At 44.8% G+C, this 72,089-nt stretch overlaps 1 protein-coding gene across 1 annotated transcript; it reads right to left on the minus strand.

The window, feature by feature from the left end:
- Positions 1–10,209: 10,209 nt before the first annotated feature.
- On the minus strand, positions 10,210–52,077 carry LOC147718267 (indolethylamine N-methyltransferase-like). The gene is made up of 3 exons (XM_086966670.1): positions 51,911–52,077; positions 41,412–41,619; positions 10,210–10,840 (listed from the first exon to the last, which is right to left on the minus strand). The coding sequence occupies exons 1-3, from the start codon at positions 52,044–52,046 to the stop codon at positions 10,405–10,407; spliced, it is 780 nt and encodes a 259-aa protein (XP_086822796.1). The 5' UTR covers positions 52,047–52,077; the 3' UTR covers positions 10,210–10,404.
- Positions 52,078–72,089: the final 20,012 nt, after the last annotated feature.

The raw sequence follows: 72,089 nt of genomic DNA on the forward strand, positions 1-72,089 counted from the left end.
ACCAAAGTTTATTGGCTGCAACCAGGAACAGAGATCTACGAAGCACACACGGGTGGTTCGTCAGAGACTGCACAATTTCGGTAAGCGGAGCATGGTCTTTTATGCCAAAAATCAAGCCTCAGGCAGCATTTCAAATTTACATTCCGTGCATACAAACTGACCAATGACAATGTAACATTTCAAAAGTAGCATATGACGACGATCCCAGACAATCCTACTTTCCGTTGTCCAGCCCACCAGAAATGACCACGCACGTTCCCAAGTTTCCTGTTCGATCAGGCCGGACAAACCCATCATAAAGCCTACAACCCAAATCAATGATTATGTTGTAAAGGAAAGGCAGAAACAGATTGGAAAGGAGATAGAAAGGTGGGAGCAGTGTACCATAAACTCGGGCACGTCCTGCTCTTTGATCTTTATCAGACCAGCTGCTGAACAAGGAACTGGCTCGGCGAGGTCAGCCTCGGGCAAGGAGTCAGTTCGGCCAGGTCACCCAGAAGTCAGCTAAGGCGTACGTGTCTCAAGGACTCGTTCGGCCACAGTCATCGGGCCTATGTTAGGGCAACCACACAAAATGGCTGCCATATACAAAATGGAACCCGGAGGTTCAAACTAAATCCTCGAATAGAGAGTGTTCTCCTATATCGATTCATACGAAAACACTCAGACACGCTACACTCGCCATTTGCGGTCTGCTGACACCAAAATCGTCCATTTCCGACAATCTTTAGTGAACGGGTTCGGAACCATCAAACCTGGTTCGCGAACCACGGAACCACACCACTCCAACAATGGCAAGATACCTCCTTCAGTGTTCAGACCTCCTAGCCAACCCCTGGAGTGTGGCTACCTCAAGGCTATGTACCCCTGAGGAAACCAGTGTGGCAACTGGTTTCCCCTTTGTGCTCCACATAGCAGCTTGCGTGCCAAACAGTAGGGTAGCCCTCCTCTCTAGTGTGACACATATACCCTGATAAGTCATCTTCTCCTTTGAAGACTGCTTTTTGGTGCTAACACCCAAGTGGATTCCTGAAGGAGGGAGGTAACACATCTTCTGGACCACAATCCCTCATTGGTCTCCTTCCTGAGAGTTGGTGGCACATCTCTGCAGGAATGCAGATAGATGTCTTGTGGAAAAGGTTCCATGAGTGCTTGAAAAGTCATAGGAGTTTTAAATGCAACCATGTGGCAGTTTCTGTAAAAGTGTGCACAGCAACAAATGACATTCATTTGACTTGAGAATCAAGTTGAGCTTAATGTAATGATTTGTTGTATACCTTGAAGTACCCACTTTGGTCACATTGTTAAGGAGTTAGCACAGCTGAGAGGTCGCGGTACCACAGTAAAAAAGGTGATTTCACATGTTTCCTTTTAGCACATGTAAAATACATGTTGCGCCCGTTTCAGATAATGCCCCCTGCATTAGTACTTACACAGATGTAAGTATACACAACGAAGTAGTGGATATGCCATTGCTTACTGTGGCAAAGTCAGGTTAGCATTGGAAGACTGCCCCGCCAGTCTTCAGGGATTGACTGCGAGACTCATTTTACATGGAGGCCCAACCAGTTCTGAAAGCCCTGTTTTACCACTCTAAATGTCATGCCTTAGATACCAGTGAACCATCCTGGGGATACAAAGCCTAATTAGCCATTTGCAAGTGGGTGTAGCCAATTCGACATAAACTTCAGTTTCAGGGCACTGGCCTTGAGCTCTGGTTAGTAGGCTTCGGTGCACTCTCAAAGTAAAAAAAAACAGCAACATCAGTCGAAAAACCTCGGTGTGACCATACACAAAGATGCATTTCTTTACACTTACAAACAGATGATATGATCTAATAAGTGAGAAATGTGAGGGTGGATTTGACACCAATAGCTCTTATTGTTCAAGGGTTTAGGGAGGTGGCGAGACTGGCGATCAGTTTTGAACAAGTTACGTGTGTTTCTCTAAAGGCAATAATAGTTCTGGTGCTCACACGAAAAAGTGCAAGTGCACGAAGTGAAAAGTGCTCGGTGACATTAAAAGCTTTATATCGCATTGACAACAACCTTCAGAACTCCAATTTATTTAATTACAATGGAGGAGTTCTGGTTGTGAAGTCGACGGAGTTTCGATCTTGTTAAATAAAGATCATCATCAGAACTGTAGTGTGAGCAATAGAATCTATACAAGGAGAAAAATTAAAGTAACCATGTGTCCAGAATTAAAAGAAAAATAGTTACAGCATTCATTGATGAACAATATATGCAGTGAAGTTGCATATGGCTTAATCAAGGTGATAGAAGAGAGTGAACATTTAAGAAACGCAGAATGCTGACACAATTAGTCAAGAGTAAGGACTTATATTACTAGTCAAGAAACCAGGGAAACATCAGTTCACAGGCGTAGATGACAGAGTAAGGCAGGTAGGTAGGTAGGTAAAGAATATCACTCAGAGACATCGTATTAGCTCAGACGTAACAATATAAAGAGGCACGGGATAAGGCCTGCGCGTTGAACGGCAAGTGGGAACAGGGTGAAGGCGGGTTGACTACGTGCTAGTTGCAAGACGGTGCAAGCGCTACCATGATTAGATGTATGCAGGGAAACTGTGTACAACCCTACTTTGGGCGTCTCAAGGGTGGTAAATGGCGTAGGGCCGAGCCAGTAAAGAAGAGCGACGCAGGAATTTTACCAATGGTGAGTAGCAGAAGGGAATAAAATGGTGATATTATTGACAGCAGGTCTTGCAGACAACGCATGCATGCAAATGCTCGTCCTAAAACACATTGCCATTTACAATGCCAATAGTTCCAACTCCAACAAATACGAGACCTACCACATTTCCAATACTTATTCTTGGCCTGTGATTGACAGATCAGTGCCAAACCTTCCATGTAGGAGTCATGTGCATAAAGTTATTTTTGCATAGTTTTGTGAACAGCACCAATGGGCAGATGTATGACCATGTTTTCAGTTGCAAACAAGAATTCTGCCTGTTTGGGACAGCAAAATTGGTCTGCCCCATGCACAAACCATATTTTGCGAGTCGGAACGTATTACTGAATCATAAAATATGGTTTGGGTCTCGCTATTAGGAAGCAGCGTGCCAATGGCGTCTCTTCCTAATAGCAAGTCTAACAGCAATATATGATCGTTTTGCAACCTGCAGTTGTGGCTGCAAAACACTTGCAGTTGACCACCTACTTTAAGCAGGTGGTAAACCACTCACAAATAGAAAGGAGTATTGAGTGGACCCCTTCCCATTTGTGAGCATTTGTGAAAATATTTTTCAAGAGGTCCCAGGAACCACTGCCTGCCCTTAAAAAATAAAACTGAAAAGTTTGATTTTTCTCTGTTAAATGCATCCTGTTTTCCTTTAAGGAAAACGGCCTGCATTTAAAAAAAAACAGCTTTATTTAAAAAGCAGTCACAGACATGGTAGTTTGCTGACCCCAGCAGGCCACCATCCCTGGGAGTGCTAGCCATTCCCAATGGGGTTGCAAATTGCGCTTGAATATTGATGAGGCATGCAATTTGGGACACTGTTGGGAATTCTAAACAGTATCTGAAACACTGTTGAACATTTACTTTTACGCGTTGCAAATTGCGAGTTGCAATTCGACACAATATGCAATTTGCTAAAGTGTATGGACGTACTTCTGGCCCCTAATGCATTAATACAAACAGAAAAATACCTTTTGAAGGGATCCAGTTCCTTAAGTTTATAATTAAAAGAAATTGTCCAGTGGTCTGCCTGAGAACTGTGCGGAGGCTCCTACCTCCTGTTGCTGTCTGCCGTCGTTGGATCCTCTGGGACCGAGTGACTTCACAACGCCTTGCCGGACCCGCTGCGCGGGTCCCGCTGCGTCTTCAGACTCTGTGGGGCTTTGGGAAAGGGAGCCGAACATTCCTGTCTCTCTTCGCACCGGCAGGGCTGTGAGCAGCCTAGCAGGGACTCAATTGCCCAGGAGTCCCTGCGTGTCACACCTGCGGCCGCTCTCCCTGCCGGTCACGCCCCCGACTAGGATAAAGCTGCTTAGCTTCTAACAGGCAGCGGGAAACCTTGTCAAGTGGTCTGCCTGAGAACTGTGCGGAGGCTCCTACCTCCTGTTGCCGTCTGCCGTCGTTGGATCCTCTGGGACCGAGTGACTTCACAACGCCTTGCCGGACCCGCTGCGCGGGTCCCGCTGCGTCTTCAGACTCTGTGGGGCTTTGGGAAAGGGAGCCGAACATTCCTGTCTCTCTTCGCACCGGCAGGGCTGCGAGCAGCCTAGCAGGGACTCAATTGCCCAGGAGTCCCTGCGTGTCACACCTGCGGCCGCTCTCCCTGCCGGTCACGCCCCCTGCCCTGCCCTAGTCCTATTTCACAGTTCAGAGTCACCGCTGCGCGGTAGCGCGCGGGGGCACCCGGGGCGAAGACTGGGCAAAGAGCGGGCCGTTTGAGGCCGTTCGAGGTCTGAAGAGTCTGGGCTGGGCCCCACCCCTTTCGCCCTCCCTTGGGCCTCTGGTACCATTTATCTGCTGTTTTTATAATGCTGCAACTGTTTTGTTTAGCCTTGTAGGAGATGTGCACACGGGCAAGCCGCAGCAAGGCTGCTAAGGGGAGCTTGAAGCAAAATGGGACCCTTGACGATTTTATCACGAGGACAAACATTGCTATAGACAAGGAAATTACTAAAATACAAAAACGTGTTTCCCTAGATCTAGAGGCTGCTAGATGATTGTCCCAGGACATTGCTAAGTCCAAAAAATCATCTCTGGGCCACATAGCGTCCGCTATAACCTCGGAGCGATTGGCTAATCCGCGGTGCATTATAACGCATGTTGACGTGCCATCACACTTTAGCTACGTCCCCTGTGTTAATACCAACCTCGTGTTCCCCTCACCAGCTCGCCAGTCAGATCCCACCCGTGGTTATTTCTGAACCAGACCACGGTCAATTGAATGTCAATACACCGCAGATCACGGAGATACATGATATTTCCCCATGCATTAACACCAAGGGCACAACACATAAAAGAAAACGCACCACAAGGTCTGCCTACTCACGCAAGAAGGCTAAAGTTGCTAGGGCCCACCAACTTAATGTTAGCAATCTCCCTGTGATTAGTGCTGAAGGTGGGACTGCTTCTCTTGTACAGATGCCTCCAAGGAAAACGCAACAGTAGAGGACATTGGGACACAATTAGATGAGCAGGAAGGAAAGGACGTGGACTTTATAAAAATAGTCTGGGAAACCCTAAAAAAGCTGCTATCTCCCCTCGACCTGAGACTTTCTCGTATTGAGAACCATCTCTTAGAGGTGGAAAAGAGTATTCTAGCCCTAGCAACTCTTAGTTTGCGAGGTCAGGAAAACAATGGTACTCTAGATGGCAACCCAGCTCCACGAATATCCAACACTACCCCTCCAGTACCACCCTTAATAAGGCCAGTACCCAAACCACGCACAAAGGGCTACGATCACACAGCCCCCAATTCCCCACCTAAGTTATCGAAGCTCCCTATTCCACAACCTACTATACACTACAAAGCAGGAACTGCCCTAAGGCCGAATGCCAATAAGGCTGATTGCCCAACCCCCCAGGGCCCACAAAATAGAACTAATTTTCGTGGGGGTTACATAGATCTCCCCCCAGATGCAAAGCCATATGTGGTGGTATTGACAGGTGTACCGGAAATTGAGAATGACCATCAAGAAAATCACTGGTCCCTGAAGAATAAGGTTATCCACTGGCTGAATGTAAATAGACCGATCCCAAACGGAACGAGAAGTAGAATCCTAATGGTGCGTAGAGTTCCCTGGGTAGGTCCTTCTCGGAAATTCAGTCCAGGTGACTGTATAGTTGTGACCTTTGAGGACCCACATACGGCTCACCACATATGTTCGTGGACTACCTATGGGGAAGACTCAGCCATTGTAGCCAGGCCTTTAACATTCTTTTACCCCCCACGTCCTAACCAAAACTATGGGGGGGAATGGTCATCCGTACGCCACCAGGCCCGTGGAGGGGCAAGAGACAAATGGGAAGTCCCACACAGAATGTGGCTCGGGGCACCAACATCCAATAGGTTTGGTTGTCTGGAAGAGGTAGATTGACTTCCCATGCCTGCTGGTTCTTCACCTCTTGCCAAGGTCTTTGGTCTTTTTGTCTCCTGTGGTTCCTGACCTTTTACCTTTGGCGATTAAACCTGTTGGAAATAGTTCTTATCTTTCTGGCCAACCATCTGTGTATGCTTCGAAAGGAAGGGGGGTGATGGAAAATCTCAACTCCAAAACAGCTCATGATACAGCGCATGATACAGCTACTCTCCCGCTGATCCCCTTAACACCGCACCTATTGGCCCCGCTTATAAGTAAAAGGATCAATGTTGTTAGTACCCATGACACCTGGGTATCCGACCCCACTAAGGAGGAGGTCACCCTAACTTCTTTTGGGGCTGCTGCTGAGGCTATAGTGTTGCTACATGGGCCAAGAAGGTCTAGCTCTGTTCCTGCCCCCCCCTGCATTTGCCCACACACTGGGGCTGAGTGTTGCAGGAAATCCACAGATGAGGCTCCTCAGTTGGAATGTAGCAGGACTTGCACGTAACATCGACCGTCCCGATTGGAATTCCCTTGCGAATCCTTTGGGATTTGTCTATTGCAAGAAACCTGGTCCCTGGAAACTCGACACAGGGTAGGTTATACAACCTATTTTGTGCCTGCATCCCAAGCATCTGGCAGCAAAGGTCGCCCTTTGGGCGGCCTTTTGATCTGGGTTAGTATTGCTCTGGGGCTAACCACAAGGCATATACCCACAAAATCACCCGATCTGCAGAGACTATCAATCCAATGCCAAGGGGGGAAAAAGCTAGAAGTGTTTAACCTCTTCTTAAGGGGGGCAAGGGGTGGCGTCTCTATGTTATCTTCAACAGGAATTGAGGAGGAGCTTGGATCCTGTAATACAGACTCCCTCGTTATACTGGCGGGAGACTTTAATTGTTGTTTCGAACCACTAGCCAGTGAGGACATATTAGATATCTGGGAGGATGATGTCAGGAGAGGGATCCCCTTGCTCTCTCTAAACCCGATTAAAAAATGGACACAGAGTGCTATAGACATTAATGCCCTCTATATGGAATATGACCTTAGAGCAACTAATGGTAGATCCAAGTCTGATACCAGGGGAGCACACACTTTCCATAAGGTGGGGCACACTTCACGAATCGATTATATATTGTTGAACCATAAGCTCTGGGTATATCTTCAAGATATGGAGGTTCTATCGACTTCTGACAGTGACCACAACCCACTAGCCCTGATTCTCACTCCCCCATGGCAAGGCATGATCCCAACTCCGTCACCACATATATGGAAATCGTCCCACGAACTAGTCCCTTCGAACTGTGGTAGGCGGTTAAAATGGAATAAAGTTGCCGCGGATGAGGGAAGGATGGCCCAAGCAAAGTCCATAATGTCTACTGTGGAGATGAGGCTAGATTCATTGGAATTTAGTAATTCTGATGTCTCCAATGTCTTTATAGAAACAACCTTAGCACTAAGTAAGCTGTTTGTTGTCCCGCAGGGAAGAGTAAGGGCCACGAATAGAGTCACGTCTAAGAGTAGAGCTAAATGGTATATTTTCCTACCTGTTGCGCTGCTAAACGTGAATTGATACTAGCAGTGAAATCCAAGGTTCCTGGTCATATTAGCCACGCTAGGAAAAACTATAAAAAAGTCTTAGCTACGGCTAGGGTTGCCTACGAAACCAAATTATGGGACGACTTAATGATGGCTAGTTCAAAGAAAGACTTGAAGGCCTTTTGGGAACTGTTGAGAGCCAGGGATAAACCCGCTGACTCCCTACTGACATGTAACATCACAGGGGAGGCGTGGTTTGCCCATTTTTCCAAGCTTTACTCCCTTCCTGTGGGTTCTTTAGATGCCACGATGGATCTGTTACACCGAGTGCCTGTTGATTATCTAAATGAGGACCACCTTTTTGTCGCCAAGGAAGTTGAAGGGGCAATTAAGTGCCTGGTTGCCAATAAGGCTGCAGGACCTGATGGCATCCCAGGTGACTTAATACGGGCCAACCCGGAGGTGTGGAGCAAACCTATTGCCCTACTTCTGAATGCGGCTCTGATGGGTGGATGTCTGCCTGACTCCTGGAGGGGCGCGGAGGTCGTCCCGATCTTTAAAAAAGGATGCCGGGACGACCCCGCTAACTACCGCCCAATTAGTTTGCTAGATTCCACCCAGAAGATAGCTGGAAAGGTAGTCTTAGGCAGGATCCTACAGTGAGCTGAAGAAAACCAAGTACTGTCATACTTCCAGGCTGGTTTTAGATCCAGAACGGGGACCATCGAACAGACATTCCGCTTATTAATGTTATACTGGAAAGTGGTCGTATTGGGCAAGGGCAGTCTGTACCCCGCATTCATAGTCTTACGATCTGCCTTTGACCTGGTCCCACGTGCCCAGTTGTGGAGTGTCTTGGAGGGTTTGGGTATCCCCTCTTACCTACTTAGCATGCTCATCAAGTTTCACGAGAGTAACTTTGCGCAGATCAGGTGGGGAGATCAGGGCCAAAAAACACCATGTATCCCTGTAGATAGGGGTGTCCGCCAGGGTTGTGTGCTAGCCCCCACTCTGTTTTCACTATATGTTAATGGAGTGGTGGAGCACCTGCTTAAACATCCAGCAGACGCACTTTCGTTGGCTGGCAGAAAAATCCCTACCCTCCTATTTGCAGACGACACCCTCCTGATATCAAAAACTCCAACAGGCCTCCAATCCTTACTCTCTAGTTTTAAGAAATTCTGTGATTCTAGGGGTCTTGCTATTAATGTAGGTAAAACTAAATTCCTGGTCTTAAACCCCCCAAGAAAAAACTGTCATTCCACCCACCTTGGACTCAGTCCCACTCGAAAGGGTAAAAGAGTTCGATTATTTAGGTATCCGCCTCTGTGACTCCATGAACTGGAAGGCCCACAACCAAAAGATCTTTCCGACCCACAAGAGGGTAACAGGGGCCTTGCTGAAGGAACAACGTGCCTCGTCCCTCAAACCAATTGGTGCTGTACTAGACATCTACAGGGCAAGGGTGGTGAGCGCAGCTCTGTATGGGTCTGAATTGTGGGGTGTGCAGAAAGTTGACTTCCTGAGGCACCTAGAAAATAAATTCCACAAAGACCTCATGAGGCTACCACATAGTTCCCCCTCCCTTCCACTCTTATTATATGCGGGCACATGCCCAATAAGTGAGCAGGCGAGGCTTTGTCCCCTTCTCTTGTGGGCATGAATATGGAGGGTACCAGAACTGTCCAGCTATGCTGAAGGCCTAAGGGAACTCCTTTTAACACCTGGCTGGCACAAGGTCCGTTGGCTTAAAGAAGTTAAGCGGCTTCTTTATGACCTGGGCCTTAAAGACGCCCGGGCCAATAGAACTGCCCCCCCCCAAACAGACACTAAAGAAGCTATATTGGTCTTGGGTGGTAAATTGGAGAAACAGTAATTCTAAATTATGTAGATCTACCATAGAATTTCTGATGGTCAATGAGCTCCCCTCTAGAGAACCATACTTAGATATGATCCATAAATCATGAGACACAGCATTATATTTCAAATTTAGGGTCGGTTTATTGCCACCAGGGCAGCTAACAGCAAGCTGGAAACCACTGTTGCAAACTACACCATATTGCCCTTTTTGTGACAATAGGCATGAGTCAGTTGCCCACCTAATGTTTGAGTGCCCAGCCTATACAGCCCCGCGCCGCATGTGGCTGAAACCTCTATGCAGGAATCTTGGCACTAGATCTCACCTGGAGGCCTTACGCATTTTAAGATCTGATGCCCGTCCTTTGTTTGCCTGTTGTTTGGCAAAATTCTTGGGTTGGGCTTGGCGGATCAGATCCGCCAGGCAACTGAGTCTCCCTTAAAATGAATTGTATTGGCACTATTGTTATCCTTATGCTGTTAGCAAATTCTTTTTGCAAATGAGTTTCCCTTAAACCACATTGTGTTTGTCTTATTGTCAATTTATTTGTATTTTAGGAATGGTCAATTTGAATATTTTTAACTGAGGAACAAAATGCTAAAATGTATTGTATTTCTAATATATTTTCTGTATTGTAATGCTTTTATGATATGACTAATATATCGAAATAAAGCTACTACTACTACAACAATTAAAAGAAAAACAGATGGATTCAGGAGTTCTCAACAAGAAATTCATGTCCAGGAGGAAAGATGACATCATTGTTTATTAACAGGATTAATGTATTACTGCTCAATAACAGTTTTACTCACATCATTTAAGAATAATTTTTAAAAAAGTAATAAAGACATCATGGAAAAAATGAAAAATGAATTTGATGCTCACAAGCCTATTTTTCTATCAGTGTTCCTCATAGCAATTTCCTATACATCTATAGGAGGTTTACATGTCTCTATCTTTGCGAGCTTTTAAAAATGCAAGGTATTTAAAATCTGTTTTATCATACAAACATTCTGCTCTCCGAGGATAAATGTGCACTTCCTCAATGACATAACCAGCCCCCTTCAGCGCATCCTTCAGAAAACCCTCATCCATGCAGAAAAGAGGAAACTTGAAGTCGCCGACCATGTAAAATGTTACTTCAAGGGTGACAGTCATTATTAGAAGTCCCCCGGTCTTCAACAGTGTGGAGACATTTTTCAGAGCTTCGCAGAAGGACTTTTTGTTTGTGACATAGTGCTCCAAACAGTGTGCCAAGAGCAAACAGTCAGCCTGTGGATGGATGATGGGAGACAGCGGGTTACTGCACATGACATCATATTTGAGAACTCTTTGGACTTTTCCTTTTAACTTATTTTGCTTCGCAATCCATGGTTCTCTGAAAGCAAAAAGGTAAAATTTGATTAACATGCTTAATCGACTGACATGTTTTTAAAATATGCATAGACATGTCTTAACGGCTGTTGTGTAATAATTTAAAAAAATGTTTTCTGCCTCCATGACCAGTGCTTTACACTTTGTACCACTTTCTGATCAATCTGCAATCTATCACTGGTTTCCTATGAAACATGCTGGTGTCAGTATTGCTTTATTGAATTAGTTCTTTGCTTGACATGTAACTACTCATCCGTCTATCTACTTTTTCACTCATTCATCCATCTATCCACTGTTTCACTCATCCATCCATCTATCCTTTTACGCATCCATCCTTTCATACATCTACTCTTTCACTCCATTTACTCATCCAGCCTTTCACTTTATCCATTCATCTGTCTATCAGTCATCTACCCATCTACCCATCATCCACTCATCACCCATCCATCTATCTACCATCCATCCATCATCCATCTATCCATCCATCTATCCATCCTTCCATCCATCCTTTCTCTCATTCTCCATCCATCCACATGTCCACTCATCAATCTATCCATTCACACTTTCACACATCCATCCATCAACCCTTCCTCACCTTCACTCATATAATATTTATTTCTTATTATATTTTATTTATTTTATGTTATTTATAGAGCGCAACACTCATCCCAAGGGATATCAAGGTGCTGATACCAAATTTACTGATAGTTCTGCAGAACTGACGCTAGAGTGTTGATGCTTAGGGTTTAGAGAATAGGTGTGTTTTTAATTTTTTTCGGAACTGGAGATAGTTAGAGGTATGTTTTAAGTCTTGAGGAAGCTCATTCCTCCTCTTGGCTGCTTTGTAAGAGAATGAACGACCTCCTGTCCTTACTCTATTGATGTGTCTTGTTCTGGTGAGGGATGATTGGAGCGATCGCAAGTTCCTCGTGGGAACATACAATTCGATCTACTCCTGGAGTTTTCTAGGGCCTGTTTTGTGGAGAGCTTTGTGAGTATGGCTGAGCAGTTTGAATACTGCTCTTTGGCGCATCGGCAGCCAATGCAATTTCTTCAAACAGGTTGAAGCAGAGTCAAACTTTCCCTTATTACAGACAAGTTTTGCTGCTGCATTCTGCAGCACTTGTAAACGTGTGAATAGATGCTCATTCATGCCTACAAATAAGGTGTTACCATAGTCCATCAGACTGACCAGCAAGGCTTGTGTTACCGAGCGTCTGCAGTCCAGTGGTGTCCATGGAAACAGTCTGGCAAGGAGTTTCAGGATAACAAAACCTTTGCCAAAGAGGGATCGCACATGTTCCTTCATGGTCAAAGCGTTATCCATGATGATGCCCAGGTTTTTTGTGTGTTGTTTTGGAATGGGGGCATTGCCTGAAGTGGGAGGCCAACAAGTGGCGTCCCACATTCGTTTGGCACCGCCAAACAGTAAGATTTCGGATTTGCCAGCGATCAGCTTCAAGCAATGTGTGTGCATCCACTGGGCCATTTCAGAAAGACAGTAATGCAGTTTTGATTTAGTAATATCTGGTTTTTCATCCAGGGCTACCATCAGTTGCGCGTCATCCGCATAGGAGCCAATGCCAATGCCAATGCCCCACTTCCTACTAATTTTAGCTAATGATGAAATATAGACATTGAATAGGGTGGGACTTAATGAGGCTCCCTGTGGGACACCGCAACTGATGGGACTGGGTTTGGAATTAAATTGGCCGATATGCACTGCTTGTGTGTTGTTACTCAGAAATGAATGTAACCAGCTTAAGGCAGTAGAGTGAATTCCTTTTTCGTAGAGGATATTCAACAGGATATTGTGGGAGACCGTGTCAAACGCTGCCGACAGGTCCAACAGTATCAGAGCAACTGCCCCTCCGTGGTCAGTGCACGATCTGATACTGTCTGACACTGCCAGCAGGGTTGCCTCAGTGTTGTTAGCTCTGAATCCTGCCTGGGAAGGATCGAGAAGATGATTTGTTTCTTAAGACCTTACAAAGGTAGGGCAGCTGAGAAATGGGGCGGTAAATTTTAGGGTTAAGGACATCCGTCCCTGCTTTTTTTAAAAGGGGGATTACTGAGAAGTGTTTTCATAAATCCGGGAAGATGGCAGTACTTAGGGATTTGTTAAAAAGCTTGGTGATCAGTTGGCAGAGCGTGGAGGCAATCTGTGAGAAAATGAAGTGGGGACAAGGGTCCGATGGGGATTCTGATTTTACTGTACTCATAGCTTTCAGAACCTCATCGGCTGTGAGGGGCTTAAAGCTGCACAGGGTTGATGTGGCTTCCGAGTAGGGAGTTGACAAGACTGTGTTTATTGCGTTGGTTTTGCTATGGGAGCTCTGGGGACTGAAAGTGGTGTAGATCTTTCTTATTTTTTCAGTAAAGAAAACACAAATTCTTTCACAGGCCTCTACCGAGGGGGTTAGATTTTGAGTCTTACTGGACGGATTATTGAGTTCCTTAACAATTCTAAAAAGTTCTTTGGCTGAGTTGCAGCTCTTATTGGTGCGCTGGGAATAGTAGGTTTTTTTTGTAGTCTTTATGGTGTCAAGTCAAGTCAAGTCATAACACTTATATAGCGCACTACATACCCAGAGGGTTTCAAGGCGCTTAGGAAGGGGAGGTGGATTATTTGTCAAATATCCACGTTTTAAGCTGCTTTCTGAACGCTAGGTGATTCTGGGTGAGGCGAAGGTAAGCGGGGAGTGAGTTCCATGTTTTGGCAGCCAGGTATGAGAAGGATCTGCCTCCCATGGTGGTCTTGTTGATGCGAGGTACAGTGGCGAAGGCTTGGCTGGAAGAGCGCAGTTGGCGGGAGGGGGTGTAGAAGGACAGTCGAAAGTTGAGGCAATCTGGTCCGATGTTGTAGAGTGATTTGTGTGCGTGGGTAAGCAGTCGGAAAGTAATCCTCTTATTGACGGGTAGCCAGTGGAGGTCTTTAAGGTGACCAGAGATGTGTTCGTTGCGTGGGATGTCTAATATGAGCCTGGCTGAGGCGTTTTGGATTCGTTGTAGTTTCTTCTGGAGTTTAGCGGTGGTACCTGCGTAGAGGGTGTTTCCGTAGTCCAGTCGGCTCGTGACTAGAGCGTGGGTGACTGTTTTCCTTGTTTCGGAGGGGATCCAGCGAAATGTTTTTCTGAGCATGCGAAGAATGTTAAAGCAGGAAGAGGATACGGCGCTGACTTGTCTGTTCATTGAGAGTGAAGAATCCAGGATGACGCCAAGGTTCCGTGCGTGGTCTGTCGGGATGGGTGCATTTCCGAGGGCTTCCGGCCACCAGGAGTCGTCCCATGCAGAGGGGGATTTACCTAAGATGAGGACTTCTGTTTTGTCTGAGTTCAGTTTCAGACGGCTTTGTTTCATCCATTCGGCGACTTCTTTCATTCCTTTGTGTAGGTTAGTTTTGGCGGTGCTGGGGTCCTTGGTGAGAGATAGGATCAGTTGAGTGTCATCCGCGTAAGAGATGATGTTGAGGTTGTGTTGGCGGGCGATGGCCGCGAGGGGGCTCATGTATACGTTGAAGAGGGTGGGACTGAGTGAGGATCCTTGTGGTACGCCGCAGATGATTTCAGAGGCCTCGGACTTGAATGGTGGGAGGCGGACTCTCTGGGTTCTTCCGGTGAGGAACGAGGTGATCCATTCCAGTGCCTTTCCTTGGATTCCGATGTTTCTGAGGCATTGTAAAAGGGTGCTGTGGCAGACTGTGTCGAAGGCTGCAGAGAGGTCGAGGAGGATGAGGGCGACTGTGTCTCCATTGTCCAGTAGAGTTCGAATGTCGTCTGTTGCTGCGATGAGGGCGGTCTCAGTGCTGTGTTTGGCTCGGAAGCCAGATTGTGAGGGGTCGAGTGATTTGTTGGCTTCGAGGAAGGCGGAGAGCTGGTTGTTGACAGCTTTCTCGATGACTTTGGCCGGGAATGGAAGAAGTGAGATGGGGCGGTAGTTTTTGAGTTCGGTGGGGTCTGCTGTTGGTTTTTTCAGAAGGGCGGTGAGTTCAGCGTGTTTCCAGTCTTCTGGGAAGGTAGCGGAGTTGAAGGAGCAGTTGATGACGTCTCGGAGGTGCGGAGCTATGACGGAGTCTGCTTTGTTGAAGATGTGGTGGGGGCATGGGTCTGTGGGGGATCCAGAGTGGATGGAATTCATCAGGCGGATGGTGTCCTCAGTGGAGATTGGGTTACAGGCGTTAAGGGTGTTAACGGGGGGAGGATGGTCAGCTGATGGTAGGGTGGGTTGCCTTCCGGGTTGGTTGTCAAAGCTGTTGTGGATGTCAGCAATCTTGTTGTGGAAAAAAGAGGCTAGGGAATCGCAGAGGGTTTGAGAGGGGGTGATGTCGTTGGAGTTGGCCGAGGGGTTGGAAAATTCCTTGACGATGTTGAAAAGTTCCTTGCTGTTGTGGGCGTTGTTGTCAAGTCGATCTTTGAATGCTGTTTTCTTGGCTTTTCGGATCAGTTGGTGGTGAGTACGGATGGCGCTTTTGAAGGCGTCCTTGTTGCTGGTGGATGGGTCTTTTTTCCAGGCCTTTTCAAGGGAGCGGCACAGTTTCTTGGATTTCTTGAGGTCGTCGTTGAACCATGAGGCCTTCTTGAAGCCAAGTTTGTGTTGACGTTTTTTCAGTGGTGCTAAGGTGTCGGCGGTGTTGGATAACCAAACGGTGAGGTTGGAGGCGGCTTCGTTGGCGTTAGAAGAGAGGGCTGGGGAGGATTGAAGGAGTGATGTGGAGATCTGCTCTGTGGTGATTTTTTCCAGTTTCTTTGCAGAGTTGGTTGGGGGTGGTTGATGGGTTTCGGCTTGTTGTAGATGAAGTGAACGCAGCTGTGGTCAGTCCAGAGGAGATCCGTAGTGTGGCTGAAGGAGACATGGTTGCTGGAGGTGAAGATGGGGTCGAGAGTGTGACCTGCGATGTGGGTGGGGGAAGTGACCAGTTGTTTAAGTCCGAGGTTGGCGAGGTTGTCCAAGAAGGTGGCGGTGTTGCGGTCGTTGATCTTTTCAAGGTGGAAGTTGAGGTCTCCCAGAAGGATGTAGTCTTTGGAGGGGAGCGCGTGTGGAGTGATGAAGTCCGTGATGTCTTCACTGAATTTTGCGCGTGGTCCAGGTGGTCTGTAGAGGAGGGTGCCTCTGAGTGTGGTCTTGGGGTCGATGTGGATCTGGAAGTGAAGGTGTTCGGAGTTGGCGAGGTTGGCATCAGAGCTGGTTGAGATGCGGATTGTTTTCTTATGGACGATAGCGATTCCACCTCCTGTATGGACGGTGCGGTCCTTGCGTGTGATCTTATAGTCATCAGGGATAGCGATGGCGATGTCAGGGGCGGAGGAAGCGTTCATCCATGTTTCCGTTAGGAAGGCGACGTCAGGAGAGATGGTGTCAAGTAGGTTCCAAAGGTCAATGGCGTGCCTGTGGACCGAGCGGGTGTTGAGAAGGATGCATTCTAGGTGGTTGGGGTCGGGAATCTGTGGTGTGGTCGTAGCGGAGATGTTGTCGGTGCCGCTAAATTTGCAGGAGAAGCAGGAGAACGGTCCATGGGTGCGTCCAGGAGCGGCTTGGACGCAGTTGGGGGCGCGACCGGGGTCAAGGGCTAGGAGGGTGGCGGCATCATAGGTAATGCGGGAGGGCTGTGGAGCGCGAGGGGCAGGGGGTCTGGCGCTGGGCGCGGACGGGCGTAGACGGGCGTAGACGGGCTTACCTTTGGCGCACCTTCGGCGTGTTCGAAGCGCGTGGACGCTGCGCGTGGAGGCATTGGCCATAAATGGAGGGTGGAGGGGGCGGAGCGTGGGAGGGTCAGCAGCTGGGAGGCGGTAGCGGGGAGGAGGGGCAGGGAAAACAACAACAGCAAGCAAGATGGAGGTCAGAGGGGAGGCGAGGCAGGGGCAGTAGGTCGCCAGCGAAGAAAATAAATCCAATAATGCACGTTGCTGCCAGGTGGGCCAATACAGTGAAATGCAGTGCAGGGCGGGCGGCGCTACAGTCACAAGCGCTGAGGGCAATGAGATTAAACAAAACACTGCGCAAATTTGAGAAAAGCAGGTGAGCCGATTTTAAACACGGCGCTGTTTAGTCTAATGCAGGCGATACCACTGAAATAAATGATGCAGGCGATACCGTGAGGTTGAATTCAGGAGTGCGATCCCCAGCAAGATAGCAGCAGTACAGGGAGAGGAGCAAGGAAGGAGCAACCGGTCAGGAGCGAGTCCGGGCGGTCACAGGGGCTGAGAGGACGAGGTAGGCTCTGTGAACGTGGGTGGGAGGGTCAGCAGCTGGGAGGCGGTAGCGGGGAGGAGGGGCAGGGAAAACAACAACAGCAAGCAAGATGGAGGTCAGAGGGGAGGCGAGGCAGGGGCAGTAGGTCGCCAGCGAAGAAAATAAATCCAATAATGCACGTTGCTGCCAGGTGGGCCAATACACCCTCTTGAGTCTTTTTAATTGTGGGGTATACCATTTTTCCGTATGGGGCCGTTTCTGGGGTTTCCGAATAGGGGCCAGTTTATCTAGTGTTTGGTAAATCTCAGTTTCAAGGGTGGCTGTGTCTGCACATACTGTGGTGTCATCTGAGAACTCTATATTAGCGCCTGAAAAATGTGTTTCAAAGGTGGATTCATTAACTAGCCTCCAAGCTCGATTAGAAATCTGGTGAGTTACCCTGGATTTCGTTGATTCGGTGGGTAAGCCTAGTGTAAAAACTATGAGAGAATGATCTGTCCAGGGTAGGGGCATGATCTCATGAATGTCTGTGGCTTTGTGGTTAGAGAAGAGAAATTGGAGCGTATGACCAGCTGTATGGGTCGGTCCTTCTATCCACTGTTTAAGATTAAGGATCCTCATATCACTCTCCAGTTGGGAGACAGCTGGAATGTCTTTTTTCTCATAGTGCATATTAAATTCTCCAATTACTAGGTAATTATTATATTTTAGGCAAGTTGGGAGAAGTTGAGTGAGTAATTTAGTGCTAAGGTTGGCTTGTTGGCCGGGGGGGTTATAAATTACTGTTCCTGCTAGGATGGTGAGCCCTTCATGGAGTAATTGGAAAGGGAGAATTTGATGTTCATTGTAGGAGGTTGCTTGCACCTGAAGACAAGTCAGATAGTCTTTAAATATGATAGCAACCCCTCCTCCCCTTCTTTCAACTCTGGCTTGTTTGATAATTTCATAGTTGCTGGGTAGTGCATTGACCAGGTCTGGGGAGTTAGTATCGTTCAGCCAAGTTTCGGTTATAAAAGCCTGATCGGGTTTCTTTTCATTCAGAAGATCCCATCTGTCGATGGCATGCTTAGAAAGGGATCTTGCATTGAAATATGAAGAGAAGTTTAGGGTGATCGCGGCTCTTCTAACTGCCTGGCTGATATTGGCCCATGCTTGACCATTTGCAAGCAAGGCAAGAGATTGGACCATATGAAAGTCCGGGGCAGGTCAGAGTATACTGTCCGGGGTTATAGCAAGGTTTGGGTGCATGGGCCAGCAGCTCATTCACGAATAGCTGATGGTGATATGGGGGATCTAATACCACCGGCAGGGGGTGTGGCCCCTGGTCCCGGTCGGTCACGGACGGGCGCAGACGAGCTCGCCTTAGGCGCGCCCGCTGTGCTCGTCTGCTGCGCATCCGCCAGAACACGGGTTAAGTAGCGGGAAGCACGGGCTCCTGGCTCCGCCCTCCCGCTCGCAGGTGATACACAGTGATTGCTCTGCCTACTTCCCCTTTGCTCTCCACTCAATCGGCACTCAGACGTGGTGGACCAGAGCTCGGGATTCGGCAGCCAAAAGAATCAAGGTACAAGGGAATAGCCTAATTTGCTGCCTTCCTTTCCAGTTTTTTAAAAATATTTTGCAAGTAAGCAAAAATTTTAAACCGCAACTGATGTGCAAATACGCTATTTCAGACAGTTTTCAAAGTGAAGCGATGCGCGATCAGCAGCAGAAGCTTTACCAGGTATAATATTCTATCCATCCATCCATTCATCCATCCTTCCATCAATTCATCCATCCATCCATCCATCCATCCATCCATCCATATATATTCATCCATCATCCCTCCACCCATCTATCCATTCATCCATCCATCTACCATCCTTCAACTCACCTACCCAGTCTATCAATGTGTCCATACATCCAAACATTGAATCTGTCTTTTATTCCAGCCGTACATGCCATTCATCCATAAATCCATCCATTTATCCATCCATTCTTTCTCTCAACCTCCATCCATATACCTTTTCACTCATCCCTCCATTCACCTCTTCTCTCATCCATGTTTACCTCCATTGTTTCACTCATTAATCCATGCATTTATCCATCCACCCGTTCACTCACCCATTCATTCACCAGTTCGCTCACACATTAATCAAGCCACCCACCTACCCTTTCACTCATCCATCTATTTACTAATTTTTCATCTCCTCCATCCATGCTTTCACTCATCTTTTTATGCTTTCTGTCATCCATCCTTGCAAACTGTCCGATCACCCAGTCTTTTACTCCATCCATCCATTCACTCCTATGTACATCCATTAACCTGTTCATCATCCATTCTTTCACTCACTTATCCATCAATCCTCTCATCATCCATCCAACCTTTCAATCATCCATCCATTCACTCTTTCAATTAACCATCTATCCTTTCACCCATTCTTCCTGCCTTTCACTTGTCCTTCCTTACATCAATTCGCTCACTCATTTGTCCATGTATCTATCCATCTACCCCTTCACTAACCCATCTATCCATGATTTCAAATCCATCCATCCATGTATCCATGTATCCGTTCACCCTCCTACCCTTTCAATTTAATTATGAGCCTTTGTCTGCCAAGTTGCAGACCAAGGAGGCACATCACCCCTGCTCAAACCACCTTCTAGGTAGGGGTTGGAGTAACTTGTGTAATCTATTGTAATGTAATCATGCAGAATTACACAAGAATTGCACAAGATTACACATAATTTAGCATCAGAATGCTGAAAATTGAAATTACTCTGATAATTCCAGCAAAAGTAAAGTTACACCCTGGACTATTTCTAAGTAAGCCTTAGTGCAATGTAAATATTTTCTATAAAGAAATGGTTTAAATATTACACAAACAAAATGTTGCTGCTTTTTAGCACAAAATGCATTGACGTGTAATGGCCTAATCTTGGGCACGTCACAAAACAATCATGAAATGCTACAAATCATGTGTGATTACACCGGTGTAAACAAACTTTCAGTCAGTATTCTGACAATAATATTCTGCTACTGCACTACATAGAGGTATTCAAATCCCAACATTCCCTAAGTGCCAAGTCCCTCAAGCTTACCTTTGCCACCAATCTCACCTTTATGGAACACATCAACAAGAAAAACAAGTTGATATACCAGCACTCTCTGCAAAGGAAAGTGAATGTTCCTCCCAAAATACTAATTCAGAGCTGTTGTTTAACCCTTTGTACACTGAGATCTGCAGGGGAGCTTCACCCTTCTTCATGTTCTCCTCGACACCACACTGCTCCCCCTAAAAGCTTCCTTTTATCTAAACCAGCTCCATGTTCTGGACACCATCATCTTCAAAGCCAGCTGAATGACCTGCAAAGATGTTACATAGTGCACTTCTAAATATCTGGCTGACAAGGTCACCACCTCCACTGAGAAATATGAATGCAAATGATTATTCAGCAGTGCACCCAGGATCTTCATACATCCTGGATACATTAGGACCACCTAAACATTGCCTCAGTTGATGAAAAATCTGGAGACAAATAACATAACACCATGGTACTATGTGTCCTCTTGCAGTCCAGGGCCACTCCTTTTTCAACCACTTCTTGATTGAAACTTTGGCTTTCATTAAATATGGGCCTAAACTATCTTACACTAATCCTGAGCAGAGTTCGCGAAATTGCAATACGTGAAACTCCACAAAGTGGTAAAAAATCTCCACTGTGCTACGCTGAGCTCTGCAAGTGGTTGCGTGCAATAGAAAAATGCAGTTCGCTGCGATTTAAGTCCGCACTGCACAATCATCACGAATGGCACTATGCAGAACACTAGCAGGCGCTGCTTCCTTTCTGCCGCTCAAGTAGATTTTTACTCGAGCAGCAGCTTTCTCAATGCTAACGGGCATGCTCTCAACGCAAGCGGTCGCAAGCATACACAACCACTTGCAATGAGAACCCTGACCCCCCTGCGTTGAGAAATCTCACCAGGAGGTTTATTTTCCATGCTCGCGCTCACCAACTAACAAATAATAATTTTAACTGTGTCTGTTTTTAAATAATTTGCTTAGACTTAAATTAGCTTGAAGGAGCAACAGTGTAAAAGGCATTTCACTTACGTTTGCATGTCCGGGTAAAGTAACCCTTTCAATCAATCAATCAGGACATTTTTAAGCGCTCTACATACCCGTGAGGGTCTCAAGGCTCTGGGGGGGGGGGGGGTGCTGCCACTGATCGAAGACCGAAGGCCTTAAGATGACTTCTGAAGGCCAGGAGGGCTTGGGTCTGCTTTAGGTTGGTGGGGAGGGTGTTCTAGGTCTTTGCGGCGAGGTGGGAGAAGGATCTACCACCGGCGGTTGTTCTTCAGATGCACGGCACTGTGGCAAGGGTTAGGCCAGCGGAGCAGAGCTTGCGGGTTGGGCGTAGAAGGTGAGTCATTTGTTGAGGTAAGCTGGGCCAGTGTTGTGGAGGGCCTTATGTACATGGATGAAGAGCTTGAAGGTTATCCTCTTGTTGACTGGGAGCCAGTTTAGGTCTCTCAGGTGGGGTGTGATGTGTCTGCGGCGGGGGATGTCGAGGATCAGTTGTGCTGACGCGTTCTGGATGCATTGCAGCCATCTCAGGAGCTTGTTTTATGTTCCTGCGTAGAGGGCATTTACGTAGTCCAGCCTACTGGAGACGAGGGCCTGTGTTACTGTTCTTCTCATTTCATTGGGGATCCACTTGAAGATCCTGCAGAGCATTCGTAGGGTGTTGAAGCAGGATGAGGAGACAGCGTTGACCTGTTTGGTCATGGAGAGGGTGGAGTCAAGAATGACCCCCAGGTTGCGTGCGTGGTCAGTGGGTGTCAGGGCTGTTCCAGTGATGTCGGCCACCAGGAGTCATCCCAGGCTGAAGGGGTGGAGCAGAGGTTGAGGACTTCCATCTTGTCCGAGTTAGGCTTCAGTCTGCTGTTCCTCATCCATTCGGCGATGGCCTTTATTCCTTCGTGGAGGTTAGTTTTGGTGGTGTGAGGGTCTTTGGTGAGGGAGATGAGCAGCTGGGTATCGTCGGCGTAGGCGATGATGTTGAGGTTGTGCTGATGGGTGACGTAGGCGAGGGGAGCCATGTATATGTTGAACAGCGTTGGGCTGAGGCAGGAGCCCTGGGGTACGACGCAGATGATCTTGGTGGTGTTGGAGCTGAAGGGGGGGAGGCAGCCGCTCTGAGTTCTGCGGGATAGGAAGGATGTGGTCCAGTCTAGGGCCTTCTCTTGGATCCGGGGTAGTGTAGGCGTGTTCGTAGAGTTTGGTGACAGACCGTGTAGAAGGCAGCAGACAGGTCCAGGACTATCAGGGCTGCTGTGTCTCCATTGTCGAGCAGGGTCCTGATGTCGTCGGTATCGGCGATGAGGGTGGTTTTGGTACTGTGGTTGCTGGGGAAGCCGGACTAGGATGGGTCCAGGGTGTTGTTGTCCTCGAGCTATGGGGTCAGTTGCTTGTTGATGATTTTCTCGGTGACCTTTGCAAGGAACAGGAGCAGGGAGATGGGGTGGAAGTTCTTGAGGTCCCTTTAAAGTCCTAATGTGTGTTATCGCTTAAAATTGTTTGTCAATATTCCTGAATGTTTACCCTTGGTAACTTTTTTTTAGATATAACCTACGGACAGGTTTGGTGAGGACCGTAATATTGAGGCCTAAACATTGACTAACACAACATTCTGTCCTCACCCATTGGAATTAATAGAAAATCTACACCTGCTCGAGTGATGGTTTTACAAATTTTATTTGGGCCACAATATGTATGTCAGAAGATATTTTTGTTATCGATATTGTTACATACAGCCAAGGCTTTGTCTGGAAAGCTGGTTTACTATATTTGTACCCATAGTGTGGCTTGTTTGCGGTTATTGTTAACACTTCCTGTAGAGCATTACATGATAACCCTGGACTTCAGATGTGTCTTGGACTTGCCTGCAGATACAGCTTTCCATTGGCACCAGTGTTGCTTTTGTTAAGGATGTCCAACCATGCAGAATAACTAACAAGAGGGAGGGTGCACTCAATTGATCCTCTATACCATCTACTAAAGCATGGTGTGCATGAATGGTTCAAATATCACAAGTGATTAAACCACAAGTACAGGATGTGGCTTGCTTCTTCATTGGACACTTACCCAGATCACCTAATGTGAATTGGAGTTATATAAAGCTTCTGATGTGGAACTATTGAGTGTTCTAATAGTGTGGTAAACCTTGGCTGAAGAGCCCATGTGGGAGTCACCAGAATTGGTGTGTGAGATGTCTACCTGAGTTTCCAAACCAGAAATGGAAGGAGAGGTAGAAGAGGAGAAGCATAAGCAAACATCCCTGACCAGTTGATCTATAGGGCATTGCCTTTGGAGAGACAGTGTGGTAACATGGAGGCAAATTCTGGGCATGTTAAGTTCTCTGCTGTGGCAAATAGGTCTATTTGTGGGAATCCCAATTTTTGTAAATACGGAAGGAGAACATGTGTGTGAAGTTCTCATTTGGCTGAGGAGATGGCAAATATGTTGTCTGTCCCTGGAAGATATTGTGCCAGGAGTTGGATCTTGTGAAGAGTTGCTCAATCCAAATGGTCTGAGAAAAGTGTGACACCTGTAAAAGGTTTGTCCTCCCTGTTTTTGTATGTAGTAAATTGTTGTCATATTGTCTGTCCGGACTAGGACAACGTTCCCTATCAGATGAGGTAGAAATGATTTTAACACTAGCTGAACTGCTTCGAGTTCCAAGTAGTTGATGTGATGGTTCTGTTAGGTGGTGTCCCAAAAACGCTGAAGTTATAAATGTTGTATGTGTGCACCCCACCCTCTAAAATATGCGTCTGCTGTGATCACGACTTGTAGATGCATTTGAGTGTTTACAATGGCTTCTATATATGGTTGAATTTGAGTGGGCTGAAGATGAGAGTTTTGTGCATTGCTTATAAATCCTAGCTGATGGAGAAGGTTTATGGTGATTTGTGTGTGTCACACATTTGGGATGTGTGTTGGCTTTTATGAGCCAATCGTCTATGTATGGGAAGACATTCATTTGTTGTATTTGTAGATATGCTGCTTCCACTGCAGTTCATTTTCTGAGCACTCTGGGTGCTACTCCGAATGGAAGTACACTGAACTGCTAATAATTTTTTTCCTGTCACAAATCTGAAGTATTTGCAATGTGCTGGGTGAATGGGTATATGAGAGCATATGTCATTTAAGTCTAGTATTGAAATAAAGTCGCCTTGCTGCAAAATTGAAAGTGCTTGTTGCAGTGTAACCATATGGATGTGTTCTGATGATATGTATATGTTTAATGGCCCGAGATCTAAGATTGGTCTTAATGAACCATCCTTTATGGTAATTCTGAAGTGTAGTGAATATACCCATGATTGTTGTTGAAGTAATGGAACAGGTTCTATAGCTTCTTTTGTTAACAGCGCTTGTACTTCTTGGTTGAGCAGATGTATGTGCTCTAAAGACAGTTTGTGAATACAAGGTAGAATGTTGGGAGGGTTGCTTGTGAGCACCAGGCAATAACCAGGTTGGATAATGTCCAACACCGATTTGTGTGTTGTTATTGATTGCCAGGCAATAAATGACCAGGGGATGTGATAGAAAGTCATTGTTTGTGAGTGGAGGGAGAGGTGCATATTGGTGTACTTATACCTCTTCCTTTAAAGTTGTTACCTCTATATCCAGCTTTATCGAATCCACTAGAGGGGGACCATTGTGTTTGTGTTTAAAATGAGGATGTGCTGGCATCTGTAGTATGAGTCCTGGAGCCCCCTCTGTAAAAGGAGCGATGAAAGGTACCCCTAGTAGAAGGAGACTGAAGTTCTCCCATTGTTTTTACCCTTTCTGTGTCCTTTTTACATTTTCTCTTGAGGTTGGTCAATTTGAGCCCCAAAGAGATGTTCCTTATCAAATGGTGGATTAAAAATAGTTTATTGAACTAAATTCTGGTTTGAAACCAGAATTCCTGAGACATGCATATCTCCTGAGTAAAATGTGGGTATTGACTCCTCTAGCTGCAGTAGATGCAGCATCTAAAGCACATCTGCTCCTTTTTCTTGTGTTCTTCCGGGAGATATTGTAATAGTTCTTCCAACTTATCAAGTGTGTCCTATCATACCTAGCTGATAGGATTTGTGTATTGGCTATGCACCAATGATTGGTTGATTGAGCATCTACTCTTTTCCTAGAGACATCTATATATTTGTATTCTTTATAAGGAGTCAGTGCGTCCCCTTAGGTTTGTGAATTTGCCTTTTTACAAGGCAGCTGTTGCTAAATAAAAACAGGGTCCGATGGAGGGGTATTATATTTTTTATTCACCATAGGTGTTAGGATACATGCTCTAACTGGATCCTTCAAAATTTCATCAGCACACCTCTTCATACCAATTAACCTAGGTAAGGTCTGTGATGTGTTCTATTTGTGTTTCCCTGGGTTTCAAATAGGAAATCCTCTTTTAGGGCTACTTCAAGTAAACCTACAGCGATGTTCGGGTGACACGGGCCAATCCTGTCGCGGCCCTCACAGCGAGCCTCTGCAAACACCCGGGAGTCAGCCAATTAATTAATTAATTAATTAATTGTGTGCTTATATAGCGCTGGAATCACTCCCGAAGGGGTACCTCCGCGCTTCGACCGCTGCGAAACCCTTCCTGGCTTCCCTGAGAGATGGTCCCTTAATGGGTATCTCCAGAGTGAGACCAGGCATCCCCGGCGGTCTGGTGGGGCCGTTAGTGAAGATGAGGCAAGCTTGTGCCCAGAGTTGCCGAGTGTGATCGCTGATCAGAGTGGGCACCGAGGCGAGAGAATTATCGAGTCCGCTGACCTTGGTCCAGAAACCTGCCGCGTCGGGAATCGAACCCTGGTCCCGGGCCGTCCTCTGCTCTCGGGTCTGCCGCCTCTAACCAGTGAGCCACACTACTTCAATGGCAGTGCGGCTCCCGGGACGAGCCCCTAGTGACGCGCTAGCCTCCAACCAAAGACGGCGCGACTCGGGTGATGATGCGGCGGCACTGGGAACATTCCCAGCGTGGCGATAGTGAGGGGGCTCGACTCTCTCAACCAATGGGAGAGCAGATGCTTTGATCTTTCTCCGCGTTCCCCGGCCAAGGGCTCTGATGTTCGTAGGCCCCGGGCAGCAGCGGTGAAAAGCGGCACGGCTGATTTTGGGCACAGATCGGGGTTAGGCCACTCACAAGGCCACCAGATCGTTTGGGGGTGATTTCTCACGTAGGCAGGCACAACAAGCCTCCGGCCACCCTCAAATATGTGCCGATGAGCACATCGATCCTTCCACACAATCAGCAGTTAAAATCACGCACTGGGAGCAATCACAGCACGATCTTCTTCAGCATTTTGGAAATGCTTGGGAACCTTTTAACTCTGGGTTTCAGGACAGGAGGCCAGCTCTTCTCAGGCCCTTGGAGATTCTTGAAGAGACACAGCACACAGCAAAGTCTTGGTAGTTTCAAGCAGGTAGGGACACAGCACACAGCAAAGCCCTTCTTCTTCTCTCCTTCAGTTGGACAGCAGACCAGGTCAGCCCTCAGAGCACACAGCAAGGCAGTCTTCCTTCAGTTCCTTCAGTGGTCCTTCTTTGTGGCAGAGGTTCCTCTTGATTCTAGAATCTGAAAATCTGATGTCAGGGGTCCTTCTCTTATACCCCTAAAAGTATTTGAAGTCTTTGTGCAAGTGGGCCCTGAGCCCGGTCTAAACCAGTTCTGGGTGTTGCTGGAAAACTGGGCTTCCTGGTTTCTTCCTTCCTTTCAGTGTGAGGGGCAGAGGTGACAGCCACCCAGAAGGAGGTGGAGCCAGCATTGTGGCAGGCAGGCACAGCCCTATTCACTCCCAGGTGCTATCTCCTCCCACCACTCTAGTTGCAGATGCAAATTTAAACCACGCTCTGACTCAGACAAGCTCCTGGGGGCTCCCCAGCCCCTGTCACCCTCAAACCAGACAGTCAATCCACAAGCAGGCCCAGGCACACAGAAAGGTTAGACAAGAGAACAGCCACTTTCTAAAACTACTGTTATCAAACACAGAATTTAAAAACAACCTTTCCGAAAAGATGTGTTATTAAATTCTGAGTCCAGAAATATCAATCACTTACGTCCCATATTGTTCCTATGGGAAGATAGGGTGTTATCCTTTGGGACCAGCCTCCCCCATCTTAGTCCTTGGAGCAAGATAACCTTGCAGCAGTGAGCACACAAAATGGCTGCTGTTCACTACCAAAGCATGTTACCTGCACTAGTACATGCTCTACCTTTCTTATACACTGCACCCTGCCCAGGGGGGGTACCTTGAGCCTTCCATAGGGGTAACCAATGTGTACATAAAGGGAAGGGTTAGGCTCAGCCAGTGGGGACACTGGCCAGGAGGACATGGCAGTTTACTGACTGCACACAGGTACTGCAGTGGTAGACCGGAGGCACATTTTAGGGCTACTCATGTGGGTGGCACAATCAGTGCTGCAGGCCCACTAGTAGCATCTATCATCACCAGCCCTGATACATCCAGTACACTTTACTAGGGACTTCGTGGTGATACAAATATGCCAATCAGGAACATCCAATCAATATGACAATTTCCATAAGGATCACTTACACTCTGGCACTGGACAGCAGTGGCAGAGTGTCCAAAGAATCTAAACCAGCAAAAACGAAATCCAGCACAGCATCAAAAATACAGGAGGCAGAGGCAAAAATATAGGGGAAAACCACGCCAAGGGTGTGAGGTCTAACACACCGCATACTAAGTGGTTGCCCTAGCAACTCCTGTTCATGCAGTATTATCATCAGGAGGGAGGTTTTAGCTGGGTATTGATTTAGGTCTGTATCTCCAGGTGAGCCTATATTGTCTTCATCCTACAGATAAGGTGGTGGCTGATTGTAGGTATCATCATCATCTACTATATCAGGATTTGTATTTGGCGAGCCCGTAGTGTAATGTGCTTCTTGAGGGTTATCTTATTTCCAGTGACTATTTTCCCCTTGGAAGTTGGTACGGTTGGCTTAGTTGTCATGTGGCCAGTTTATTCTGCTTTGGATCCAGCTTTTATCTCATTGTCTCCAAAATAGGCTCCAATGGTTTTAAAGAAGCTTCTTTTTGTTGTGGCCTTCAAATTTTCAGTGCCAAGCTGAATTGATACTATTTCTCTTTGGAATCGTAATGTTTGGAGCTGAAGGGGTATCATCTCAGCTCGAGCCTGAACCACAAAGCTTGACTGGCAGATCTGGGAAGCGGGGTATTGTACCCAGAGTCTCAGAGCCAACCATGGCATGTTGGCAGTGGTGGCTCAATAGCCTTTTGTTGGTTAGAGTGGGTTTGGTGGGCAAAGAGGATTGGGTACTTAGTGCACCCAGTACAGCTAGAACATTGTGGGACTCTAGTACGATCTACAAATGAGAATCGGAGTCCTAGAGGGAGAAGGCACTTTCCTCTTTTGCTGAGGATGCTTCCTTCTCGTCTTGCTCGATATATTCTCTGAGAATATCAGGGGTGTCCTTGATGCTCGGGCACTGCATGTATCTTTGTCAAGCCTGATGGTCCTACAGAGTCTTTTTGGATTGGAACAACCAACATGCATCGCAGTCTTCCCCTTAATGTTCCGTGTAGAGACAGAGGTTACAGAACTTATGAAGGTTGGTGCACAGGTATTTAGAATGGTATCGAGGATGTAATTGAAATGGTGTCCGTTGCATCAGCGGAAGATGGATCTTTGAGTGGAAGTAGATAGAGACAAACAAGCTGGCCCGAAGGCTGCTGTTGGAGTTTTCTATTGGAATATGAAAGTTTGGGGAAATTTTTCAACACACAGAAGGTGAAAATTTGACCGAGATCAATACTGATGAGGGTACTGGAATTGCAAACCAAAGGAATCCTGATTGATGATTTATAATCGGAGAGTTGCAATACACGTCTGAACCAGATGGCGGAAAGAAAACTTATAAACAATGAAGTTGATGCCCATGCACACTATCACCGAAAGGAGGAGTCATTTTAACTCGTGACTGGAAAATACTTTTTTGAAGAAAAACAACTTGCAAATATCCTTAACGAACACTAGATAGCATGAGTATGAAAAGCATGTGTATTTAAGGCACACATGTTTCAAAAAGATCTATTCACCTAATTATATGCTTTTATTTAAATCTTTTATCAAGCCTGCATGCAAAATAGAGACCATACTGCGTAAAACAGAACAAATGTAAGAGGTGAAAATGGTCAACATTCTGTGATTCCGCAATGTGATATCTCCATGGCTGTGGCGCCAGGCACAGCGCAGTAAAACACATGCCACAAAGTGGCAAACTAGCCCTCATTCCATCAAGTGACCACACTTTAAAAAGTGAAATAAGAGTTAAATCAAATGTCCCACTAATCACGTTTGTTGGACAACATAAACTTTAGGTAAGGTGCCTAGACTGATTCCGGGTCACCCTTGCAGGATATGTTGACCTAGAGACCAGCTAGCTCACAGAGACCCCTAACCTTACCAAGGAGCAAATGGTTTCTGGCAACCACGAAACATGAAAACTCTAACGCCTGAGAGATCGTGGAATCAGGTCAGAACATTTCACTCATTCACTCATGCTCAGCGAAATATACAGAATACACAGTGGGACATTTTCGCATTATTTATTGAACCACTGTTATTCTTGTATATAAATCATATGCTGTGATAATCAGTAGACAGAAACAGATGAAAGTGACTACAAGCACTAAAAGCATACATTGTAGATGTGCTTCTACCATGAGCAGTGTATATAGGCAGACATATAAACAAGTCACTAAACGGGCATACACCTATCATTCAAAACCCTACCGTACGTGTACATATACCTTATTACCTGGTGGGAAAGAATATAGGAGCCTGTCTTGGTCATGAACTGGACACCCCTCAAGAGATGCCATACCAATACATGCAGGGATCCTCAGTGTCAGCTGGAGTGCCTCCTCTGCTAATCCTATGGAATGCTCTTTATTTATAATAGAAAGCAGCCTTGCAATGTGCATATAGATTAGTGATGTTATGGATATGTAGATAAACCGGTGGATGAAGCTAGAAATGCCTGCATAGAAGGGCCTTGAGGCATTGTGGAACTATATGTGTAAACAAAGCAGTTTTAGAGGAACTAATCCAACATTGTTGTGAACGAAAATATGTGAAAAAGGTCACAGAATATATGTTAAAGGGAAAAATAGGACAGTGTAAAAAAATTATCAGCTTTGCTACATGCGCCTAACTCAGGCACATATAAACATAGATCACCTACATGGCTTGATTATTATTAGGGTATCACGGGGTTTACAGGGAATGGTGTTCCCTCTAGTCAAACACTGAACGAGAAAGACAAGTTTTTATTGTATTGTGAGGTCTTGGTTAGTGTAGGGGTTAAGCAGTCTCGAGATCTTTAGAGATGTTTGCATTCACTTTGTCGAGGGAGAGCGTCCTCTGTATTGATATGTGTGCCCCCCTGCTTCCCCGAATGATACTAACCTGACGTCATATGTCTGCCTTAATAGACACTGTTTTATTACGTATTGTGTCATGTGACTATTTTGTCAGACCCAGCTTTTTCGTAAGTTCATTTCCAAAAGGTGTTGTCATAGATACAGCTGGATATGGGGGCAAATCCTTGGGTGGTCTGATCCGAAAAAGGAAGGTGCGTCCTCATTGCAATGTATATTTTCTGATGTAGGCCACATTGACTGCTGGTAGATGTAGTGTGAGCTATGCTGCTCAATTTGTGTCTCAAAAGTGATGTGTATTATTTCCGCCCATCATGTTGACTGCTGGGAGATGTAGTTTCAGCAAAGACTTGCAGTTTGCCTGAGATTACCAGTAGATATGTTAACTAAGTCATGATGTGTACATGTGATGTGTTTCTTAAATGGTAATAGTTACTACATGAAGATCTTACATGCGGTGCTTGCCACTGTGGATCGTGGCCTATTATACAAGGAATGTGGCATGTGCATTCAATGTCTCTCAGCTGTTTTATGTACTACCTGCAACACTCACTAGGCCTGTGTGGGCAAGTTTGGAGGTATCAGATATATCTTTTGCTCAATCTCACAAAAAACATCCTAAAACATTAGTTATATGCATCCAGTGCGTCTAGGTTAAGACACATACTTTCTGCCATGTTCACTAAACCAGTATGACATTATCATCTGTGTTTTTGGTATCACTAAAATTATCATAAAATCCCCCCAAGGTATGTTATCATTCAGGCCATTGATATGAGTGGATAATTTGTATACCCATCTTTGTTCCTTTTCATACAAGATTTTCTCTAGGTTCCTAGTCTTAGCTATTACTTGTTCTAAAACAATCCCTTTTACGTCAATTGCTGTATTATTTGCTGAGAGATAACGCTCTGCCATTTCAGTACAGTTGCATCTGCAGTGTATGGAGCTCCTGTGTTCACACATTCTAATGCTTACTATTCTAGTAGTCCATTTGTATTTTAAATTACTTTGGGAGGTAATCAAGTAGAATACTTGTTTAGTATTGGATTTAGTCGGATTCCTTAGTTCCCATGGAGTGCATAGGCCCAGGTCTATTTCTTTTGTTGGTTTAGTTAGATGACACACGCTACAATGTCCACATGGGTAGTGTACTGGGACTCGAGGGTGTCTTAGTGCTATATGTATGATGGTAACAGATCTATAATTCAGTTTAGGTCTCATGTGCACTAGGGTGTCGCGTAGGCTTGCCGCTCTTTTGTGAGAGAACAGTGCCTTTAACTGTATTTAATATCTTCCATACTAAGGGTGGATTTGTTTTTTTTCGGTGTGTGGAAGGTTCCAAATGTGCATCCTGAGTTTGGTTCCTTTCTCTTTTTTTTGTTCTCTATATTATGTCTTCTTGGTATTTTTGGATCCTGAGTTTTTCTTCCAACAAATTGGCATGGTGTTTTGAAATCGTTGGTTTCACTGCAGTTCCTACGCAGATGGAGGAATTGGCCATCTGCGAGATTTTCTCGTAATGCCCGAGGGTAAAAACTGTCAAATAGTAACAGATTATTTTTGGCATTAGGTTTATGAAAAGTGTCAATTGGAGACTATTTACTTTATGCTAAAAGGTTGCATCCTGGAATGTTAGTGAGTCTTTGTTGATGGTGTGCGTGAATTCTAAATTCCTGTCCTGATCATTGAGCCAGGTGACAAAAGCTAATGCTATCATTGAGTCACCTTTCCACACTACACTTCTATGTGGTGTTTCCACATTGAAATTTGTGTTCGGTAGGGGTTCCCGTCATGTAGTATGCAGTTCCTCATGTAGTATGCAGTTCCTTTATAAATTGTATCCATAAAACCCTGCTACACTAGGAACTAAAGTGCTCCCCATCAACGTTTGGTGTGTTTGGAGGAACAGGATTCCCTCAAATTCAAAACGTCTTTAAGTCTATTTTGGATGTGACGGTGCATTTTTTGCAAAGAAAAATGCAGGTTTACGCTCCTTGCATAATTCTATGTAATATCACTAAGTTTTCCTGTAATTTCACATAATTATTCTACAGCAAATTATGCGAGTTATTCCTACTTCATTCAACATCACAAACCATTCAATACAAAGCTCCTACACCCCTAGTAAGGACTGAATACCTCAACTATGACATCATCAGACTGGATACAACTGAAAGAGTTGGAGGCAGTATAGCAGGTATGTATTGCTCAATAGTCACCCTAAACACCTCAGACATGGTTGATCCAGTTGCTGCTCCGAAGCAGCTTAAATGAATAGCAAGTAAACACTTCTAACCCTGTTTTATCAGCCACTTTAATAAGGTTAGGTGTATATTAAGGCTTGCCAAGTGATCATGTTGAACCTCCCCTTCCACAACTCACCTTCAGTACTTGAAGACAATACGAAGTTCCTATAAGACATTATCCATAGCTCCAAAGCAGAATATGTTAGGGCGCAACTGGACAATGCCAAACGAGACTCAAAAAACAATGTCAAATCCTCAAACAGCAAACTAGTGGCAGATCTAACCCACGCCTTGAAGATAACTTGTCTTTCTTTAGTGGTGATGACTTCTTCACTCAATTTTTGGAAAAAACGAGGAAGATTAAATCAGAACTACAACTCTCCTCTCAATGTTTGCTTAACCATGCCCAACGCAGTCTCCTACCAATGCTTCCCATGAAGAGGTAGTCTTACTCAGATTTTACTACAACAAGTAATGCTGCATGGAATACCTTCGAAATTCCGGATGAAGTTGAGATACTCAAAAATAAAGTCGATACAACCCTCAAACTACTTCAAAGATCCTCTGCACACCGACCTCATCAAAGAGCTTAGATCTTCCATACTCCCACTTTGGTCCAAGATTTTCAATGCATCTCTCTCCTTGGGCATTCCTGATTGCGTAAAGATCTATGTCCAATAGCTAGAGAGATATGTACGTCTTCAACTCTGCAACCAAATCAAGCAGTTTTGGCTCCTTGACTACTCCAGAGAATACTTGACCAGAATGAACCTTAACTGCTTATACTACTGGATCTCTCCTCTGCTTTGATACGGTTAAACATGACAATATAAACAACCTGTAGAAGAAAGGATGGGGTTATCTGGTCCCATCCTCAGCTGGTTCTCCTCATTCCTTAATAATAGAGCCCAATGAAACAGAGTCAATCAACCCCACTGGACATTACACCAATATCGATTGGAGTACCTCAAGGATCCGCACTCTCATCTACACTATTCAACGTGCTCATTGAACCTCCTACTAAAATTCTTAAACACTCAAACACGTATGGTTATATGTATTTATACTTGAAAGTTTCCTCACCTGAAGATATAATAACTGCTCCCTAATAAAACCCCAAAAAAGGGTAACCTACAATTACCTTATGCTAAACATACTCAAGAAGGAATTTCTTGCCCCCCACAATCTCTCTGCCCCCTTAGATAAACAGCTCAAAATCTAACATTACCCAACTGTGCCCCACATGTTGTTGATTCCACTAGATCAGTAGGCAAAAAAATGGACAAATAACTGAATATGCAAGATCACATCAGTGAAACCACTGGAGGAGCCAAATATCAACTGAATATTCTAAGGAAAATCAATCCCTTCTTGCCCCTGGATGACTCTCATTTTGCAGTCCAATCCCCATACATCTCTCGACTAAAGTACAGGAGTGCTACCCCTGCAGGAATATACTAGGGGTGGGCGGCAAATTCCATTCCACTCACAGAACTTGCTAAATTTCAGCATTTCCGCGTTCCGTGCAGAATTAAAAAATGTCAAAAGGTCTGCGGTCTGTGGCGCAATGGAATTCGGGGACCTGAGGTAATTAAACCTCACCAGGAAGCACTTACATATAAATAAACTTGTAGGAGCCCGAGTAGTAGCTCAAATTCAATAACGCATTAATCGGCCCCTGGGCACGTGTGCTTTCTCCACATATCTACAGTCACAAATTAGGTGTTTCTCGAGTGCAATCCCTGTGTAGTTCCTTTGACCAAAAGGCTGATTTCTCCTCTTCTCCTTCTCTGATCAGCCTCTGACCCTTATAAACAAGAGGCATGTGAACTCGCATTCAATCCCCGTCCATTTGGAAACTAAAATCGTGAGCTCGGTCGAGGCTGGGCAGGTGTGCTTTCTCCACATATCTACTGTCAAAAATTAGCTGCAAGCCTTGATGGAGGTCTTTGCATCCATGAGTTTCTCGAGCGCAATCCCCGTGTAGTTCCTGGGAAAAGGATGCTGCTTTCTCCTCATCTGCTGCTGTTTTCGGCCTCCAATCCTTATAAACATGAGGCATGTGAACTCGCATTGAAGCCCCGTCCGTTCGGAAATGCCCCACACTCACTAGGGAAATGCCCCACAGACATTAGCGGTATGCAACATCTTCCTGGTATTTCCCTATTATGAAAGACAGCTCAATCAAGGGACCTCAGGCCCGTGACAAATTTACAGACACATGTTCACTTGAGACAACTCTTCTGTCCCTTTATGCAGCTGTAGTGTAGGAAAAGTACTATACATTTACCCAACGAGGTAGCACTTACTGATTAGCCAGTAGAAAGTCCTCCAGTTGAGTAGAGGTATTGCACAAAACTGTGGCATTTTCTTTGATAAATATGCAAGGTGTCAGGATCTCCGGGGCACGGTGGAAACGCTGAACACAACAGCCTCAAAGAAGACAGATCACGTCACGGAAGGCTCAGGAACCACAAGATCCGGCATGCTAAGCGCGCGCATCACACACCCGGAAATGCGTACTTAAAGCGCATTGGCCGAAGGGACACTGTCGAATATTTTGATTCCTGGTCGGCGGTCCGTTGTGTCCCGATTTCCCATGGTTCACGGAACAAGGAGCTGTGAGCAGTTCGGCGTTGGAAGTAAGTACCGATGTTCGGACCTCCGGTATTGTTTCCTGGAAGCGAGCAGAGCTCGTTTCATTCTACAGCATTGGAGTCTTGGTAGAGCGTTGGTTTTTACGCTCCCGGGACGGACAGGAACAGAGACGCCCACCAAAGGAGGTGGTTGCTGCGTCTCTGTTTTGAGACGTTATTGATTCTGACCCCTCGGTGGAGCGCCAGGCTAGGTGTTCCCGAGGCGAGTTGCAGCCTCAGCGTGACTCCCCATCAGTCGTTTTCGAACTGCATTTTCGGCCGTTTCTCTGCACAGTGTCCTCTGTTGGCCGGACACCGGGACAGGTGTCCATGCAGAGGACGGTTTGATCATCGGCCCTAATGAACTAGGAGCCAACGGCTGATGGGTAACGTATGAGAGACCTTGTAGTGCGAGACTAGAATCGCTCTTACTATTGTTTTCCCATTTCTAAGTGTACTTGTGCATATTAAACAAGAACATAGCAGTACAATTGTTGCCGTGGGTTTTTCTTACCAATACCCTCGATCCCGAGAAGTAGGGGGATTACACAAGGCAGGATTCATTCTGGCATGATGCTTGTCTGCCCCTGACTCCTTGAGAGTGACCATGCATAGATTACAACAGGCGTAGCAAAATATCCGGTAGCACACTAACTTCCGCGTGTTCGCAGAAATTTCGTGCTGTTTCGCAGAATTTTGCATGAGGCAACTCCGCAAATTCCACCTATGCCTAGATTACACAGGGGGCTCCTTTAAGGACCTCTCTGGACTAAGCTGTCAGGTTCATCATGGGATCCAGAAAATATGACCAATATAGGCCACATCAAAAACATCTCAAATGGCTACTGTTTGAAGCAAGGGTACAAATGCATAAGGCTATTCAACACAACACTGCTGTCTACCTGCCAAAAAAATTTAAAACTATCTGGTGCAATTCAAACCCTAAGAATTTGTATTTCTGTATTGTTGAAGCCATGTAAGTTCAACAAAATAAGACTTATAACCGCCCCTTTTCCGGTCTTGCCCAAGAATATGGAACACAATACCTTTGGAAACGACATCCTTCAAAATAGAAGTAAAATTGCTATTGCTGAATAGATACTTTCAAAATTATTCCTGAAATCACTCGGCTTAACTATTTGTCCTGTAGACATTTCTGGATCCTGAATCTACTAGGAATCTACTAAGTTATTTGCTACATGCTATATACATTATTTTCTGTTCTTGCTCCTTCTAGATTTGCCTGTTTTAACATGTTTGCTATTTTAACAACATGTACTGTCTATACCTCTATCTGTTTACTATTTATACAGTGCTCTGATGCCCCGATGGGTCATGTTCATGCTATATACAACTCCTAAAAAGAAAATGTCCTCATGAACCTGCGCTGCTTAAAGCCAACACACGGAGGTCAACCAAAAAAGAACAAAAGCCCTCAGATCTTTCAAAGATCTTTCAAAGGCTTCACCATTGAGAACCTGAACCTTAGTCTCATTTCTTACCTTTTTCTCCTCTTGTCTGATATCAACATATTTGTATATCATTTCTATATATTTCTGGAAGTCTATGTGAAAACCCAGAATGTAGCTGAAACGTGCTTGTCCCGGGGAAACCCTTTAATGCCCTGGAACTCTTGCCCTTTAATTTCAAGTTCTGGGCCATGAACCTCTTCCTCCATAGAAAAATACCTACACTGACACCCATTCTCACTTGTGCATTCCATGATGGCTATACTACAAAGGAATCCTAGTCTACAGGCCACCTGGACTCAGGTTTACATTTATATCTAAGTTCATCCAATTATTAGAAACCTACTTGGGCAAAAAAAACTTCCCACTGCTCTTGGATTTATTGAATTTCCATTTGGAAAGTTATATCTGCAAGAACAGTCTGGATTTTAAAGAAATGATGTCATGTTGGGGGCTTTCTCAACTAATCATGGCAGCTATTCACAAAGCAGGCCACACATTGGATGCTATTTTCAGTAAAGACAGCTGGCTTAAACTTGCTAATCCACTCCCTTTTACCTGGACTGACCACTATGGAGCCTCCTTCTGACCCTCCTGGTCTTCTAACCAGGAGAAACTCATTGGTGGAAAGAATACAGTCTTTAGAAGAAACTGGAAAGGTTCAGTGAAGAATCCCGATCCAAGGCCTTGAATAATTGTAAATAGACAGACTATGAGGATGCTGAATAGGCCGCAACAAAGCATTCCCTGTGGCTTACTGAACCTATTAATATTGTGGTCCAACATAAGGAAATTTATACATGAACAAAGATGCCCATAGCACACTGGTTCTCAGAGAGATTTTGATTACTTAGACTGGTCTTTCACTGTCAAGAGCGGGCACAGAGGAAATGTTGCCATGTACGGCACAAATGAGCCTCTGTCAGCTAAATCATCAAGAGATCTTTTTAAATTGATTGATCCCTTGCTTACTCCCCTATTGTCTTTTGGTATAGAGGGCTCTCATGACTTTTGTCACCAAGTGGCCACTTTTTTCTGCTCTACAGTTGTTGATATAAACAAAGATCTTGACCATCATAACTCTGAGTCTTCTATTGGATTTTCAGAATAAGTTAGGGCTAATAAGAACTATCTCTAGTAAAGACAACCCTACTGCCTGTCTCTTACACAAAAACAGACAGCAGTGTCAAATCAGACTCCCCACTTGAACCTTGCTCATCCAATGTTTTGCAATTAGGATCAAGGATTATAGTTCCCCATCTCACTGAAACTTTGATCAAAGCCATTTCATCTGGGTGCTTTCCTCGATCTTGGAAAAGAGTGGTGGTCAAGCCTCTGATTAAAATGCCTAACTTAGCAACCTGCAGAACTAAAAGACTATCATCCCATAGCCTGTACCCATCAAACTTCTTAATGTCCAAGTGATGAACTGTCAAGAACAATTTCAACAGCTGGCTGTATTGCAGTTTGGATTCTGGAGCAACCATGGTTCTGAGACTGGGCTCAAATCTGCAGTTAAAAAAAAACATTTGATGGTGGATGCTGGGACGGTAGCAGCGCTGGTCCTTTTGGACCAATCTGCAGCTTTCAATACCGCCTCCCTGACCTGGATTCTCAGGCAGCTCCAGGAACAGGGGGTTACAGACTTTGCGCTAAAATGTCTGGCATCTTTTCTGAGTTACAAGTCACGGATGGTTATTCATGGTAGCTCAGTTCTACTCTGAGTCCATAATAATGCCATGTGTGGTGTCTCATGGTTCCTCCCTGAGCCCTACATTATTCAACTTGTATGTCTCCCTGCTGCCAAAATTCATATGGTTGTTTGGACTCCATACACGGTCCTACGCCGATGACACTTAAATCATTATGTCTATCTCTAGGGACAGGGATGCGACTGGCATCAAGTTTAAAAACAGTGTGAAAGCTGTTGCCTCATGGATGGAAACAAACGACTTATGACTTGATGGAGAAAAGATGGACTTCCTGATCTTTGGTGGTCAACCATCCTTGTGGTCCAATCTGTTGGGGCCAGATAGGCCAGATAGGCTGGGGCCTTACCTACTCCAACTGACTAAGAATCTCAGAGTACTGATTGACAGGCATCTATTATTCAACCTTCAGGTCAACAGGATGCTTTCAATCTGTTTTTTGGATTATTAAATCCCTTAGGAACATGTTTCCTTTTATCCTTTTCCAGCACGCAAGCAAGTGGCACTGGGACTTAATATATCCAGGTTGGATTACTGTAATGCCCTTTACCTGGATAATAATAAGACTGAACTTGCCAAATTGCAGCTGGTTCAGAATGCTGCAGCCAGATTGATTCTGGATTTCTCCAAATTTCAATCAGTTTCTGAGGGGATTAGGAAAATTCATGGGCTACCCATGAATACATTAGTTATCTTCAAGTCTCTTTGAATTGTTCACACTGAACCAGGACAACTGAGGAACGTGTTCCAAAAATAGACTCCCCCTAGACCTAGTTCACTGCAATACTCAGGCAGGAATCTCCTCTCTTTTTCCGAAGCACTTAAAATTGATATGAGGAGTTAGAGCAATTCTGTGGAACTTGCTTCCTCACTCCGTTTTCAGCCTCCAATCTCACGTTTCATTTCACAAGGCACTGAAAACTTATCTTTTTACTATTTAATGGCCAGACAGGAGGATAAACTTGTTGCTACCTCTTCTCCCTCCCAACCAATACTAACTGATACTAGAGCCTTGATGCCTTCGGGCAGCTCTGTAAGGCTTTTCAATTCATTCATTCATTCATTCATTCTGGCAGGCCTGACATCCCAAATCCTTCAAAGCCATCTCTTTTAAAGATGCCTTAATCTTGTGCTTCACCAACATCATCCCCAGAGAAGATTGTCACCTCTGCTACATTTGAAGAAACTCTCAAAAGGCTCTGAGACCATTAAAAAGGAATTGTGTGGTCAGGGTACACTAACACCCTGCCATACCTGCAACCCTTTTTGACCCAAATAACTAGTTGTTATGAGGGTGAAAAAAATGTAACCCAGAGGTGGTTACATTAAAATGCAAAAAACTCCTCATTGGGGGATTAATGGCTGCACGGGGATTGAGGGAAGAGGTCACAGTGCTCGAAACATATTAGTTTCTGATGCTCAACATCGACCATCAACCTTTGCCGCCCCTCCGCGCACCCATACCCTGACCACCCAATTCCTTTTTATTTTTTGGTCCTGAAGAAAAACCGGTAAATCCCCTTGTTGGTTTGAAACATGTAGACCTAACACATATCACAGATACATTTGGTCCTAATTAAACCTTCACTGTATCGACATACACTGTTTTTAGCATTGTCCAGTAGTCTTAGAATAAATAATCTTTGGATAAGTCATACCAGGACAATTTTTAACTCACTGACTTTTTTCTTTACATTCATCACTCACATACCCGCTCCACTGTATCCCAGGTGTTGCAGCACACCTTGACGGCACTCGGCTGTCAAGGTGGCCCCGATGATGAAGCATGTCACCGACCAGGTCGGTGAGTGAGGGGTTCCTTAAAAACAAAGAAGGACTTCTTCTTTTTCTTCATTAGAGTCTCATCCTACCGATATCGCTTTCTAGCCTTATCTTTGGTGGTACTCCTTATTTTGTTATACAGAAATCTAAATAGTGTCACTGCTATTTGAATGAATCCAATGTTTTTCTCTGTTAGTGGTTTATTTTTAGATGGCTCATTTCAGAAACAGAAAGAGGTAACCCCTGCTCATGTCCTTTGGTCAGTCTGTCTTTCAATTGGGCATGTCACATTGGGGGAAAAATTAGGCATTCTCATATTCTCATGTGCTACATTTGACACAACAAAATGTAACATAAACAACATTTTTATTTGAGTTGGTCCTAAAATGTTTGACGTGGTAGTCCTGTCACAAAATAAAAACTAATCCTGCCAAGCTGCAAACCTGGCATATTGACTCCACCCATATGCTGTACTGAGAGGTCAGAAGTCAGGAGCATGTTGGGTGCCTCCAATGGATACAGGTTGAATCCAGTTATAAAGAATGCCACATTATGGGAGTGAGGATTCATCATTTTAAAATAGTAATCCTTTAAAGATTTAGTAACCAAGAGAGAATTGCACAAGCCAAAAGATCATCTCCCTATCACTCTCACTAATGCTCAACATTCATCACACAGGCTGAGGACATGGAGGTAGCACTATATATTTGGGTGCCTGGATGTAGTAGATTGATCAGAACTTTCATCAGGATCTAGAGCTAAATTGATATGGTATTGACACATGTATGTAACAAAAACTATGTCAAAATGGAATCAATGGTAGCTTAGCAAGCCTTTGGTTTATCTGTGTTTGTGCGTAACTGAGTTGGTGATCATAGAAGCCCAAATATAGCACATAGATTATTCCATCTTTTAAAGTTCACATCAGTGACATCAAAAACATTAATTTTCTTTAGTTCTCCCCTTCTATAGCTGCTCCACTTTATGAGCAGTAACGTTCTTTAAAAGAGATTTGCATGCAGAGTCAGAATAGTACATCACAGTAGGACAGTCTTACTAGAGAGCAGGACTCTTACCCGCGGCCCCGAAGCTCACAAATCAGCTTCATTATATGACTCCAGTCCAGGGCATCAGGTTCATTCTTCATCCATTTTTGCATTTCCTGCATGGAGTTGTCATCTGCGCAGGCAAAGGTGATCTCAGTGAAATATTCACAGACTGGGAGAGAATAATAGAGGTAGGGGCCAAAGGACAGTGCAGTCAAGGTTTCTCCTTTAACATCACCTGTGTATATAAAAAAGGTTCATACGTAAGCAAACTGAAAACCTATAATGTCACATGTTTCTTCCTTAGCACACAAGAATACATGGATGTGGGAAATTGAGTTGGTGGCTGAGGAGGGTGTAAGCTCTTCTCATGCAACAGCCACAATATGTTTCAGTGTAAAATTACCTGTGATTAGCCCTGCAGTAGCTTGGCTTAAATATTCAGTCTTAACTTAGATGCAATGTGTGAAGTCTTTATGAAGCACTTGATCAATAATAAAGTAACAACACAAGAAAAGTCCCACGCCAATTTGGAACAATAGAGTTAGTTTTAATTAATATTTTGACATAAAAACTACAAATATCCAATCATTAGAACTAGAGTTATAAATTCTTAAATTTCTAAGTAAAAAATAGCACTTAAAAAGGTTAAATCGCCAACCCCAGATACTTATGGAAAGTCAAAAGACATGAATGACTGTTATAGAGCACGGTTAGAACTGCCAAAGCTGATTTTTAGTAGATATTTCAAAGAAAAATATCGAAAAAGTAAAATTCAGCAGGGCAAGGTTGCCAGTGGTGTCCGAAGAGAAGGCAGTGCCATCGAGGAGCTGCTGGAGGAGGTCACTGTGAAGATTTATATGATCAGAGTTAGACAACTTTTGGAAAGTTAAAAATCTCTGATGGGGTCAAGTTGGGGCATGTAGCCGACAAGATTTCCGCAAGGACAGATACCCTCTTGAAGAAGGACAACTGGTTTGCCATGTAAAGTGTACAACAGCGTATGGGGTGGGTTAAAAAGACAGTTAGACAGTTTTACTTGCTGTGAGAGACTACTGCAATTGAACTCAAACAAACTCAAATTTGAGTCTTTGATTTCAATCTGATTTTCAGAAGATATAAGTGATCCATTGGATCAAATGCTAGGGATAGGTCCAGTACTATGTAAAGGCAGGATTCTCAATTGCCCATGATGAATAGAGCATCATCGACTACTTGTAGCAACGCTGGCTCCCTGCTCCCCCATCAGTTCACTTGGCATTTCAGATCAGAGGCGCTGCTTGAGCCTTTACACACCACAACGATCAGGGAGGCCATAATCCAATATTTTTATTTAAATAAGGGGTCCGTGAGCAGTGTTGCCACTCTCTGGGAGGCCTTTAAGGTCACTATCAGAAGAAGATGCATCAGCACAGCCGCAGGTATACTTAAGGATATCTGGGGCCAACTTTCTGGAGTGGAAAACACACTGGCGCAGCTTGAAAGTGACTACAAAATCCTCTTGTGCACAAATACTCTTGCTCAAGTTAAAGACCTAATTCAAGAGTATAATGAATTGGTGACTTGTGAGGTGTGCTACCTCTCTAAGAGACATGTGCCCAAACATTTGGCGAGGGGGGCAGACCTAGGAATCATTTGGCTGCTCAGATCAAACTTAGAATGGACCGTTAAGTCATGACAAAAATTACAGATCACACGGGGGGATCATTATCCTACGCATGCAATTGTTGTGCAGTTTCATAACTGCTCCGCTAAGTTGTAAACCTCAAAAGAAGGAATTGATTCCAAGAAGCTAGAAGAATACTTGGCAGATATTGCATTGCTTGGTTTTCCGCTGGACAGCGTGACTACCTTTGTCAACCAATTGAAGCTGCTGAGTCAATTCATTTTTTGCCTAATAAGAAAACACAGGGGCCAGATGGCCTCAGCTGTGAATTCTACAAGGAATTTACAGATGAATTGACACACTATATGTTAGATATGTACGAGTAAGCTTACAAATCAGGAATGCTACCACCATCGCTCAGAGAACCCTTGATATATACCCTGTTAAAAAAGGCAAATCACCCTATAACGGCGAATCGTATCGCCCATTGCCACTGCTTAATATTTATGCGAAAATTCTAGCAAAACTTCTGGCCACTAGACTCCAACCGTTAATGCCAATGCTAGTCCTCCCCGATCGATCTATTGAGTGGGGCTGCATGTTTCAAATACTACAGCGCATAGGGGTCCCTGAGTTTTATAGTAGATGGGTACAGTTGTGTATACTGATCCCACAACTTATGTCCGGGTAGACAAGCTCATATAGGATCCAATTAGGACCTGTATGGGCACCAGACAAGGGTGCCGTCTTCGGCCACTTCTCTTCTTCCTTATGCTGGAGTCACTAGCTTGCGCCATTAGACAGTGACATCAAGAGGCAGCATTGCACCTTTTACAGGAAACCACAAATATTCCTAGCACCAATTCTGCACAGATCAATCAATCGATCAATCATCGCATTTATATAGCGCACTACTCACCCAGAGGGTCTCAAGGCGCTGGGGTAGGGGGGTCCGCTAATGCTCGAACAGCCAGGTCTTGAGTTGCTTCCTGAAGGTGAGGTGTTCCTGGGTCAGGCGGAGGTGGGTGGGGAGGGAGTTCCATGTCTTGGCGGCGAGGCAGGAGAAGGACCGTCCCCCTGTGGTGGCTCTTCAGATATATTAGGTTCAGGATTTTCTCAGGGATCACCATCAACTGGAACAAATCAGTGATAGTACTTCTGACCATGATCACTGTCCCTCATGCTCTGGAGTTTCCTCTTGCATGGTCATCTGACCCTGTTAAATATCTTGGGGGTATGTGTTCACCACAACCCGGAAATAGTTATTAGGGAATTATGACGCTGCTTGCTCTGTGTTGGAACAGCAGGTAGATAGATTGACAAGGGTGCCGGCCATCAATAGCTGATCGCATAGCTCTTTTCAAGCCTCGATTTCTGTACCTATTTGCAAAACATATCCATGAAATTGACCCAACAATTTTTTTAAACCATACACTCGCTGCTGGTGAGGCTGGTGTGGGTAGGCATGCAGCCCTGCATGAGCTGGGGTACATTTATTTGGGACCACAGTAAAGGTGGCTTTAGTGTCCCAGAAATGTATCTGAAGTCGCTACGTACACAAGTGCAATATGCATATTATTGGTACCAGCATCATGAATTATTTCCTAATGTGGAAGTTGAGGACGGTGATGTGCACTCGATTCCATTGAGGTGTATACTGTCATATTCGCACAGAGCTACCCCCAAAATAGGAAATCAATACAATAGACACCACAATTGCAGCCTGGCAGGCTGTGGGCCGGGTGGCAGATAAGCTTCCGCTATATACCCCCTTTCTCCCATTAGCTTACCACACACCACACGGGCTATGCAAACCCTGAAATCAGTAGGTATAGATAAAATGCAGGTCCTCTACCCAAATGGCAGTTTCATCACGGTAGAGGAGCTACAATACATACATAAAAAGTCGCCGCTATTCTTGTTTTAATTTCACAGACTTAAGAAGGCGATGCAGGCACAATACCACACCTTTCCCGATGAGTCACCAACGTTGCAAACCTTACAGACACTCCTAATTAGCCCCACATAGCATAAACTGATCACAAACCTATACAGTGCGGCAAGATATGAGAAAGTTGTTATTATTGACATAAGCCTCAAACAATAGAGTACTAGACTTCACCATCAGCTTACTCAGAAGGAGTGGGAGTACTGCTGTCAGCTAACTAGTGCATTCACGTCTAACGGCAATTTACGCATTATTCACTTGACATTTTTACATCAAGCATACCACACACCATTTAAACTGCACAAATATGGCTTCTAGGATAATGATACAGGTAAAAGATGTGGGGATAAAGGGGCTGATTTCTGGCACCTGGGCTGGGAATGCCATCGAGTGGCTGAGTTCTGGGCAGAGGTGATACACAGATTACAAACTAAGACTACTCTTACCCTACAATGCAACCCACAGTGTGTCTGTCGTGCTACATGCTGTTTCTGAATGGTGTCATTGGTAAATGTATCAGAGTTGCCTTGGGGCTGGCAGAGAGTAGGGTGGGGATGCGATGGGAAAAGGACCTTGTATATTGCAGGGAGAATCTAGAACTGTATGCAGAAAAACTGCCAGCTCCCTCTTGACCCAAGGACAATTGGGAGCCAATGATGCAATATTTGTAGTCTAAAGAGCAAGAAAGGTTATCAGAAAAAAGAAGATGTATAGTACTGTCAATGTGCATTTATTAATCAACCATGTGTAACAACAAATTTGATTGTATCAGTGGGCAACTATGCAGCAGGAAGGGATAGCCACTGGTTGTTTGCTTTAACCTGTTCTTGAGATGTATGCAATGTTGATTTTGTAAGCAACATAAGAATTTGAAAAAACAATAAAAAAGAAAATTAAAAAAAAGAAAAACCTCACCATGGTTTTCCCCAGTGAAGTGGGAGAGCTGCTGCTATAGTAATATGCACTACCTTCTCAGAGTTTGTTCCATAATTCTTTGCAGGTCTTTTTCTTTAAAAACATGTTTACCCATAACTAAGTTTGTGGTGGTCCTAGGACGATGGGACCATCCCACAACTGTTCAGCATGGCTTGGGCTTGCTCCCTGTGTCATCATCGGCATCCTTACATAAGTTGGAGGGGTAAACTCATTACCTTTCCTGCTTTTGGCAGTGTGGCAGTGTGGCAGTTTTTGTAAAAGTGCACACTCCAACAAGTGACATTAATTTTGACTTGAGATCCAAGTTGGGCTTAATGGAATGAGTTGGTTTATAGTTTGGAAGGCCCACAGCGGACAGGACAGGATACTACAGTAAAAATGATTATATCACATGTTTACTGCTAGGACAGGTGAAATGCATGTTTCTGCCCGTTTGATATGCTGCACCCTGCCTTAGGACTCCGAAAAAATGCCAGAGTGGTGACTTACACAGATGTATTTACATGAGGAAGTAGTGGCTGTGCCATTGCTTTAAATGAAAAATGTCTAGTTAGCAGTGGATGACTCTGCCAGTCTGCACTGATCAACTATGGAAATCATTTTACTTAGGGAACCACTCTAACTCACTTGCCCTAGGTACCAGGGTGCCATTACTAGGGACTCACAGGTAAGTTTGCCATTTCCAATTGGGTATAGCCAATTCAAGATAAAGTTTAGGGCCGGGGCACAGGCATTGACGTCTGGTTAGCAGGCCTCAGTGTACTCTCAGAGAAAAAATAAATTGTCAACATAAGTTGAAAAACCATATAAAAATAGGCCTTTCCTTACACCTATACACAGCTTTCATGATGTCATATATGAGAGAAGTGGGAATGGATTTGACTTGGATAACTAATACTCTGCAACAGCTGTAGGAGGTGGCAGGACTGGCGGACAGTTATAAACCCCCAAAGGCCAAAGTGCCAAGTCACCCTGAGTGTCCAAGTGCTATTCTGTGAAACATGTGCCTTTTGCAATCTGTGTATGAACATGTACCATTTATAAGCACACATGATAAAGGGCAACAGACACAGAGCAATCAGATCACTGATCTTCCGTGTGTCCTTTTGGTCCATATTCCAGTTGTTCGTAGTAGGGCAAATCATTGGGGATAAATGGTTATGCTTCCCCAATTGTTTTATTACTTTACAAACATAAGGTTTATACTCAGGGAAAGGATTCAGAGAGCTGAAATCCATGTTTTACCTTGATTTGGGGGAAGGGATAGCTGAGAGTGGTGCAGCTTAGCTAAATTGGGTGACCAATAGAGGTGAAATGGTGGTCTCATACTTCAGAGTGTACTATATAGTGTCCCAACTTCAATGGGTCACATATTGTTTTGTGGAACATCACCTGGGTGAAACAGGGATCCCACACACATACCTTCATGAGGGACTTTAGGTACTCGTACACTAAAAGGAAGGAAGACCTACCACTGCTGGCCAGAGAAGCACTGGGATGTCTGAGATAGAGCATCGCCTACACAAGGCTGGTGCTGTCATACTTGCCAGTGATTTCCTTGAAGGGGCTGCCAACCACACTGGGATACCTTACCCCTCAAGACTTGTATCACTGAGAAACAGCAGAGTTTAAATTTGTAGGGCACTTATTCCATGTGGATATCCAGAGAGGACAAATCTTGCTGTACCTTAGATTTGGGCATGCTCTTAAACAACAGCTTGTGTTGCCTGCTTTAGATATATCCAATTTAACATTGTATTGTATTGTATAGTATTGTAATTGGATTTAGATAACACTCACTACCCCTGACGAGGCGTTGGAAGTGCTTGTTCAGTGAGTAGGAAGCTACTCCGGGACCCATAAAAGATTAGTGCTGAATTTTGCAAAGTGTATGGAAGTAATTTGAGTGATGGATATGTTAGTCAGTTATTTGGATTTAGAAGGACAGTGGAAGGATAGAAGAGGGAAAAAGTTTTGCATTTATAATGGGCTTGTTACCCCTGATTGGGGTGTTGAAGTGCTTTGTTGCTGAGTAGCACGCTCCTACCGAACCCGTAAAGGATTAGGGGTGAATTAGTATAATGAAATATGAAATTATTTTGAGTGGTAGATATGGTGGTCAGTTTTTTTAATTAAGAAGGACAGCGGAGTGATACAAGCGGGAAAAAAGTTTGTATTTATATAGCACTTGTTACCCCTGATGGGTTTTTGAAGCAGGTGTTTCCAACGAGTAGCATGCTACTCTGTAACCCATAACCGATTAGTGGTGAACTAATATAGTAAAATATGAATGTTAAGTGTGGGGTGGATATGTTTATTCAGTAATTTGGATTGATAAGGATAGCAGAAGGATAGAAAAAGGGAAACATTTTACATTTATATAGCGTTTCCTACTCCTGATGGCGTTTTCAGCAAGTAGCATGCTACCCCGGAACTCATAAAGTATCAGTGGTAAATTGATATAGTGAAATATGAAATTCATTGGACATGTTAGTCTGTTATTTTTGATTGATAAGGATAGTGGAAGAGTAGCAGAGAGAAGGATTTAGATATTATGATTTTCTTGTTTTGTTTTAGAGGGTAGGAGTAGGAGGAGGCTTGGGATGAGTAAAAGGGATAGGGAGGGGAAGAGTCAGAGGGACGAGTTTGGAAAGGCTTGTTATGGGGGATCAGAATGGTAAAAAAGGTATGAGATGATGAGTAGAGAAGAGTCTAGAAAGGGTTAATGTGGGGATCATAATTGTGGTATGGGGCTTGGGATGAATGAGGGAGTGGTGGCAGAGGATATATTGAAAGAGGTATAGGGTGTGAAATAGGGTAGTGCATCGGAAAGTGTAGCAGAGCGAGGCTTGAGATGAGTCAGAGAGTTAAGGTAGAGGATATGTTGAGAGAGGGACAAGGTGAGAAATAGGGTAGTGCATTGGATACACTGAATTAGTACATACATTATAAATATATAGATCCATAAGTACATGTAAGGCGTGTAGATACATATGGAAGTAAGTATATGTAGCTTAAAGATGCATTCAATAAACTCCAGCTTTCAAGTGCTGTACTTTAAATTAATTTGATGTATTTGCTTTAAAAATATATTTATTCTACATGTGTATATAAATGAATACACATTTATAGGTACTTACCTATAGTACCAATAAATGTTTATATGCAGAGAGATATGCTGTACATTTCTGTTTCTGTACGGTGCTTTTGTGGGGAATACCCAATTCTTGAGAGGTTTTCCGAAGATAATGTGGTTATCCATGGATTTTCGTTTGTGGGTAAAGAATTCTGTAGTTTGGCTGCTTGAAAAGATGAAAAGATTACTCTGCTATACACATATGCCCCTGTTACCTGCCCCAGATATGATGTGGAGTTGCCTAGACGTATTACATTTTTGTTACGCACTACTTGACTTTGTGGTCAGTCCCATGGGAAGGACAGGTTTAGGGAAAATGGAAACTGCTTATGACTGATACACACATGAACCTATAATGAAATGGCCACAACATTTGCAGTTCTTTCGCTGTCGGGCCAAAGCCCTGAGATAGAAAACAGCCGTGAGACCAGCATTAGAAAACTGGAGGCAAGTTGTGGTATGTTGGGAAAGTGTGGTAGGTAGAGTGCTCTTCAGTGAGGAAAAGTGAAGGTTGTGCAAGAACCGATAGCAAAAGTGTTGGAAAAATTAATACATGTATATAAGGAAAATGAGAAAGATAATACCAGGCCACCGTAAATGGATGTAACAAATAAGAAATTTGAGCCCCTCATCATAGCCACTGATCACCACTGATGGTTTGCCCTGATAAAAGCTTGTCCTAGAAGAGCTACAGGTATGTACCAAATAAATAGGGTGAGGGGTCCCAAGAGGTTGGAAGCAGCCTCATACATATATAGTATTAACTACCATTGCAACATGCATAGAAGGCCCTCTCAAAATATTAAAGGCCCTGTAATGGGGAGAAAATACAACTCAAATGGCTACAAAACAACCATACTTGGGGGTATATTTACTAAGATTTTACGCAACGCAAAGGAGATATCAGAAATGCCCCATATTTACAAAGATAGGACACATTTTTTGCTGCCTATTTGTAATGGCATACTGTCTGCTGCATAGTGCCAATGCCATTGTGAGAGAGTGCCTGTACAACAAACAGTATACTTTTTGTGCAGGAAGGGACACCTTCCTGCACAGAAACAAAGCTTGAAGGCATTTCCCTCATTCTACTAGTGCTGCCGAATGCCACACATGCAGAAAGAGGAAATAACAAGGAGAAATAACATTTTTGTTTCCTCGTTACTTCACTGTTGGAAAGGTGCACCATTTTGACGCAATACCAGATTTACTAGCCTTAGTGAATCAGTGATTGGGCCAAAATCCATGGAGGAAGCATGGGAATGCCTATGCTCCACTCAAGGAGCGGTTCCCTATACAGAGCATTGCAAGACAGCGATCTACCCTTCCTTGAATTGTTCTCTATATACTGAGCCGTGCAGAGCCAGGCAAGATGGTTTTGCCTATATCAGTAAATGCCACTTAGGGGCAGGGGTTGCCTTGTGTCACCTTGCATGGCGCAAGTGCAACATACACCCTTAGTAGGTCGGGGCCTTAATCTCTAACACAATAAACTCACAAACTAACTAATGTACCTAGTTTAAAAAGTTCTTCAACTCAGGGGACTAAATAAGAATGAGATAATGTGTAAATATTGGCCTCATAAATAAGACATTAATGGTAAATATATATATAATGATAATAATTAATTTTATGCATAGGCAATGATTTCTATGTAAACGTTATTGCACATTTCTAGCTTGAGTAGTTGTAAAACTTGAAAATGTTAATAACATTTTAAAAAATAATAATGATATTGACACCATGAGAGCATTATTGATTCCTGGATGATCCAGCGCTTATTCTTTCAGTAATTCTCTCCATTTTACCTTAATTACTCTTGTCCTTTTTTACTAGATCTGAAATGTGCTTGCCTTGGATGTATTTCTTTCTCTTTCTGGAGTTTTATACCAGCTGGAAGGAGAGTGACAAGCTGCTGTGTTGTCAAAAGTGTGACTAAAACCATGACTCGCTGCTCCATATAACCTGCCCAGAGACAATCGGCTTCTAAAGCCACCTTTCATAGGCATGGTCCAGGGGCATTGGCTTCTAAATCTAACCTTCATTAGCCTGGGCAAGAGGCAACATTTTCCAAAGCCACCTTTCATTGTCCCGTGCCGGAGGTAGCAGCTTCAAAAAGCCTTTTATTGGCCAGGACCAGAGGCAGTGGCTTCCAAAGCCACCTTTCATAGGCCAGGGAACAGAAGGTGCTTGAAAGGGGACCTCAATTGGTAACATGTGATGTCTAGTATAAAGATTATGTAATGAAGCTCTTTCTTGGTGTTCTTCCTCTGAAGAACATAGTTTTGGGGGGGATTACTGTGAAGAATGTATGCACTTAGTTGAATTGTTCCATAATTGTGTTACTCATGCTTGTTTGGATTTCTATTGGAGGGCCACAGCATTCTAGAATCAATTGTATGGTTGTTGTACTTTACTATTACAATTAGTTTTGTTTTTTCATTAACTGGGCAGATCAAGTGAATCTATATGTCCATCTAGTCATATTTTTGCAAATAAAACTAGACTCAATCATAACTACTGCATGCTTTATATTTTCTAATGGAAATCTAAACAATAACCCTATAGAGGAACTTCATTCAAAAATAGTTTTGATAAATATGCATGAGTGGCCAGGACAGATCCCTTTTGCTACCAGGTGTGCATTACCTTGCATACATATATGAGTAGGGTTGAATTTGCAGTTCCTTTCTGGTGGCCGCAACACAACTTCTAAACATAAACACATGTGACTGTAAATGTTGTGTTTAAAATTCATAATAAACTCTCTAGTAGCAAATGGTGTGAACACATTATTTATGTTTCTACTATATTCTGGTACAATAATCTGAGTGTATCTGCCTGCAAAAGAATACATAAAAAACTACTGTCTGTGGATGAGCAGAGACATGAATAGTACATACCTGATGAAAAGCTTTTGATGAAATGAGAAAACATTTCAGAAATGGCACCCTCAAAAAAGCTGGAGTCCTGTGTCAAATACATCTCCCTCACTGCCTTGGCAGTATAATGCTTTTCATGGAGTTCCTTCAGGTCCATGGTGGAGTCTCAGGTGCAACCTTCTGCCGCGTTCTGCCTGTGTTTCTTTCAATGCACGCTATATAGTCTGAAATCTGACTTTTAAATGATCTTTAAACAAAGAGAACTCTGTATACAAATGCAAAACTTGACTGTGCGTTTTTACTATTTCTAAATCCACACTTTTTGTCTGGAGTTTCTAAAGAATTCATTGGGGATTAGGTGCCTTTTATTAATCTCTAATGCCTTGGGCATGTAGAAGAGGAGCCAGATATAATATGAGAATTCTTAATCAGTGCATTGCAGGGTCATAAGATATAGTCAGCTCAGATAACTGTAACTGCTGAATTTATATTTTTCTGTTGATGCAAATAAAATCTGAGCCAAACTGAAACGTCCTTATAGCATTTTCATTTTTTTTTGCGAATTCCAATGTTTAAAATACTATTTCCTATCTATAACGTCCCTGAACCTCTATTTTCTTCAGTGAATGTATAGTGTTTTTTAATGCTATCGCCCAACATTACCCTGTAACCATTTGTATTTTAGTGGATATACATATAATTACTTTCCTACCCACACCTGAAGCCACACTTTCAAGAAGAAAGAAAGTGAGATGCTGATATTCAATCTCTGAGAGTGTATATACATATACATATATATGTTCAATGAAAAAACCATAGGTTTCAGGTCATATATAGTTAGGAATTAGCATTTAAAAAACCATTGAAATTGCTCCTATATAGTTAGTTGTACTAACTATATTTTGCGCACCTGCAATCCACTGCTGATGATGTCACATATTACATCATTCATGACATGGTCAGTGACATCACTGATGACATCTCAAATGACATCACTAATGACATCACTGATGACATCATCCAGTGACTGTATGTTTCTATGAAGTTTAAATAAGTTTTACATATTGAAAAATGAGTGGATGTATAAGTGTCTGGATGAAGGATTTAGTAGGTACATGACTGAATGCATGAGTGAGTGATTAAATGTGTCTTACTGAATGCATGGGTTAGTGACTAAACTGTCTGAATGGGTGCATCAGTATGTCTGTTGTTGTGTAAGCTACTGCATGTGTTGATCAGTAGCTATATGAATGGCTATATGAGTTATTGATTGGTTGCCCGAGTATTTGTATGGGAGACTGAGTGTGTGTGTGGGTAGCTGGCATACATAAATGACTATACATAAGAGCCACTGATTGTGCGGGTGGCTGTATAGGTCATTGTGTACTTGTATCAGTAAATGTAAAATCTAAGTAAGTATGTGTTTGTATATGTTTGAATAAGTAAGGAGTTGTGTGTATAACTGTATAGTTGAGGAAATGAACGTGTGATTGTTTCTTTGCATGACTGACTAGATGTGTGAGTAACTCCATGGATGAGTGGCAGAGTGTGAGTGTCTGTATAGGTGTTTGAGTGCAGATGATAGTGTTGTATTGATTAGTGACTGTATGTATGAGTGATTCTATGGGTAAATGGTTGGATATGTGTATAGACCTAACAATCAGTGTGTGCGTATGTAGTAACTGGTATTGGTGTGTCAATGGTTTCAAGAATGGTAGTCTGTGTTTAACACTGGGTGTATCAAAGGTTATATTAGAGTGTGAAGAGGTGCATCGTCTTATCACATGAATGATATCATCAGTGATGTGATCAGTGATGTCAATTGAGAGGTCATCAGTGATGTCATCAGTGATGTCATTTGAGATGTCATCAGTGATGTCATCAGTGATGTCACTGACCATGTCATGAATGATGTAATATGTGACATCATCAGCAGTGGATTGCGGGTGCGCAAAATATAGTTAGTACAACTAAATATATAGGAGCAATTTCAATGGTTTTTTAAATGCTAATTCCTAACTATATATGACCTGAAACCTATGTTTTTTTCAGTGAATTTGCAAGGTTTTTTAAATGCTAATACCTAACTATATATGACCTGAAACCTATGGTTTATTTAGTGAATTTGCAAGGTTTTTTAAATGCTAATACCTAACTATGTAAGGCTTGAAACCTATGGTTTTTTCAGTGAATATATATAATTAATATAATATATATATAACTTTTATTTTCAAGTTTTTTTTATATGATTACAGGGTCCGCGATCCGTGAACGCTCTGAACTCTTACCCCAATCAATATTTTTAAGTTTCTAAAACATAATATCTACGTTTTTAACGTAGATTTTAAAGGTAGACAGTATCTGCTTTAATGTAGAAAATGTTTTTTTTAAACTTTTAACAACAGTATAGTACTTTTTGAAGTAGTAACAAATCTTGCGAGGGTAGGTCAGACGTGCACGCAACGTAAGAGCTCCGTCCGCGCACCGGGAAATCTTTGAGCTCTTACTCCCGAAAGTTTTATAAACTTTAAATCGTTACATCTACGTATTCATTGCACAATATAAAGGTACACATTATCTGGGATAATAAAGAACATGTTAACTTAAACTTTTAAAGACCATATATAACTTTATTTAAGCAATTATAAATCTCGCGAGGGTGCGTCCTATGTAAACGCATCGTAAGATTACGTTACCGCTCCGTAAATATAGCGTAAACGCAACGACAGCTTACGTAAGCGCTCCATAAACGCAACGTAAGCGCTCTGTAAGCTTACGTCCAACCATGTGACCTTAAACCAAAAGATTTAATTGGTTTATAATACTTCCTACTCCAATTGTTGAAAAACCCTTCCCATAATCCTTATTCTTCTTCGGCTTTCAGAGAAGCAACACCTTTTTTCTACAGCTCCTAGCTACAGAAAAATACTTCCAAATGGCTGAACATCCGGAGTCTGACCATTCTTCTAATCAAGACTTTGTTGAAGAGAACCCTCGCCCAAGTAAGAAGAAGGAGGTTATAGTCTGGAAATTTTTCATCTTTCCAGAACATCAGAAGAAGGTTAAAAACACCTCTGGTCACCCTGCACATTTCTCGGTACCTTCCCATAACGCTAGCACCTCTTCACGAGGAAAAAGCAACATACCTCCTGTTCATTTCACAGTCCATAAACCCAGTCCAGTTCTTCTGGCCATACCTGAGAGGCTTAACGGAGACAGCTCTAAGTTTAGTGTCTTCATGAATCAATGCCAACTTCAGTTTCTTTGTAAGGCGGCTGCATTTCGGGATGGCGCGGTCAAGGTTGCCTTTGCTATATCCTAATTAGCCGGCAATGCGGCCGACTGGGCCGTACCGCTGGTAGAAAATAATGCCTCTTTGTTGTATTTCTTTACATTGTTCCAAGAAAAGATGAGAACTCTCTTTTCCAGACAGTCATTCAGCAGGCCAGTGATAATGCTCTTCTTCATCTTAGACAAGGATCCAAGGACCTACTGTCATATATCACTAGTTTTAATAGGCTAGTAGCCAAGAGGCATTGGCCGGAGGAAAAAAGGACATCCTGGTTCTATGGTGGATTGTGCGACGAGCTCAAAGATCTGTTTTCCCAAATAGTCAACAGTCTAGAAAACCATAGATTACATGAACGAAAAGGAGAAAAATCCTGCAGTAGTCCATCCAGATATTTGATGATTAGGATTAAAAAAGACTAAAGACACCAAAGACTGTTCTGAACCCATGCAGATGGGGGACTTAGGAGTCCTCTATCAATTGAAAAAAAGACAAGAGGATAAAGAACAATCATATTATAAGGAGGGTACTATGCCAGAGAATGCCCAGTAAGACCTTGCTCCACTTCGAAGAGTATAGCGTGTGGTCAATCAATCAGTCAATCAATAACTTGTAAAGTGCACTACTTACCCGTGAGGACCTCAAGGCGCTGGGGGCGGGTGGGTGTTGCTACTGCTCAAAGAGCCAGGTCTTGAGGAGTCTTCTGAAGGTCTTGGTGGCGAAGTGGGAGAAGGATCTGCAGCCAGCAGTCATTATTTGGATGAGGGGGACTGCGGCGAAGGCGACGCCGGTGGAGCAGAGCTGGTGGTGGAGGTTTTGAAGATTAGTCATCTGTTGAGGTATGCTGGTTTGGTGTTGTGGAGTGCTTTGTGTGTGGGTGAGGAGTTTGAAGGTTATCCTTTTGTTGACAGAGAGCCAGTGCAGGTCTCTCAGGTGAGGTGTGATGTGGCTGCGGCAGGGGATATTGAGGATCAGACATGCATAGGCGTTCTAGTTGTGTTGCAGCCGTCTCAGGAGTTTGGCGAAAGTTCCTGCGTAGAGGGCGTTTCTGTAGTCCAACCTGCTGCTGACGAGGGCCTGTGTGACCGTTCTTCTCATGTCAGTGGGGATCCACTTGTAGATCCTGTGGAGCATGAGGAGGGTATTGAAGCAGGAGGAGGAGACAGCGTGACCTGCTTAGTCATGGAGAGGGTGGAGTTGAGGATGACCCCTAGGTTGCATGCGTGGTTGATGGGTGTTGGAGCGGTTCCCAGTGTGGTCAACCACCAAGAGTCGTCCCAGGCGGATGGGTTGCATCCAAGGATGAGGACCTCCGTCGTGTCCGAGTTCAGCTTTAGTCGGCTGTCCTCATCCATACGGTGATGGCGTTCATTCCTTTGTGGAGGTTGGTTTTGGTGGTGTGAGGGATTTCAGAGAGGGAGAGGATCAGCTGGGTGTCATTGGTATAGGAGATGGCATTGAGGTTGTGCTGTCGGGCGACATGGGCGAGAGGTGCCATGTAGATGTTGAACAAGTGTTGGGCTGAAAGATGAGCCCTGGGGTATGCCGCAGATGATCTCAGTGGCATTGGAGCGGAAGGTGTTCTACCGGAGAGGAAGGATGTGGTCTAGTCCAGGGCCTTCTCTTGGATCCTGGCGTCATGTAGCCGTGTTCGTAGTGTGCAGTTGCAGACCGTGTCGAAGGCAGCTGACAGGTCCAGGAGGATGAGGGCCACTATTTCTCCATTGTCTAGCAGGGTCCTGATTTCATCGGTGGCGGTGATGAGGGCAGTTTCTGTGCTGTGGTTGCTGCCGAACACGGACTGGGATGGGTCCAGGATGCTGTTTTCCTTGAGGTAGCGGGTCAGTAGTTTGGTGACGGTTTTATCGATGACCTTCACCGGGAACGGGAGCAGGGAGATGGGCTGGAAGTTCATGAGGTCCTTGGGGTCCGCCTTGGGTTTCTTGAGTAAGACGTTGATCTCAGCGTGCTTCCAGCTTTCCTGGAAGGTTGCTGTCTCGAAGGAGATGTTGATTACTTTCTGAAGATGGGGTGCAATGGATGTGCTGGCTTTGTTAAAGATGTGGTGTGGGCAAGGGTCCTGCAGTGATCCAGAGGGGATGGTGTTCATGATTTTGCTGTTGTCCTTGTTGTTGATGTTGGACCTGGTGAGCAGGCGCTTGGTGCGGGTGGTAGTCATGAGGGCGGAAGTCTCAGTGGTTGTCGGGGTGGTTGTGAGATTGAAGCTGTCGTAGATGCCAGTGATCTTGGGGTAAAAGAAGGTGGCCAGCGAGTTGCACAGGTTTTGCAATGGTGGAATCTCCTTGGTGTTGGAGATGGGATTGGAGAGTTCTTTCATGATGTTGAAGAGCTCTTTGTGGTTGTGTGCGTTGTTATCTAGGTGGTCTTTGAATGAGGCCCTTTTGGTGGATCTGATGAGGTGATGGTGTTTGCAGGTGGCATTTTGTGGCCTCTTTAGCTGTCCGGTGTTCGTTCGCAGAGCTAGTTCTTCTCCAGCATCAGCATGTTCGTTTGGAGGCCTGGAGGTTTTCGGTGAACCAGGTGGTTTTCTTGCTGGTGTGGCTGTTGGAGGGTTTCTTGAGCCAGACAAGGGTGTTGACGCAGTCGTCGATCCATGCTCTGAAGTTGCAGGCGGTTGTGTCGGGGTCACTGGGGTCGGTGGGTGGGCTCTGGGTGAGGGTGGTGGTTAGCTGGTCTTCGGTGACTTTGCTATAGCTGTGAAGAGGCATCTGTTGGGTGCCGTGGTGCATGGTGGACTTCCTGAAGTTGAAGTGGATGCAGTGATGGTCAGTCCATTGGAGTTTGGTGGTGTGGTTGAAGGAGACGTGGGGGTTTGCAGAGAAGATGGGGATGAGCGTGTGACTGGCGGCATGAGTGGGTGTTGTCCCAAGGTGTCTGAGTCATAGGTTAGCAAGGTTTTCAATCAGGGTGGTGGAGTTGGTGTTGTTGTTCTTGAGGTGGAAGTTCAGATCCCAGAGGAGGATGTAGTCCATGGAGGCAAAGAAGTGTGCGCTGATGAAGTCGACGATGAAGTCGCTGAACTGTGGTCGGAGTCCGGAGGTCTGAAGATGAGGGTTCCTCTGAGGGTGGTGTTGGGGTCAGTGTGGATCTGGAAGTGCAGGTGTCCGGCAATGCTGAGAGTGTTGTCAGTTTTGGCTGAGACTCTGAGGGTGTACTTGTGAACGATGGTGCTTCCTCCTCCTACTCCATTGGTGTGATCCCTGCAGGTGATCTTGTAGCCTTCCGTGATGGCTATGGTGATGTTGGGTGCTGAGGCGGGGTTCAGCCAGGTCTCCATCAGGAATGCGATGTCTGGGGAGGTTGAGTTGAGAAGGTCCCAGAGTTCAACGGCCTGGTTGCGGGTGGAGCGGGTGTTGAGGAGGATGAAACTGAGGTAGTTACGTTCTTTCCAGTGCGGAGGTTTGGTGGGGCAGATGCTGGTGAAGCTGTAGTTCTGGCAGATGAAGGGTCCTTGGGTTCACTTCGGGGTGGCCTGGTAGCAGGTATGTTCTTCTCCGGAGTTGAGTGCATGGTGGGTGCTGGCATCGTAGCAGAGTCCGGCGTTGTGGCATTTGCGAGGGCCAGAGTTTCTGGTGTTGGGCGCGGTCCAGGACTGGATGGGCGCAGACTGGTTTGCCTTAGGCGCACCTTCAGCACGCCTGCTGCGCGCCTGCTGTACGGCCTCCATATGAGGGGGTGTGGGAGGGAGGAGCACCTGGGAGGTGGAAGCGGGGCAGCGAATGCGACTGCGGGGGGTGGGGCCGCAGGGATGTTGCAGCAGAAAACAGACAAGGGACAGAAAAATATGCCCAAGAGGACAAGTGGGAACAGAATAAAACAGAGGAAATCAAGTTAGGCAAAAAGGACAAACAAGTTGGCAAAAGGGAAAGCACAGCAATGCGGGTATGGGTGACGAGGCAAACACAGACTGGCAGAGCCATGCAGAAGCATGGGCAGCGACCTGCCTTCGAGCATTAATCATGTTGCAGCACATCAGGCTAGACACTAGAAAGCTTGAAATATAGGTCTCTGACTTCTTCAAGCTTTCTAGTTTTGAATTTGAATTTAAAATATTTATAGAGCGCTGCGTTCACCATACGGTTTCTTGGCGCTATGGAGGCAAAATTAACAGAGGAGAAGCAAGATAAACTGGTACAGTGAACGGGAACAAATTAAGACGATTTACAGCGGGAAGGCCTGCTTGAATAGGAAAGTTTTGAGGCCTTTACGAAAGAGAGAATAGTGCTTGGCCGACCGAAGGTGGTCGGGGAGGGAATTCCAAAAAGTGGGTGCCAAGAATGCGAAGTTGGCCCCTCCCCACTTTTTGCGCTTGTAGCGGGGTACCTGCAGAAGGGATTGAGAGGTTGAGCGAAGCTCTCTGATAGGGACATACTCCCTTATCAAAGAGGCGATGAAGGCGGGAGCTGAGCCCTGCCGTGCCTGGAAAACCATGCAGCCAGTTTTAAAAAGGGATTGCTCCCTGACAGGTAGCCAGTGAAGCGCCTTCAATAGCGGGGTTGAGTGGTGGGAGCGGGAAAGGCCGTACACTAGTCGGGCCGCCTGGTTTTGAACCAGTTGGAGCTTTCGTAGGCTGTAAGCTGGAATGCCGTTGTACAGTGCATTGGCGTAGTCCAGCCGGGAGATCACTAGGGCAGACATGATCAGTTTTAGTGCCAGGGGAGAAAAGAAATGGGAGACAGTGCGAATGGTGCGAAGAGTGAGAAAGCAAGAAGAGACAACGGAACTAATTTGTGAGTGAAGGGTAAGACGATTATTCATTTTGATGCCTAAGGTCTTAACTGTGGGAGAGGGAGTGGGAGGGGAACCTAAGGAAGAGGGCCAAAATAAAGAGTTCCAGGGACTGGAAGAGCCACCAGTGAGAACCAACTCAGTTTTATCCGGGTTCAACTTCAGGTGGTTGTGGCTCATCCAGTCCCTGATAAAAATCATAATAGTCTGGAAATTGGAAATAGAATAGGAAGAAGAAGAGAGGTTAAAGATGAGCTGGAGGTCATCCGCATAGTTATATACAGTGACCTCCAGCTGCTGAAGTGCAAAGATTAAGGGATAGATATAAAGATTGAACAAGAGAGGGGAGAGAGAGGAACCCTGGGGAACACCACAAGTGACCTTGAGTGAAGTAGCTGATGAATTCCCCCAGCCGGACCGCCTGGGTGCGGTTCCTCAGGAAGGACGATAGCCAAACCAGGGCTGAGCCCCCGATTCCCGCCGCTCTGAAACGTGAAAGTAAGATGGAGTGGTCCACCGTATCAAAAGCGGCGGAGAGGTCGAGGAGCACCAGGGCCTGGTGTTTGTTTTTGTCCATGCCCTCCCTGAGGTTGTCCAGGACCGACACCACGACGGACTCAGTAGAGTGCCTAGGCCGGAAACCCGCCTGACGAGGCACCAGGCCCCCAGTTGCTTCTACATGGGCGCTGAGTACCGATGTTACATGGCGCTCAAGCACCTTGCCCAAGTAGGGCTACAGCGAGATAGGGCGATAGTTGACTGGGGCGGACGGATCTGCACCAGGCTTCTTCAAGATAGGCACTATTGTAGCAGATTTGAGGGCTGGAATCACAACCCCCTGAGCAAGGGAACAGTTGAGAAAAGTGATCGGGGGCTGGGTGCAGACAGAATAAATCTGTTGAAGAATACGAGCCGGGCAGATGTCTGCCGGGGAACCTGACTTGACCTTTGGTAGTATTTCCAGGAATACTTCTTCGGTAAGAGGGGGAATCGAAAAGAGACAACACTGGACAGTAGGAGAAAAGGGTTCAACAAAAGTGAGAGAGGGGGGAGGGATATTAGTCTTGATATTGGTAATTTTTTCCAAAAAATAGTAGTTCAATGAATCACATAGGGACTGGGTAGGAGGAGGTTTGAGTGTAGCCCTCTCAGAGAAAGCTAGATCATGGACAATTGTGAAGATCTCCCTAGACTTATTCTCTGCCACCAGAATTTTTGCTGAAAAATAGGCAGTTTTGGCTCCTAGTATAGCTTTTTTGTAGTCACTTAATAGTGTGGAGTAATGAGTTTTCAATAAAGGACAATAGTCCCTTCTCCATTGCCTCTCAGCCCGCCGGAGGGTCAGCTTTTTTCCTTCAGATCTTCACTAAACCACCGATTTGACTCCTTCGGTCGTCTTGTTGAGATCCGACGTAGGGGGGCTACTGAATCGCAGCCTCCAGCGAGCCAGGTGTTAATGGCGGTGGCTTGAGATGATGAGGATAAGCCCGCCAGACTAGGTGAAGAGTTTAGGAGAGAAGAGGAGAAGTGTGGCTCACTGGTTAGAGCAGGCAGACCCTGAAGCAGAGGTCAGACCCGGGACCAGGGTTCAATTCCCGACGCAGCAGGGTCTTGAGCTCAAATGTCCATAGACTCGATAATTCTCGCTTCGGTGCCTGACAGAATAAATCTGTTGAAGAATACGAGCCGGGCAGATGTCTGCCGGGGAACCTGACTTGACCTTTGGAAGTATTTCCAGGAATACTTCTTCGGTAAGAGGGGGAATCGAAAAGAGACAACACTGGACAGTAGGAGGAAAGGGTTCAACAAAAGTGAGAGAGGGGGAGGGATATTAGTCTTGATATTGGTAATTTTTTCCAAAAAATAGGAGTTCAATGAATCACATAAGGACTGGGTAGGAGGAGGTTTGAGTGTAGCCCTATCAGAGAAAGCTAGATCATAGACAATTGTGAAGATCTCCCTAGACTTATTCTCTGCCACCAGAATTTTTGCTGAAAAATAGGCAGTTTTGGCTCCTAGTATAGCTTTTTTGTAGTCACTTAATAGTGTGGAGTAATGAGTTTTCAATAAAGGAGAATAGTCCCTTCTCCATTGCCTCTCAGCCCGCCGGAGGGTCAGCTTTTTTTCCTTCAGATCTTCACTAAACCACCGATTTGACTCCTTCGGTCGTCTTGTTGAGATCCGACGTAGATGGGCTACTGAATCGCAGCCTCCAGCGAGCCAGGTGTTAATGGCGGTGGCTTGAGATGATGAGGATAAGCCCGCCAGACTAGGTGAAGAGTTTAGGAGAGAAGAGGAGAAGTGTGGCTCACTGGTTAGAGCAGGCAGACCCTGAAGCAGAGGTCAGACCCGGGACCAGGGTTCAATTCCCGACGCGGCAGGGTCTTGAGCTCAAATGTCCATAGACTCGATAATTCTCGCTTCGGTGCCTGACAGAATAAATCTGTTGAAGAATACGAGCCGGGCAGATGTCTGCCGGGGAACCTGACTTGACCTTTGGAAGTATTTCCAGGAATACTTCTTCGGTAAGAGGGGGAATCAAAAAGAGACAACATTGGACAGTAGGAGAAAAGGGTTCAACAAAAGTGAGAGAGGGGGAGGGATATTAGTCTTGATATTGGTAATTTTTTCCAAAAAATAGGAGTTCAATGAATCACATAAGGACTGGGTAGGAGGAGGTTTGAGTGTAGCCCTATCAGAGAAAGCTAGATCATGGACAATTGTGAAGATCTCCGTAGACTTATTCTCTGCCACCAGAATTTTTGCTGAAAAATAGGCAGTTTTGGCTCCTAGTATAGCTTTTTTGTAGTCACTTAATAGTGTGGAGTAATGAGTTTTCAATAAAGGACAATAGTCCCTTCTCCATTGCCTCTCAGCCCGCCGGAGGGTCAGCTTTTTTTCCTTAAGATCTTCACTAAACCACTGATTTGACTCCTTCGGTCGTCTTGTTGAGATCCGACGTAGGGGGGCTACTGAATCGCAGCCTCCAGCGAGCCAGGTGTTAATGGCGGTGGCTTGAGATGATGAGGATAAGCCCGCCAGACTAGGTGAAGAGTTTAGGAGAGAAGAGGAGAAGTGTGGCTCACTGGTTAGAGCAGGCAGACCCTGAAGCAGAGGTCAGACCCGGGACCAGGGTTCAATTCCCGACGCGGCAGGGTCTTGAGCTCAAATGTCCATAGACTCGATAATTCTCGCTTCGGTGCCTGACAGAATAAATCTGTTGAAGAATACGAGCCGGGCAGATGTCTGCCGGGGAACCTGACTTGGCCTGTGGAAGTATTTCCAGGAATACTTCTTCGGTAAGAGGGGGAATCGAAAAGAGACAACACTGGACAGTAGGAGAAAAGGGTTCAACAAAAGTGAGAGAGGGGGAGGGATATTAGTCTTGATATTGGTCATTTTTTCCAAAAAATAGGAGTTCAATGAATCACATAAGGACTGGGTAGGAGGAGGTTTGAGTGTAGCCCTATCAGAGAAAGCTAGATCATGGACAATTGTGAAGATCTCCCTAGACTTATTCTCTGCCACCAGAATTTTTGCTGAAAAATAGGCAGTTTTGGCTCCTAGTATAGCTTTTTTGTAGTCACTTAATAGTGTGGAGTAATGAGTTTTCAATAAAGGACAATAGTCCCTTCTCCATTGCCTCTCAGCCCGCCGGAGGGTCAGCTTTTTTTCCTTCAGATCTTCACTAAACCACCGATTTGACTCCTTCGGTCGTCTTATTGAGATCCGACGTAGGGGGGCTACTGAATCGCAGCCTCCAGCGAGCCAGTTGTTAATGGCGGTGGCTTGAGATGAGGAGGATAGGCCCGCCAGACTAGGTGAAGAGTTTAGGAGAGAAGAGGAGAAGTGTGGATCACTGGTTAGAGCAGGCAGACCCTGAAGCAGAGGTCAGACCCGGGACCAGGGTTCAATTCCCGACGCAGCAGGGTCTTGAGCTCAAATGTCCATAGACTCGATAATTCTCGCTTCGGTGCCTGACCTAATCATGGGTTCACACTCTGCAACTCTGGGCATTAAGCTTGCTTAATCTCCACAACGGCCCCCCGGCGGCGGGATACCTGGCTTTCACCTTGGGGATGCCCTGTAGGGGCTATCTCACAGGGAAAAGCCAGGACGGGTTCCCAAGGCAAGCACGGAGATACCCCTTCGGGGGTCGATTCAGGCGCTATATAAGAAGCATAATAATAATAATTAGAAGAAGATAGCAAAGGGAGGTCGACACGGTTCCAGTTCCACGCCCAGGTGTTTTTATGCAAGTGGGACCTTGGTTACAGGGTTGAGATGGAGAGAAAAAGAAATGAGGGCATGGTCTGACCAGGGACATGGAGACACAGATATGGACGAAACGGAAGTATTGAGAGACCAAACCTGGTCTAACACATGTCCGTGTATGTGTGTCGAGACTTGTATGTGGGGAACAAAGTTCAGGGATTGAAGTGATTCTGTAAATTGTTTAGAAGAAGAGCACTCAAGGGGGTCCGTAGGCCAATAATTAAAGTCGCCTAACACTAGGACTGAGGCGTAATTAACCGCCAAAGTGGCCAGTAAGTCCTGAAAGGCTGGCATAAACAAGTGGGAAGACTGGGGCGGGCGATACATTAATAGACAAGTGAGCGGGGGAGAAAAAGTAAGAGAGCGCACCACAAGATGCTCAGTGGGAATAATAGGAGGGTAAGGAAGAAGTTGGAAATTGAACTCAGACCGGGCAATAAGGGCCACGCCACCCCCTGTCTTGCCCGCCGGGCGGTCAGCACGGAGGGCCACGTAAGAAGGGGGGAGATCAGCCAGGAGGGATGGCAGAGAGGACTCACAGAACCAGGTTTCGGTTAAGAACAGTAAGTCAGGCTTGTGGGAGTCAAGCAGAACAAACAGTTCCAGATGGTGTTTAACCGCTGACCTGGTGTTGAGCAGGATGATAGACAAAGAAGGAGAGGAAAGAGGAGAACCAGAGCGAGAAAAGGGCTGAATCGAGGGCGTCAGCGAAGAAGACTGAACAGATGAGGGGGCAAGACCAAGAGAGATGTAACTGATGGTGGAGTCGGGTAGAGGACTATGGCCCTGTATAGCTTTTAGATCATCAGAGGAATAGGAGATAGGGAGGGCATGAGGACATGCCCCTAGCCCCGTCCGGCCACGGACATGCGCAGACGGGTATGACTTAGGCTCGACTTCGGCGCGTCTTCGTCACGCCCGCTGCGCTCGTCTGCTGCGCTTCCTCATTGGGGTGCGTTTAAACAGGGGCGGAGTGCGGGGGTGTGGCGCCGAGCTAGGTCGCCTGATCAGCCCAAACTAAGATGGCGCCCGCACAGCCACCGAGCCCTGAAAAAATAAGGTATGTTAATCACCTGTTGATTTTCAGTGCAAGTTAAAAGTAAAGTATAACAATTTAAAAATCAGTGCAACTGCTCTCAATCAGCAGGGCGCTGCGATAAAACTCGGGAAATGCTGCTCCTGACTGCAGACGCAAACCCTCTGCCACCGGGGTCGCCTGCCTCCAACAGCGAGCAAATATGAAGCCACTCCTAAATGGGGGCGGAGCGCGGGGGTGTGGCGCCGAGCTAGGTCGCCTGACCAGCCCAAACTAAGATGGCGCCCGCACAGCCACCGAGCCCTGAAAAAATAAGGTATGTTAATCACCTGTTGATTTTTGTTGGTTTTACGCCGTGTTGTGTTTTCTAAGTTCTCAAAACAGAAGAATGTCATTTCCCAGGTGCCCAACACTTTACCTTGTCCGTTACCCAGGTGAGATCCCCTCAATACAGGAAGAACTTATCTATCTTATTGGATTCAGGGGCCACGGGGAACTTTCTTGATATCCAGTTGGCCAGAGAAGCTGGAGTCCCTTTTATGTTGAAACCACATCAAGAACCGGTGAGACCGGTAGACAGAACAGAACTGTCGTCCGGTTTGACCACCTATCAAAATCCACAAATAGTGATGGTATGCCAGAATGGACTTTCTTTTTCAATCATGTTTGATCTCATAGACACCCCCAATTTTGGTGCAATTCTAGGGTATACCTGGTTGCAAGTAGACAACTCCCATATTGGTTGGGTTGCATGAACAGTGACTTGAAAATCCCACCACTACTTGCTGAACTGTTACCAGGAAGCCAGAGAATGGAACAACTCTCTTTGCTGTGCTGTGAATTCGGTATCTGCGAAATTCAGCCTTCCTGTAATATATGAAGAATACCAAGCAGTCTTGTATGAAGCAAAAGCCACCGTTTTGCCACCTCATAGAAGCTATGACTGGTGTATAGACCTTGTACCCGGAGCTGAATTACCGGTCATCCGCATCTACGCCTTAAGGGCACCCGAGACAGAGTACTTACAGAAATACATCAAGGAGAAGCTAGAGAAGGGGTTCATAAGGCACTCTACATCTCCCGTGTCATCACCCATCTTTTTTATTCCAAAGCGAGAAGGGAGGTGGCGCGCCTGTTTGGAATATTGCACGCTCAACAAAGTCATCGTAAAAAACAAATATCCTCTGTCACTTATTTCAGTCCTATTTGATCAAGTACGAGAAGCCAATATCTTTACCAAAATAGATCTTAGGGGAGCCTACCACCTCATTTGTATTAAAGATGGAGACGAGTGGAAAAAGGCGTTTCGTACTAATTTCAGGTTATCCAAAAATCGTGTGATGCCGTTTGGCCTCTGTAATGCCCCTGCAGCATTTAAGTTTTTTGTCATTGAAATTCTGAGAAAATACCTCGACATCTTTGTGATTGTTTATATAGACAATATATTGAGTTATTAACAGTCATAACAAGAGCACATCATCCACGTAAAGAAGATGCTACAAAAACTGAAAGAAAACCAGCTATTTGCCAAACTGAACAAAAGCACATTCCATACCACACAGATGAATTTTCTTGGGTTTGTGATCTCTCCGAACGGCATCCATATGGACCCTGAAAAGATAGAAACACTGGATAAATGGCCTAGTCCCTGCTCAGTGAAAGAAGTACAATCCTTCATAGGATTCGCACATTTTTATCGGAGATTCATAGATGGCTTTTCTGAATCATCGTCCCCCACAACTCGCCTTTTGCGGAAAGGAGTTCTGTTTGAATGATCGAAGGAAGCAGAACAAGCCTTCTGTATGTCAAAAGAATGGTTCACTACTGCTCCCGTCATCAGATATGCTGATAATACACAGCCCTACCACGTCAAAGCAGATGCCTCCCAGTATACCGTAGGGGGAGTTCTTTCACAAAGAGACAGAGACACCGGACAGTTAAATCCAGTTGCCTACTTTTCTAAGACCCTATTGCCCACCGAACAGAACTACACGATTGGAGAATGAGAATGATTAGCCATAAAACTTGCCTTCCAGGAATGGAGACACTATATTTTAGGCTCCCCACACGTAGTTACCATCTACTCAGGTCACAGAAACCTCCAATTCTTTTGATCAGCCCAAGCTCTCACTACTCAACAAATGACATGGGTCTCATTTTTTAGTGAGTACGATTTTATCATTACTTATCGTCCTGGGCCCTAGCAGGGAAAAGCAGATACACTATCTCAGCTAGGTCAAGAAAAATCAGTTTCACACAATTCTTATCCTCCTATTATTCCTAGTAACAAGATTATAGGATAGGAGACCATGGATCTACCTCACCCTTGGGGTTCATTGAACAGTTCAAGGAACACTATGCCACTATACTGCCAGCTGAATGGGAAAAAGATCCTGTAAATTAGGTTAGAGATCAGTTATACAATCATGATAACACGTTATTCGTACCCACTTCTGCATTACAGCAGCAACTACTACAGTGGTGTCACAAAAGCTCACTGGCCGGGCATCCTGGAAGTGTCAAAACTCTCAAGACATGCCAAAGATGGTTCTGGTGGGAGGAGATGGCTAAAGATGTTACAGCTTTTGTCAATTCGTGTTCAACCTGTGCCAGACAGAAATCATTGCATTGCACTCCTGCAGGGTTACTAAGAACTACCTCTATTCCCCTTCACCCTGGCATTCCATTAGTATGGATTCTATCACAGATCACCCCAGAAGTCAAGGATACAACACTATATTTGTAGTAGTGAATATGTTAACCAAGGTGGCACATTTTATTCCCCTGAAAAAGATACCCTCCTCTAAAGACCTGGTACAAATATTCCAAGAACAGATACTTCGATTACAGAGATTCCCTCCAGTCATTATATCTGATAGAGAGGCACAAAAAGTGTCCATGTTTTAGCAAAGTATGTTTACTACCCTTGGGATCGACCACAGACTATATACAGCATACCACCCTCAGACCGACGGTTAAACTGAAAGAACTAATCTGACCTTTGAACAGTACTTACGCTGCCTATTAACCACAATCACAAGCAATTGGGTACAAGCCATTCCTTTGGAATATTTTGCTTATAACAACACTACACATTCTTCTACTGGCGTTTCTCCTTTTTTCTTTACCCTTGAACACCACCCGAAGTTCGTATCCGTTTCCCTTCCCTCCGAATTAGGAAGGATCCCTGCTCTCAAAAGCCATCATGAATATCTTTTGTCCACCTGGAAAAACACCAAAAAGGAACTACAAAGAGCCAAGGAAGCAATGAAGCGTCGGGTAGATAGACACCGTCGCCTTGAACCCACCTACGAGTTTGGAGAGAAGGTCTGGTTCTCCACTAAAAACTTAAAATTAGAGGGACCTTGAAAACTGCAACCCCGATTTATATGCCCTTATGTAGTGCAAAAGATAATCCCACCGGTTACACTGAGGTTACAATTGTCCGATGAAATGCGGATCCATCCATATATCACTGCTCCTTAATCAACAAGTACATTCCCCCTCTATTACCTGAGAACCCACCTCCTCCAATAACTATAGAGGGAGAAAAAGCCTATGAAGTAAAAAGAATTCTAGATTCCCGCACATACAGGGGTAATAGTGCCTCAGTGACTGGGTGGGTTATGCCCCAGAGGATAGGTCCTGGGAACCTGCTGAAAATGTTCACGCTCCTGTATTGGTGCGCAGATTCCATGCACTTCATCCCTCAAAACCTCGTCCTATAAATAGGCCTGTGGGTGGGAGAACTGTTAGCGTGCAGGCATCATGTAGCATATTTTGGGTCCAAAAACAGGCAGACTGTTAGGGCATGTTCGAGATTCAGTTATTCAACTGTTTTCAAACACTTTTTAGACGGCCCCAAACTCACGTAAGGGGCCGCCTCAGCCGTAAGCCGTTGCTTGGCTTACTGATCCTGTCACGTGACCACTCCCACTTGCTTAGTTTCCGTTCCTGTTTTAGTTATCAGCTCATGTTCCTGAGATACTTTATTCAGTACTGGCAGTCTAGACCGAGTAATCCCATGGCTGCCTAGAGCAACCCTTCTTATGAGTTTTCTTCCCGAATGCGTACGAGCTGCTGCTCCGCACTCTCCCTGCCATTAGAGCAGGCCAGCATGCTGCACATGCGGTCCTTCCTTCTGTCCCTGATTTCTTCCATCCAAATGCGTAGGCGTTGCTGCTCCGCTCTCTCCCTGTCATTTGATCCGGCTAGCACGCAGTACTTGCAGTCCCTTCTTCTGTCATTGATTTTACCTGTCTGAACGCGTACGCCTTGCTGCTCCGCTCTCTCACTGCCATTTCAGCCAGCCACCATGCTGCGCTTCCGGTCCTTCAGCCTCTTCCTAAGATTACTCGCTACCATCCTTTCCTTTACCAGCCCCCCTCCTATCCAGTAAAGCTAACAAACCCCCGCTCACCTTATTTCTGTCCCTCCTTGGCATCTACAATGAATCCTCGTAGTCTCAGATTAATCTTGTTTGTGTGTGTATGTGTGTGCTGTTCCTTTGCCCCTTTTTGATATATTCTCAGAAGCTTAGGCAACAAAGACGATTCATTTGGCAGATTAGTGACGTTAACTCCTGCCTATCGTTTTTTATTACGGCTTTCTTGGATACTCAAGCTGGTAAGTTGACTTTGTTTACCTGAACTTGCACTAACATTCTCTGATGAATTATTAGTTCCTTGATTATTGTCAGTAAAACCAGTCTGTATTGTATTTTCAGCTCTCTGTGTATCCAGTTTTATACACCAGCGCTACCTGTTCCTACATCTGGCTAAGAATCGTATTTCCCCTATTTTTAGGGAACAGTTACCTGCGAGTGATTCATCCTATATTCCTCCGGGTATAGTTTTCCGGGAGTTTTGGGAACAGTATCTTCGCTCCCTTAGAACCACGCTTGGTGCAGGCTGGGATTCAGCCATCAGACCCGAAACCCCTCACCTCTCAATCAGCTTATCAGCCCAGGGAAAGTGATGAGCATCAGTCTTGGTGACAGAGGTGAGCCCCCTGTCATCTAAAAAGAACCTGAGTTCTGGTGTAGTGCCATGTCAGGCAGCTTTTGGTAGTACCAGCACAGACTGAAACAGGGGCTACTGGAGGCTTTAATCACCCCTCACCCCAACTTGGATAACTCATTCTTGGTGGTGGCCCTCACTTTGTCAGATAGTCTATAGATGTTATTCTTGACAGGGAGGCTGTATCCTATGTCAACATCTTGGGTTCTTGGATGGGTGCCCAAGCAACTGGTGAAAGTCCTTTTGCTGTTCTCAAGTCATGGTTAGGGGAAAGTTCACAAAAGCAACAATTGATAAACTTAATTTTGAGCAATGTCATACATTTACCCCAGTACAGAGATCTGGCCCTAAATCCATCTTTTTTTGCTTCCCATGCCATTTCAGTTTGAACACCAGCCATATGCAAATCAGTCTTGACCCTGTGCCCAATGAGAACAGTCCAGCCCGAACTGCTAGGACAGGTCCTCACTGGATTGGAAACAGCGATTTTAATAATTAAATTATACTTTTATTGTCCAGCCCCACTGCCTAATAACAGCTCTATTGTATCAAAAAAACTTGGTTTCAAGTTGTTTTATACTAATATTATTTTCAAATATAATTTTTATTTAAGAATCCATTAAAATAAAACATGTAATGCATACAACTTAATTAGAATGAATATACTACAAATAATAAAAAATAAAAAAATTCTCTTAAGAACTACTGACTATTAAACTATTTAGCATAAATCTGAATACAATTTCCTATAGATAACTTGATTCATATTTATATTTATTTAATAAGTATTCCTGTATGTGGATATTGTTAGTGATATTCCCTGCCCGTACTGTTTTGACTAATAGTGTGCAAACCATGTGTGGTACTTGAATAACTGAACAGCTTGACTGGAGCACATTTAGGTTTGGGTTTTGGTGGATCTAGTTTTGTGTGTGTTTTTGTAACAGCATATCCCTCCATAATTTACTTCTTCAATCTTCCTGAACCCCATCTATTTGAAGCAATTCATTTTCTATTTTTTCCAACATTCACACCTTATCCCTCTCACATTTCAAAACTATGGGGCTGGCCTTGGGGATAATTAATCAAATGTTAATATTTTCATAACCTTTTACTGGAAACCTATTTCTCGAATGACCACTACTGTTGTATCTGTGCTTTAAACAAGCATAATACGCGACTATGGTTTCCCTAGCTTTAGTGAAGGGAGGTCTGGATTTTATTACAATCTCGGTTGGAAGTATTATTCTGATGCTATTTGTATGAGCCCTCTCATATTTTGTTTGTAGTGTCAACTCAAGCAGCAACTTCTTCCACCTAGGAAGCATTCATGCTCAACTTCTAGTTTGAATTGTGGACAAAGAAACCCATATTTGTGGAATTTTGCCATCCAGAGAATGTCCTCAATTCCAGCCCCATTCTAAAGATTTTTGGAAGACATGTCTCCCCTTGTACAATGAGCTCCAAAGGCATTGGGGTCTAATCACCAGATTTATAATTTATTTGACCAGTGAACTAAAGTAGTGGAAGTCTTTGGCTTATGAGGTTGTGTAAGAACATAAGTAATATTACCCTCTGTGTCTTCAATAAAATCCAGACTTCACTTCACTTAAGCTAGAGAAATCTTCATTAACTGCAAGTATGCTGCTTGAGATGGAAGTACATGTTTCACTCAGCTTATGCGACTTTTTCAGATGTTGAAAAGATGTTGCCAAAACATTTTTCCTGTCTCTAGAATTCTGGAGCACTAATCATAAATACCTCATATCTTAGGGAAATGCTTTTAGTTTTACATCTTTGTTTCCATCAATATGGAGTTCAGGTATACCCCAC

This window comes from Lissotriton vulgaris, chromosome 4_1 (assembly GCF_964263255.1).
Source record: "Lissotriton vulgaris chromosome 4_1, aLisVul1.2, whole genome shotgun sequence".
Lineage (NCBI taxonomy): Eukaryota > Metazoa > Chordata > Amphibia > Caudata > Salamandridae > Lissotriton > Lissotriton vulgaris.

Bases quoted from the DNA above. Each gene is read 5' to 3' on its own strand.
- LOC147718267 (XM_086966670.1), bottom strand. From the start codon at position 52,046: ATGGACCTGAAGGAACTCCATGAAAAGCATTATACTGCCAAGGCAGTG. The intron at 41,620-51,910 runs GTATGTACTATT...TTATATACACAG, and splicing joins CATCAAAAGCTTTTCATCAG to GTGATGTTAAAGGAGAAACC. The intron at 10,841-41,411 runs GTAAGAGTCCTG...TTTTGCTTTCAG, and splicing joins TGTGAGCTTCGGGGCCGCGG to AGAACCATGGATTGCGAAGC.